The sequence below is a fragment of the Fistularia commersonii genome, chromosome 25, assembly GCF_037954325.1.
Source record: "Fistularia commersonii isolate RoL2024-O1a breed Wild chromosome 25, RoL_Fcom_v1.0, whole genome shotgun sequence".
Lineage (NCBI taxonomy): Eukaryota > Metazoa > Chordata > Actinopteri > Syngnathiformes > Fistulariidae > Fistularia > Fistularia commersonii.
Genome location: NC_141308.1, coordinates 7,874,519 through 7,935,466, shown reverse-complemented (window position 1 = coordinate 7,935,466; position 60,948 = coordinate 7,874,519). Strand labels below are relative to the sequence as shown.

Sequence of the window (60,948 nt, the reverse complement as noted above, 5' to 3'; positions counted from 1 at the left end):
CCATGTCACACTCACCACTCAAGTCTCATCTTGCTACGGCTCAGGGCAAAGAGCAGAGACCCAACATTAGTCGCTCATAAACCGGATGGAAATGTTGACGCAGGCTTGCGGCAAAATAAAAACAAAAAAAAAAAAAAAGCAAAGTGCCACCGGGATCGCTGGGTTGTTTCATCAGAAAGACAAATTGAGGCGGGCAAACCCACATACGTTAAGTCATTATACAAAGCAAACAGACTAATGAAAATAAAACTATAGACAGTCTTTTTTTTTTTCTATCTCAAACTTTACTCAAACAGATGATGTTTACAAAGAGTGTACAGGTTGAATGGTTCCTTGGTCAAAAGGCCAAGATTAAACCACACGGACAAAGGCCACAAAAGTGGCAAAGCTTACATCCTCCTGAGAAGCCAGTTTTTTTTTTTTTTGTTTTTTTTTACCAGAATCCTCTACATTACTACTAAATGTAGGTACAAAGGTGTGAAACAAAACCAACTTTGAACCTCTGCAAGTCTGACAGTGATCCTATAACAATCTGTGTATCAGAATGAAAGTCAATTTGATTTATTGACCCGAGCCGAATTAGTATAACAAAAAAATATGACAGGACCTCGGCGCCGAGGAGGTCGGTCTTAAAGAAACTAAAAAGGGAAATATCACCATGGCAAGGGGTAACAGTGGGTACTTTTTGCTTTGAGTGAATTTTGATCTGGTCACAGATGTCATGCAATCCAAAACTAGCAAAGGAAAACTAAAAACAGGACGTCTAGCAACCTATCCAATCCCGATAATAAATATAAATACGGCGCATCTCAGATTTTTTTACAAATTGTGAAAAGGACATGGCAAAATAGCTTTGTTCTGAAACTCAAAACACATAAATAAAAGGAATACCAATACTTACAATAATCCTATGGTCATATAATAAGCTTTAGAAAAGAAGTTTCCTTGGCCCTTTAAAATGTAAGGCTCGGGCATGAAATCGTGGCTTGCTCTCTTGCAGTTTCACAGTAGAGGCACACGGACACGCCTGGCTACAGGTGAGCCATGAGCAAGAAGTCTAATGAATCATGTCATTACTTGCACAATGGGAGAGCCACATATTTAGAATTTAAAAAGGTCTGTCAAAGACAAATTAGGCCCAAAGTCATACAAACAGGAGCTGATATTGATCTTGAGACTTTTTTTTTTACTGAATTCTTCAATCTAATGTTAATGCACTGGTGTTTATGCAAGAATGATCACTTAACAAAAACAAAAACAGCGGATGTCCATCTTTACGCTGTATTTGTCAGACATAGTGGGGCTGAAGGCTTAAAAAAAGAAAATAAAAATGTTGCCTCAGATATGATCAATCCTTTTAATATCATTCACTGATGGCTTCTTCCTAAAAAAGTGAAAAGGAGAAACGGAAGAAGAGAAAATGACATAGCAGTGATGGGAAACAGGGGTGTTGGAGCATAATTCAATGCACACTAAGATTGTTTTTTTTTTTTTTTTTTTTTTTTAAAGTCCCAGCCGTCGTTCATAAATACGTAGCCTGACAGGCCTTGGAAGCAAAAGAGGGGAGGTCGGTGATTCTTATCAGCGGCCGACAGAGACAGAGACGCCCCACCAGGAAACCAAGACCTGGAGCCGCAGCAGGAGCCGAGAGGGACAGAGAGAGAAGGAGAGGGACATCACTCCATGATGGCTCGATAAATGACGGGCTCGATGTAGTCCTCTCTGTATCGAGAGTTGATGACCCGTTGCCTTTTGGAGTTCTGTTTGACGTCGCTCTGTGCGAAGAGCTCAAAGCGCATGTCGGAGGCCACTGACTGCAGAGCAGACACAAAAAGAAAAACAGGCGATCTGATCAAGACCCAATCTTTAGAAACTTCAAGAGAAGAGTCATGTCAGTGGGACGGTGAGTTACCATTCGGGACTTGACTCGTTTGGGCAGATCCTCATCGAGGGTGTATATATCTTCTCGCTTGACGGAGATTTGAGATCCGTTCTCAAATTCAACCTACACATGAGCACACACGTCGGTGAAATCACAAGTACACAAATGGGGATTACTCCTTTCAGAAATCATTGAAAATGCCAACAAAATAAAAGCACCTAAGTTTAACACATGAAAATCTGCTCTATCTATGCATACACAGATACACACTATATATATGAACACATTGACCAATCGATTAGTCTTTGGTGATTCTCTTTCAGGTCAAATCCGTTTTTACATCTAAATAGATGGATAAAAAAAAAAAAAAGTCTACATTGGAAAAACTGGCATCGCAGTATCATCTTTATCAGCATCAACTCTACTATATACACTGTCTATTAATTGTCATCTTCTTATAATAATTGCCTCAGTCATTTTTTCAGGTTTTTCACAAAACAAAACAAACAAGCCATATGTTGAATAGGGAGTTCATTCAGGCAAAACTTTTAATTCTGTCAAAAAATATCAGGCAATTATTTTAAGGTGATATTCGTGGTGATTAATGGAGTGATCTACAAGCAGCGTGTACATTCAAAGGGGACTTTCTGTGCGGCAGGGGGTAAAACGTTGTGAACTCACCAGGTACATGGGGATGGAGTGTGAGGCAACAAACTTGGCCCCGTATATTAACCCATCTGTCCACCTCACTTGAACTGCAGCACCTTCAGCAGGCGGACCAAGTCGAACGCAGTCCCGGTTCTGAAAACACAGACCATGTGAGGTAAGAGGGGTCAGTACTGACAATGTACTGTCAATCAATAGCCATTGATGTTCTTTTTAGGAATGTGTACAAAAAGGATTTAAGTAACAAAAAAAAAAAAAAAAAAACAGGGTAAAGTTCAAAACATAGCTTTGACACCATTATGCAATTAGGAGCTCCTGAAAAATTATTCACAGAGCAAAGTCAATGCTGAAAGCTGTATCATTAACCTCGATGTCCTCGGGGAAGAGGTTGTCGCTGTACGAGCCGTCATCGAAGACGACCTCATAGAACGTGGCCGTCGTCAACTCGGTCACTTCACTCTGGTAGTAACGGCCATTTTTGTATTTACAGATCACCCTCTGGCCCACCACCAGCTCCCGCATAGATGCCTTGCTCCGCTGCAGAAAAGAAGCGAGACTGTTAGGACTCAAAAAGCTTGTCACTCATCAGCCTGTCTCATTTTGCCACAGCACAGATAAAAGAGTGATTATTGTTCAGTCTGCAGCATGAGACGGTCATGACAAATCACTAGGCATGAGTTTACTCAGGTCTAAAGTTTAAAAGAGTGTTTTGACAATGATGTGTATCCCAAGTAATAAACACTATCTTTTCATGATTCATGTTTTAAGAATTTTATTTGCATTACCTAATGTTGGATCAAGGCAAAAACAAGTTCAGACTCTACAAAGTCAAAGATGGCACCCTGACAGGAAATTCACTTTTGAACAAAATTCCTTTGTTGTCCAAGGCGTGTAAGGACCAATGTCAATCTTGCCCAAAATGTCAGTGCGCAATCGTGAAATAAAGTACGATTCCGTGGAGTAGTTTCTGGGATGTGAAGGCAGTACAACAAATATTTCCATTCGGTATGGCTGAATAACTAATGGCTCGAAAATTAAAGCTCATGATTTCATTCTATTCAAGTGTCTTGGCACTATGATGGTCTTTGTTTACACTCAAATGTAACACACTTCCCATTATTAGCACAGGGGGGACACTCATTTTGGAAATAGAACTTAAAGTAGCAATTAAAACAATAGGATTAACACTTCTTTTCTTATACCGAGCATTTTTTGAGTTCACTTGTGAAACCATTGTAGCAGCCACCCAATTACTTCCACAGAAAGAATAATCTTTCCAAACAATACCTGAGACAACGTTGGTACTGTGCAGTCAACCATAATGCCCAAAAGGAATACAGAACTTAGAGATGTGAGAGGTCTCAAAACCTACATGTCAATTTCAAAATCAAAGATGTAACTCAAGGGAAGGAAAAGTCATTAAACCTTTTTCACTTAATATAATGCAATGCTAGCATTAGTGTAGTAATTCTCATCATGAACCATGACCTAGTTCGGATCTTGCAACATATCAATATTCAGGTGACTTTAAATTTCACTGTACTTGACTGGATTGTGGGAAGAGACAAATGTACCCCCCTACTTTTACCCCACTTTTTTTTTGAGAGGATTCATCTTACCAACAGCACTGCTGTCTTTTTCTCTCCGGTGAATAAACAGGTGATAAACTGCCGCTTTTTAACAACATGAAGAAGGCCAAACCAAACCCAGATATGAAGTTTTGCCACAAACCTTGACAAACCCACTTATACACCTGTTGCTGGTAAACATCTTAACAAGTACAAGAATTTTAGTGGCATCACCTCCCTGGGAAAAAGACCATTGGACTTTGGACTGAGCCTTCAATGTTAAAAAAAATGGCTTAAAATTAAAGTTTTAGTGACTAAATTTGTGGGCATCACTTTCTAGTAAAAGGAAGCATCGAGAGATTGTGTGAGTGGACCTGTTTTACAAATATTTAAAAGATGGCTCTGGCCACCAAAGCAGCCCGTCATTTATGTCTCCTGCTACTCGCTTAAAAAAAAAGACCATGACATAGACGGCTGCTGTAAGCTTTGCAGATTGTCAAGCCCCTAGAGGCAGATCTGTGGCTGTGGATTTAAATGGATTTGACGGATGTTGAACCATTGTACTGTTTAAGTAATCAAGGAAAATGTCATATTTAGCATAATAATGATTCCTCAAAAGTGTGCAGCCAAAGTGACAGTGTAATGAATTTTGTTTATGGGATGGTACCTCAGGCATAACAGGTGCTCTGTGCCTGTGGCAGGTGATGTAGACGATGAACGGCCAGTCGTCTGGATGCATGAGGACACCGGCTGCCTGAGCACAGGTGGGATGAAACGCTGTTGAGCAGCGGCCGTGGGAGCATTGGACACAGCAGCCTGTCACCTCCTTCTTCATCCGCTTCCTGCAGTATACGCACTTCTACCAAAAGACAAAAGGATGGTGTGGAGAAGATGAGTGAGTAGCAGAATACTGAAAAGGAAGTGCAGGGGACGGAGAGGAGGAGAAAGGTAATAAGGAAGCTGGAGAAAGGCAGCTCCAGTTTACGTCAGGGAGACCCAGGCAGATCGGCAAAAGAGTATGACTTCATAGAGATCAAAACCTGGAACAAGTGGGGCCAACAAATATGACCCATAGAATAGTTGATGCATGACTCATGCACAAGACAATAGGCAGTACATGCAGAAGGGAAAACCACAGGGGACAGAATTCTGTACAAAAAAAAAAAAATCAGTGTTCTTAATGGTGAGTCTACAGTATGTATCACTTCTGTTTCACACCGCAATAGTAGCGGGTAGTGAAACCAAGCAAAGACAGCCAAAAGGTACCAGGATTGATTTGTGTTGTGCAACAAAAACATACAGAAAATTGTGCCACCAGCTCTGTCTGAGAGGGCTCTGAGTGTGTGTGTTGTTTTTTTTTTTTTTTTTTTTTAAGAAACATGACACAAAGCTTGCTGCAATTCTGGTAAATAAATACAAAGTGCTGAGAAAAGGAAGACACACAAATCATTATCATGAACACACAATTCGCAACCAAAGAGCAAAGACAGTTTGAACTCAGGATTATGGGCAGCAGGGAGTTTTTCATTTTTATGCACTTGGTGCCACTTGAACTGGAATGAGTCTTACCAGTCTGAAGCGTGGCAGCGGGATTGCAGACAGGTCAATGGGGCTCCGCTCGCAAACATTGACAAAGCGGGCTTCCAGGACAGTGATGGCACACAGCACATGAACCCACCTATGAGAAACACAAACATAAGGAGGGATTTATCACAAACAGCACAATGTTCAAGGTCTTTTTTCCTCAGTAAACGGCATGTCAAAATGTTTGTTTAGTTAAATTGTGTCATTATTTGACCAAGTCAAACATTAAGTGTGTGCATTACCTCTAGAGTAGAGATACAAGTAGAGGTCTAATTATACAATTATTACCATCTCACTTTGACTTACGAAATATTAGGACCGAAACTTGGGTGCGAATTAATACCATTAATTATTTGAATCATGCATTTTCTGTTGTGAAAAATAAAGGAAGATGTTAAAAAATGCCACGAGAAAGTTCTGGAGCCTCTAGCAAAAAAAAAAAAAAAAACAGACCCTGCTAGATTTTAAGTGAAAATATTCCTATATTACAGGCTTTAAAAAACTTTGTCTTGAACAAATGGGATTTTTTTAACCACATTGCAACATGTATTTCAGCATTTCCTGTCATCTATAACCACCTTTCCATGCTTTACACTTTGCAGTAGTTGCAAACCACGTGAGAAACACACATTTGCTGCACTAGTGTAAGCATGCCTCCAGCACATGCACTTAGCCTGAGGATCTTTGGTCAATTGATCCAAGCACTAATAGCCTTTTGTGTAAATACTCCTTGCAATTCTTTCAGAGGCTTTATTGATTAGTTAAAAGGAATAAAGTATGATTGCCTTTTAAATTCATGTAAGCTGTAGGTGGTGTAAGTGAACATATGTAGGTAGTGAAACATCATCAGAGCCTTATGCCTCATTTTGGGTCATTCAAATAATGAAAAAAATGGATCTCCTGTGGTGGTTTTGTGCCCAGCAATGGCTGCAATGAAGACATCTGAAGTCTTTTGACCACTCAATATTTCCCATTAGATCATACTAACTTTCTCTGTAAAACATGTATTCTGTTCACCCAGTAGTGTCCTAGAAACAAAAAATTCTCAGTTCAAAAAAAGCAATGTTTCTTCAATTGCCCATTTATATCAGACAAAACAAATATTAAAGCTGAAAACCTTTTTAATCAGCTGGTATCACTTACTTGTCATTGTTTGCTCTCTGAAGGGCTCCTCCTCTGAGGGAACACAGACAGCAGTCCTAGAGGAAATAAATGTGCAATATTATTACCATCCTATCTTTGAAATAAAAAATATTTATTATACACACATATATATATTTCTTTTATCATATCTAGGATGTTTGGGTTGTTTCATATTATTCTTATCAAAAAGCAGGGATCTTTTCTTCCTATGCTATGTAGTATCATCTTCATGAGGCCATTGTGTGCTGATTCATGATCCAGACCTAGTAAGGGAACTTTAATAAACACCAAATCCAGGGTATGATAAAAGGGAGACTGAAGTGAAAGACTGGTTGGAGATTCATAGCATGTTGCACCACCTCATCATTACTGAATAAATATCATGAAAATTTGCATCGTTATCAAAATAGTTGGAAATATGGCTCGAGTAAAAATATGGTCAGGAACTGGGTTGCTTATTCTGAGTATAAGAGTGTTAAAAAAGAACACATCTTTCTGAGGTTATTGTCGAAAACAGTTAAGAGGGAAAGAGGGTTATATTATAATTAAAAGAGTATGAAATACATGTATCATCAGTACAAGAAAAAAATACATTTAGGTAAGATAACTAGATCAAAATCTGCAATGGTGGCTAGCCGTAATAGTAAATCTTGGCATATTGGGAAATACTTTTTATTTTAAAAATTCTCAGAACCCAGCTATTTCCTGGATTTTTTTGACACAAGATTACGCTGGGGTTGACAGAATTTCAGATGTAATTTTGGGCTTCAGGAAGCCTGATCTGATCAGACTACACTGATAACATGTGGTCAGATCAGGGATATAATCAGACACGTCATTGTTGGCATAAAGGAAAGGCTGTTGAAGTGACCTTGTTTAATTTTCCCAGAGCAATATTCACTCTTTGAGTCATATGACACCCACGCCCCTCTGGGTTTTTTTAAGAAAAAAAAAAAAAAAAAAAAAGAAACTATCATAGACAGAACAGCAAAATAACTGTAAAATGTGGCTAGTAGTTAAAATGAGGTGTTCTTAAGTCGACTGAAACGATGTCTTGGTGAGAGCAAGAGACGTCACAACTTTCTCAGGAACATTTAATGTTCCATAATATCAAGGGAACCAACAGCAGACATGCGTTTTTGGTCGTAATGTAACTGATTTATACTGGAAAGGTGCTGTAGACCTTCAGTCAACAAACCTCAGTGGTTGCATTTGCTTCACAGCGGGCACATAGCCAGTCGTCCAGCTCTGCTTCATCCCCAGATACACCATAGCAACCTGAGAATGGAAAAGGAAGGGAGGCAGGGCACTTAGCATTAGATTTCACGGGTTTACTTTGATTTAAAATAAAATCTAAAAGGGTAGTTTGGTTCCTCTTTCTATCTTATTTTAAACATCCTTCCATCTAATTTTTAACAAACATTAAAAGGAATGTTTTACCCAAATAACAATCCCATATTAATATACTTGAATCAGGCTGAGAGATATAGGGATAGAGTATTCAGTCCACTAATCACTTGTAGATATTCAGACAAAAATAGCTTTATTTCTTACAAAAAATATTGAAGTGAATGGCTACTGCTGGTAAAAAAACATTCATCTATGCTGCTCATCTGGGATAATCCAAACCCAAACCCCCAGAAGATATTTCAACAACAACCTAAATATATCGGTAACATATTAGCTAAATATTTCTTTTTCAGCGAATTTAAGTGAACCAAAGTGTTGTGGAGTTTAACAATACATTAAAGCTGATCTCTCAATATGAGTCACTGTAGGAAATTGCTAAATGTTTTTGGTGGGTATTCCTTTAAAAAAAAAAAAAATTTGTCTCTAACACTAACACCTGTTCATATTATGTAGCGGTGCTTGCATATTCATACACAATCCACTTGGCCTTTACTATTGGCTGTTTTTCTAACAAACAGTAGATTTAAGAGTACCCACTTAGTGTGTGTTTGCTGCAGAACAAAAGAGGACCTTTTTTATTTGTTGTAACAATCATTTGATAATAATAGACACCTATGGAACACAGAAAAGGGGCTTACTGGCATGAACACGGACGCAGCATTGAGAACAACTGACCAGCCGGCTGGTCCCATCCTCTGCCACATGTGGGTTAGACAGCTGTCCCTCCCCACTACCACTGGCCTTGCTGGTTTGAGTGTCAAAACACATTTCAGGGATGAGTGGTTTGGACCACTGGTGACCCTCATGACGGTTCGCCAATGTCAATGTCACACTGGAACTCGCACCACTGGGCTCAGACTTGAATAAAAAAAAATAAAAAAAAGAGATTATTTTCTATATCTTCACGCTCATGATGTCAGTGATGCAATGGTTTGCAGGAGTGGATCCCGAACTGTGGACAACTGAATGATACTGTGGACAAATATTCACATAACATTTGTAGAGATGCTTAAAAAGTTGGTTCCTCGGAATAATTATGTGCATTGCACAAGATGTGGTTTTGTAAACAAAAACACTTAAATTTTTCAATGACAATCTAATTTTCCTTCTCTGATTGAGCATCCAGTTTTCCATGACTATGCTAATATCTTCACAACAAACTGCTAGTTCGAGTTAATGTGACGGTCAGTCTTGAGATTTCTCACTACGAGCCCTCTGAAGGCTTAGACTTTTTCCATGTACCAAATCCTTGCACCTACTTACACATTATAAATTCACAATTTACATGTCCAGGGAAAATGACTCCCTTCAGTAGATGAAAGTAAAAGCCATCATGAATCAACACTAGTGAGTTATCCATCTTTGCAGCAAAGGTCAAACATCAAAGTTAATGAACAAAAACTAGAGGGGAATTTCAGTTAAATGTCAGGCATAAACTCCTCCTGTTCAAGACAGTGGTCATACCAATCTGGTATTTACAGCGACTATGTTGGATATACTTTGTGTTACCAAGTCAAAATGTAAAAATATCAGAAAAGATCAGATAGAACTAATATCATGTAACTCTATCCCTGAAACAGAAAATAACCGTGGTTTAACCGTACTGTCCACAGAGCAAGCATTACAGCATCACATTATTTTTTGCAGTTCTGGGGAAGAGAGCGCCATGGTGAATTGCGACTGTTGAAAGTCATTTTCAGGCTTTGTTTTACCCAGGTGCTATGAGCCATTTGGCAACCGGACAAAATAAACTAGACTACAGATGATTGCAACAATTTTGTAAAAGTTCCATTTACATTTTTCCCTATCACAGAGGTTGGAAACAGTTTGCAAAAGCTGACGAAGCTCATTAGTGACACCTTCTGGTAAAAATATGATAAACAGCTGAATAACAGCCCTATACTGTTTAAGAAGTAGATATAACAAATGCAAATCAAAACAGTCACAACCTCAGAGTTCCATTTTTTTTACATCAAGATCAAAACTGCCCCCTCTTCCCCATTCCAACTTTTAGTTTTCACATATTCTGTAACTTCAAATTTATGTATCTATAACTGTGGCTGTTTAAAAATAAAATTATAAAATAACTCATAGGCTGATCAAGTAATTCATACACATATCGTTCTTACCTGAACATAAGTGTGGAAGAGCAAACAGATGGAGCAGTAAGGAGCCTGCTCGGCCATTCGCTTGTTGTACTCCCGCTCTGCTTGTGGGTTATATGGTCGACACTGCCATAGTTGTGTGAGTGGCTTTGCCCACTCCTCTTTCTCCTCTTGCTCAAAATCTTTATCTACATACACCTCTACAGAATTGAGAAATAAAGACAAAGGGAAATAGTGGGTCAATATTGAGAAGAAAAACAAATATGTGTCAATGGGTGAGGATTTAAGACGCATATCAGTGTCAAGAAGCCTTCAGCAATTCAATATATGACTTCAATCAAGTGCTGAAAATACAAGCGATGTATAGAGGTAAAGACTGTGGCATTAACAATAACAATGTCTGGGGAAACAAAATGGCACAAACTTTGCAAAAAAATTAAGAATAACATTTCTACATTAAACAGTAAAAAAAAAAAAAAAAAAAAAAATCATAGTGCAAATACAATAAGTTACCTTCATCACTGTGCACCTCTCTGATGAGAGGATGGTGGCGGGGAAGTTTTCCCAGCACAGCTTGCTGCTTTTGCTTTGTGGCCACTGACTTGCAGTATGACTGCTCTTCTGACACCTGGTGGGCCAAGTAAGACATAGCAAGACTACTTGAAAATGTAATTACAAAGGCCTGAAGATGTATCAGGAACATCAGCTGTAACTCAAGTCCCAACATTATAAAGCTCAGAGGGAGCTCTGTACAAGTATAAACTCATATTCAGATGAACACTTTAGTTCATGTTTCTTTTGAAAGAGGTTGAGACTGATCAATACTTACAAGTTGGTTCTGAGTGATCACCATTTCATTGTGCATTGCATTCTTGACAGGAATGGCTTCTTTCGGTGTGATAATACCGGTATCCACAAGGGGGGATTGGTTACTCTGTGATTTAAACAGGATCAATAACATTCATGGTAAAATTGGAAACAATTTCGGATGTGTTGACTGCCATAATCAGGAGGATTGGCAGGAATTTTCAAGTTATTAAATTAGTAACAATGAAGACCTAGCCATTGGTATGTAACTAGTTCCAGTTCAGGTGCACAGTAAAGTCTATCGATTGTTTACCAACACCAGTATATTTTTTTCCACATACATGTGTCCCCACATGCACAATTACTAAGCAAGCTCAGTGTAAAAAAGCCGTTATGGATCATTTGTCATGCATGACAACTTCTCAACCATGCCAATGTCACTGTGCACATAGCTGTCAACAGTAAATGACACATTTAACTTGGCTTTGCTACTCCTCCCACTACATCTTCATTAGGACTATGGATAAGTTATTAGAGCACTGACCTTTAGTTTGCTGTTCTTTGGGGACTCCGTCTCCAATTTATCTATGGGTCTGGCTTGTGTCTGAGGGGAAGCCAATTTGCTGATGGGCTCCAGTTCAGGCTTCTCCTCTTCGGCCTGTGCTTCAGTAGACAGGAGGATTTGGGGTTTTTCCTCTTTTTTGCATTTCTCCACAGAACTTGGTGCGACTGATTCAAGTGTAACTTTGGTCAGAATAACTTTGGATTCTGGCTGTGCCTCCTTCTTCTCACAGCCTGGGGCCTGAGATTCAGACTGCACCTGTGTGTGTGGCAGTGGTAAAGCTTTGATTTGGAGATGACGGGGTTGATGCTCTCGGGCGTAGCTGTGAACCTGGAGCTGCGTATGAGGCTTTTGCTTTTCCAGTGAGTAGCTGTGCACTTGAAGAATATCTTTTGGACTTAGCGTCCTATGGAAGAGCAAGCTGGCTACCCCCATCTTACGGGCAGGCTGTGCTGTCATTTCCGTCCACGTGGGTGAAACTGCGACTGGTAGATGACCGTTTTTGGCTTGTGACTGAGATGAGATTGCAGGTGCACGAGTCTTGGTATAGTGGGGAGGGCGGCTTGTGTCACTGTTACTTAAGCCCCTGTGAAACGGATCCATTAAAGTAAGCTTGGTTGGTGTCACAACCAACTTTGGAGGACCTGTAAAAAACCAAAATGTAAATGAAATGATACAGAACCATCAATGAAACACATTATAATATTATGTTAATGACTGAATCATCAAAACTACATGAGTAACAGGGAAAGAACTGAAACCATGCACCGGCAATAGTACCTTTATTTCTCTTCCCGTCTATCAATGTAGAACGTGGTGGTAGAAGACTGAGCCGAGGGCGCTTCCCATACTGTTCCATTTCCTCATCTCCCTCATCCTTGGGAACAACCTCATCTGGCACATCCAGGCAGACCCTGTGTCTTTTTGTTTCTATCCTTTGTGTGGTGCTGATCATTGACCAAGGAGAGACATGCTCATTGGAGTTAATAGATTTGTGAAGAGAAGATTTTAACCCCATTCTCTTCTTGAATTTGTATACAGTAAAAATATTTTTAGAACTGCATCTTTAACTTTAGGAGCACTGCTTCTCTGAGAGAGAGACAGGAACTCTGCTATTCCTAATATAAACACTAAAATATCTAAGGGATAGCAAATCCATTTAAAGATCTCTTTTACCTCATCAACTGCCAATAAATTTTCATTTTACTGAAATGGAAGTTGAGATTGGGATAGTTATATGGTTCTAGGGTTTTTAACATGTCATAAAAAACCCACAAAAATCATATCCCTAAACATAAGCGTGAAAGTTAAATTATTTCAGGGATATTGTGACCTACCTCTTCCGCTCTCCATCCTCCCCGCTATTCTCTGAAAAGCCACCGTGACTGTTGTTGCAGATGTCATTGAAGGACTCCCCTAGGAATTCCTTTGCCTCAGGGGTGGGCCGTGAGTGGTCAATGGACACCATATCTCGCCCAGCCAGCCACTGTTCATAGCGATCTGGCTGGAATTTTCTCACAAATACATCCATAGAAATCTTAACCATGTCTTTACGGCATGAACACTGAGGGAGAAGATGAGGCGGAGATCGGTCAACTAAGTAAAAATGGATCATGTTTCAAGTGATAAATGCAATACATGATGATTCTTTGCTGAATATTAAGTGTTTCTTAACAATCATGTGCTCCTTAAATTCAATCAAATTAAATGAAGAATATAATTGTGCATTCATTACCAAAACTGCTTGCTTGCCATATTCAATCCATCTCTCAGTTGCAAAGTTGGTGGATTCAGCACAGTTGAAGCCGTGGTTGAAACCAGCATGGTACGCATAGGGGAAAGTTACCATGAATTCACCAGCCTCCTGAGTAATCTTAAAGGTAATGCAAACATTTGTTTTTTTAACTGTTAAATCATGCATTTAGAGTTGGTATAAAGAGATTCTTTCTTTTGGAAATTACATTTATAATTACTTTTCTCATACCTTCTCAAATGGAATGCCATATTTTTTCAGTATTGAAGGGGAGATGAGAGTCATCTTGTGCCTTAGAAATGCTTCACAATTTTGAGCACTACCAGGAAAGAATCCTGAAATAAAGAGAGAACAAAAAGATGTTGGAGAGCCAAGGTAAAGCAACACTATACAAAAAAACATTCTGATGGATAATTTTTCCACAGGCCTCATACCTTTAGCTAGACGCTCAAGTCTTTTCCCATGCTCTGGGGGGACACAGTACCTGCAGACATTAAAATTTATGTTCTCCTGTAAAATGAAGTAGTGCCGAATACTATCTGAAGAATTACTGTTTTCAGCCCCAGGCTTTGTCAGCCACTTTACACACAAAGCACTTTGTAAAAGTCAAGCACTTTAAGCTGAACAATGAATGTCCAGGTGTCCATGTGAGGTAACTGTTCACAGAATTCCATCCTTCACACAGTGATGGTTTTGACAAAATGTCATATTAAGTTTGATGATACATTTTCACGACAATCAGTCTTGATGCAATAATGGAATACAAAATTATTGTCTTACAAAAGTCTTACAAAAATCAACTTTGTAAGACTTTATATGAGCAAGGATGCTACGATATTATGCAAGAACACATCCAAGTATTTCAATCGAAATCCTATTCAGAAGCCACATCAATTTTGATTAAAAAAAACACTGTAGCCTGATAACTATTATGTTTACCATGATTTAGGCTCTCCAAAATGCAGGTAGTTGATACTGTAGAGGTCCATGTCTTCTGTGTGCCATGCAAAGGTGGTCTTCCACATGCCAAAATATAAGTATGGAGTATTAACACCCTCAATGGTAATGCCGCTGTCATGTTCCACAGTATCCAGGATTGTGTTGAGATGACAAATGTTCCACTCCTTGATGTCCTGCAGGAGTTTGAATAATAAACAGATTTGACTCACAGGCTCATACTGATACACTAATATGAATATAACCAGTGTACTAAGTCAAGCAAATCAACAGAAAACCAAAGCAGAAGTTTGCTAAATATTACAAAAGCTACACCAAGCAAATTAATCTGAAAGTATGTAGACTTACAGGGTCGTATAGAGTTCCATTGACATCAGCCCCATAAATAGGGGGATTAAATGTCACATTTTTCCAGTACTTCCTTTCAAGCTCCTCAAAGTCATCATAGTGAGGACTACAGAACCTAGAAAAAGGCAATAAAAAATTAAAATACAATAAGACAGACATTCAATCAAAGAAAAAACATCCACAGCTACAACAAAACCAAATGGCCTTTAAAGTAGCAGCTCTCACTTGTCACTGTTGGCAATCTTGCGGAACTCTTTAACAGACATAGATTTCTTTTGAATGTTATACTGAGTGAAAAGGCCAGACTGGCCTGTCACTACTTGCTGAATGGGTGCTGGTATCACCAAATCATCTATGTCATCATAGGAGCGTCTTGGCTTCCACTCTTTTGGTGGGACGATCTGATAGCGAAAAAGATAGACAAATGTTTTTTTATGAACACCACTATAAAGCCATGGTAAGAAGAACACAATTCATGATTAGTATATGTCTCACTGGTGCGACTGTTGTAAAATCTATGTGTCATGATTTTAAATGAGCAAATGCAACATTAGAACTTACTTTGGCCAAGCCCGCTCGGTGTGCTCCTTGGGACTCCACGTACGCAATGTACCGGCTGAAGTTCTTGAATTCCTCAGCAGTAGGGTAGAATGTCATGATCCCCTTGGAACCATGATTTTGGGAAGTTACGTCTGACGCCATCCCAAATCTTGAAGGCCGCCTTTTCAGGGATTATAGAAAATTATGGAATTAAATGTGTGGATATTTCTGGTTAATCACACAATGTAGGAATGTTTAAAGAAACTGATAGCACAACCAAACACACAACAATGACAAATCTCTAGTATCATTCAAGCACAGTATTTGTAACTGGCAAAAATGGTCAAACAGCAGGAGGGGTAATAATAATCATTAGAAAATTGGGTCAGAAAATAAACAAGTACAGAATGAGTAATCAAACATTTTAAACCATTTAGCAGAATGAAAATTGGAAAAGGGATTTTCCTTTGCAGCTATATTTGCTGCATAATATTAAGTTTGTTGTCCAAATTGAACATAAACTGCACACAGATGTTAGTACTACTGTCATTTTGATGTCAATTGCGAAAATTATTTCATGAATTTGATTTATTTTTATGGTACACAATTAACATGTTGACCATTTAAATGTTGTGATGTTCATGTAATAGCCCAACTAAGGATAGGAGTTGAATATTAGCCAAAAGCCATAAACTCCCTGGACAGGCAGTCGGTTGCATTCTTTGCAATTAAGCGAATGATTAATTGTCAAGAAAAAAACAAGGAATGTAGTATTTGGTTTACCTGCACGTTTGAAAACGCACATTTTTTCCCAACTATAAACATTAGTTTTTTTGTAAAATCAGTGGATCTCCGTAAAAACACAACGCAAACACCTCCGGATTAGCGCTGGCTGTGCTACGGTCGTTTCTGATTGGTTAAACCCTCGTCTCTTTAATTCGGCCCAACTGTTAAAGCTAACCAGCTAACAGTAGCTCATCTGTTAGCTCACTGTTAGCCGAGCCAAAATAGGAAGATACATTAGCCGGTGTGATAGCGAAGTACTATTTTCATTCACATTCCTGCGCCACACGACAGTGAAAGATTCAAGTTTACGAATCAACTTGCAACCTTGTAAAAAGCGTCACGAAATCAAATTTTCGATGACAAAACAGTTTCGCTAATTAAAACCAAACAGGGATCGGACTAGTCGTAGTGCTACCGAAACAGTCTTAGCTATATTGTATAGTGTTTGAAAACTTGAAACTGCCACATTTTAAGTATAATTTAGTTGCACCTTACATTCATTGTATTTCAATACCAAATGTTTTGCTAGCGTCATTTCGAATAGAATAGTTTAAATAGTCGATTTAGACAGTGCAACTCTTGAGTCCGTCAAGTGTGTCCCAGGATATAGACGACACCGGCGTTACCCTCGACATTCGCTCGAGCAATAGCAGTTCCGGCTAGTTTAGCTAACAGATTAGCATTATGAGTTCAGAAGCTAACGTTGTGAGGAAAGGAAGAGAAAAAATATATAAAAATAGATACTCACCGCCTCCTCTCAGCTGAAGAATCGGTAGTCCCCTGTTATATTTACTCCTCGCAATCAATACAGACAGCAGTAACGTAAATCGGAGAGGGAAAACCGCTTGCCAACAGAGACACCAGTGGAGAGAAGAAGATGACTATCCTCCATTACCACTTCTACGCATGTACACGCACCTCGGATTTTGTTTACCACAACACGCATGGGACACGCTCAGCCAATAAGAGACCGGCTGCATGATGACGATTTGGACACCGGACTTTCTCCAAATTGAACTTGGTCTCTACTGAAGCTGGGAAAATATGGACGGTAACAAAGAGCCAAAAATGTAATTATGTGAAAATATTGATCAGTATCAGGTTAATGTTGATTTGTTCTTCAGTTTCCTTATTTTCGTTTGTATTTATTTGCCTGTCTGTTATTTAGCTTTTGTTGGATGTTACAGTATCTTACACTATTTTTGTTCTGTATATCTATTCTTTTGAATATCTTTATAACTGTAACCCTCTGTTATTTGTTATTTTCTTCAGTAAAAAATACATTTATGTAATTGGGTTTAGATATCGTAATTTACATTAAAAAACAAACCTGTTTTTATCCATCTGTTCCTCCATCCATCCATTATTTTAAATATTTTTGATTCTGTCATATTGTCATGCAATGGAAACCTCACTTAGGAAAAAAGGGAAAGATGCAAACACATGGAAATGCAATTAACATCAGTTTTATTTAATGCCAGCGAAGGCACATTCATACAATGACTCCAATTGTATTGATAGGCTATATAATGTTATATGCATCTACATTCAGGCAGTGCATATATTATGATTCCTGTGAATAAATGCAACATTAACTTTTACACATTTAAGCACAAAAGATATAGCCCACTGGAGCACTGACAATTTGTATGCACACTTTTAGCAGAGGAAATCTATGTGCACCCTGTAGTCCACAGTTTTACTGACCTTTCACATCAAAGAAAACATTTAATACAGTACATTTCATCAGCAGCACTTGTTGGTTTTTGGAAAGTTCATATAGAATATATAGATTTTAGAGGCGTCAGTGCCAGGCCTTCTTGTTTTCACTCTATTTCTGTCCATTTTGTACCAGTTGCATAAGACCGGTTATTTTGCATCCTCTCTGTGTCAAAATGCATATATAACTTACCAGCATTGCATGAATGAATGTTCCTCTTTCTAAGAAAATGTTCTCCTTTGGCTGACTCGCATATGATGTCACTGGAAATCCAGTTTCAAAACCTTTGATTTAAACCTTTTGCAATCTTAAACAATATAGTTACCTCAGGAGACAGCACTGTCTAAGAGCTCATAGGTCTGTGCTTCAATCCTTACCTTTATAATCCCACTATGAGACAAAGCAACACCCATGAAAGAATGTCTTTGAGAGAGCTCAGTGGAGAGCTTTTTCCTTCTTTTTCCCCTTTTAGATTTACACATGTTGGAAAGAAGTAAGGGAACAAACTCGGATTTATATCAATCAGCATAAAATCATATCACTACAATTACAAATAATTAGACAATGGCAGTTTCTGTTTATTCAGAATAAAAGGCAAACATAGACATAACGAGGATTGATTAGAGAGAAGTGTTAGGGGAAATTATTGATATGACAATATATTTAACCTCTTGTATTTTGAACTCATGCAGGGCCTTAGTACCTACATCTTTATGACATTAAATGTTAAATATTGAACAATGGAAAAATGCTTCCAGAAAAAAATTGTATCAAATTGTATCCATATTTGTTTACTTCTATTTTTGCAACCATTTCAAATGCATCTCTTAATAAATATAATTTCATATTCATGCAACTATGAACTGATGAAATGGTTACATTGTGCTTAACATATACACACATGGCTCTTTGGGTTTTTAATTTAATTTGAGAGTTCAGAGAATTGAGACAGATTTGTATCACTTAGGAAATACGTGAGTGAATTAAGACCAATAGCAGTGATTGAGGCTTCATGTAAGAAATACACCGCACAGTGTATGAGTGGGTTAATAGATACTTGGACTCCACATGAACAATGAGTTTAAATTTTATTTCAGTTAAAATGTAATTAAGATTTGCATTTGGCTTGATAATACTATTTCATATATATATATATATATGTATATATATATATATATATATATATATATATATATATATATATATATATATATATATATATATATACTTTATATTTATATTTATAGTTTACCCAGTTAGCATTTCCATCCAGTATTTAAAAATACACTATTGTTTTCATCATTAAAATATAATCATAAGCTCGGCTTTTTCATCAGTATGGTTAGTATTTTTATATACTCTACCAGTTTTCTGGGCAAAGCAGGTGTAAGTCGGTTCAATGTTAAGTTAATGACCTTTTCATGAATGTTGACCGGAAGCTCAGCAACTGTTTACGATAATAATAAGGATTTCCAGACAACATTTATTGGAAGTCTATGCCTTTTGCATTTTGTGTTGGTCAGTTCTTCACCAGACGCACTCCATACAGGAATCACAAATGGCCATAGTAATTATGACCTCCAGTGATTGTGTTGTTTTGCTTATGTGAAGGGATGGAGCAAATCTGATATGATTGAGCAAAGGAGAGACTGACTTTGTCTTTGCATCCGTACCTCTCATCTTTCTGTTCAGCTGTTATTCTCAAGTTGGCACAATGCCATTTGTCCAGCTTTATCTTGAAGCACCAGTGGCCATCTGCATCCTCGAGATGTGGCCTCTTATGTAACAGCTCTCAGCCTGGGAGCAGCCTTAAGAACATATGCTAACTGCCAAAAATGGCCTTCTGCTTGGTTCGGTGATAAAAAGCCAGACACTTTGTTGGTTATTTGTCCATTGGCATATTGATTTTCAGTGTCTGGAGGGTTTCACAAACAGCAACGGTATTCTCTTTGTCTGTCTTGCTGCGGTCCTTTCTCGACATATCAGGCTCCCATAGAAAGAACTCGTGTAGAAGAGTATTGACAGTGTCAGGACACTCCATCATCACCATGTGACTTCCTTCTTCGATTACTTTCAGGAATGCAAACAGAAGAATCTACGAAGAGGATGCAAAGTATTTAAAAAAAAACACATCCTGCATGATATGATTTTCTGAAAAACTCAAAGTTGGTATACCTCTGCCATGCGTTGGTCCTCATCCATGGGGACAAACTTGTCACACATGCCGTGGACCAGGAGGATGGGCACGGTGAGCTCCGCATGGTAAACCTCGTCCCCCTCAGGCCAGTACTGACCGCTCATCATGGCACGCAGGACAAATGGAGAAACATTGAAGGCATTGCCCTGCTTCAAAAGCTGCTTCTCTTTGGCACCCTGGTGGGCAAATCCAGCTCTTAAGGATGAGAAGATAGAGGTTACCTTGTACCGTTACTTAAACATTTGTTTGCGGGAATAATTATTTTGGGATCATTCAAGCACAACTCTTACTTAAGGAAGCTCCAGGCCAGACAAGGCGACAGACAGTGAAGGACACATGACGGCAGCTGAAAGATAGAACAGAGGCTGGGTTCCAGGGCTGTAGGACCTCCTCCATTGATCATGACCACCTTATGGACCAGGTCAGGATATTCATGGGCCAGGAATGTGCAAAATGACACCCTGGAGGATTAAAATGGGATGGTAAAGAGGGTTAACACCTGAATGATATTGATAAGAGATCACTTAAGTAAGACACGGAATACAACAAACACTGCCAACTCCTCACCCGTATGAGTGGCCAATAAGAATGTTGCGTTTCCGTGCGTATCTCTTAAAGATGGCACGTATGTCCTCGGCCAGGGCATAAAACGTGTACGCTGCTGCGATCTGTGGCGCAGTGCTGGCTCCGTGGCCTGCTAGGTCTGGTGCGATGACCTCATAACCCAACCGAGAGAAGAAGTCCAGTTGGCTGCTCCAAATGTCAAGTGAGCCTCCGACACCATGAATGAAGAACAGCGCCACGTCGGAGTGTGTACCTTTGCAGCTCGAGATCACTCTTTTTGAGTCGATTACAACCGTGCGCTTGGGCTTCCGGCGGCGGCGGCGAGGAGGTGGAGCGGGTTTCTGCTCCCCGGGTGATGGAGGGATCGGAGGAGGAACAGGGTTAGGGTCTGGAGAAGAAGCTATTTCTTTGTAATCGGCCAGCTCTACTTCGACGGTGCTACACGGCTCCAGATCTCCATCCTGACACTGCAGGATCTCCGAGTGCAAAACATCACCGAGATTCTCAATCACCAGCTGCCCGTTGCGGTACACTGTGATCTTCCTCTTGCAGTGGACGCTGCAGCTGCTGCCCTCGCGGCTGGAATCTTCACAAGACTTTTCATCATCACATTCATCTCTCTGCTCCGTGTCGGTGAATTCCTCCTCTGTAACTAAAGGCTGACGCCCGGGAAAAATATGCCGCACTCGCAGGACTCTTCCAGGTTTGACCTCCACAAACTCAAATCCATCAGAAGGCTCTGAAGACTCTAGAGGCAAAACCAGACTGGCAGCCTTCCCAGTTAGGCAGCAGAGAATCCCTTCAGTAATACTGGTCAGCATGGTGCCTTCCTGCATAAACACAAAACATCACAGGAATTGATGAGTACCCAAAGAGCCTAAACAATTAAAAAAAACAATATATAGATTTAAGATTTTAAAGCAAAAATGTCATCAACATCACACATGTGGAGGAAAACTCTATTTTCTTAATACAACCCTGTTTGTTTAAACAAAAATTAACAGAAGGATTTGGGACCAAGCTATGATGCTTCAAATGTAGGTGTAGTTTTATTCTTGCTCGATTATCTAAAGGCTGTTTTAAGTTCACTCAAAACATTGAGAGGCAAGGTCGACTCTAGACTGAACTGATCTGAACCACTTGAATCTAGGGATTCACAAACACAAAACCAATGTGAGTGCCGCGCTAAAGGAGCTCCTCCGTGACACTCACCTGTGTCAAAAGTCAAATCATTGTTCAGGTATTCCAAGCTCATGAAGAGAATCGGAGCACGCGACACTGTTCTGCAGTTTCAAAGTCAGTGAGGACTCGCAAATCACAAGTTAACATAGACATTACTATTAATAACCGTTCCTTTTGACTTGGTCAGAACTAGGATATATATAAATAGACAACAGGTCATAGGGCATGACCGCGTGCAGGTTGACATACTGTGTGACTCACAATGGCAGTTCCCCAAACACTATTGTCTTTCCTTGTTTTATTCCAACACAGCTGAACTGCATTTCTTTGACTCCAGATACAAATCGGGGTTCAGTAATTAGCTTTTTTAGTGGAAAATATGTTTAGGAAATAAAAATGTAAAAAAAATGTGATAAAAAGGTGGCTGATTTCTCAACATATGAAGACAAAAAATCAGGTCGGTTGATGTTTAAAAGTGTTGACAGTAAAAGTTCTCGTCTCAATAAAGAAATCAAGATTATTTTTTTTCTTTGTGTGTCTAACTTCAGTGATATTTAAGCTTCCGACATTCTTAAGAACACACAATATGTAGACATGTTTTCAGACAGGATTGATGTTCAACAGATTCACGAAAATCCAACTTAATACTGTGGACATAAATCTAGCTGACAACTTATTGAGTGCAGAATTAATGCAGTGCGGGACAAAAGCATGATTATAAATCCTACTTTACAAGCAGCAAATTTGTTATTTTTAATCTGTTATTTTAATTTGGGATTTTGTTTTAAACCAACCGAAGAGAAGCTGACATTTAGCATCATTTAAGCAAAACAACCTTTTTTTTTCAACAGCTATAATTAAAGCTCAACTTTACAATCCACAATAAGGGAGCAGGGCTTTTGTAATCTCCACAGTAGGGAATATTTTAGAATGGATGATAATTGGCTTAATATTCACAAATGGTGATATTATCTATTCTGTTCCAGTTAAATCAGATGACAAGATACTTTATAAGCTGCTCTGCTTTTTGAGAAAAGCACATTGTGTTAAGTGGGTTACAAACTCACTCTTCTCATCGCTATTTAACATTGATGAAGTAATCTTTTTTCAGCTTTCAATAACATACTTTGAGATATATGATCATGTCACAACAATTAATTTGGTTTTTCTTTCTCGATAATGTATTTCAGCACTGCACATTTTTCAATTTGTTGTGAATGTTGGCACAAACTTTTTACTGCAGCTGAATTTCAGCGTGCGGTATCGATTGTTGGCCATATCGATCCACAAATGTTCTCTCTTGCATTTGCTCTCGGAAAAAAAAATCAGTTCACACTAAGTCTGAAGGTCAGTGTACCAAGCGCTATCCAAACATATCCCAGGAGCAAAGCGAAAGCCAACTGACAGTCAGGATCTTTTTATAAACATCATAATGGACCATTAGTCCAAGAAGTAGCCTGGGCCCTCTAAACTGCTGCTGTCAGTCTTAAACCTGCAGCAAGAGCTGTGATCCATTTACCTGTCCTGACGTGCCACAAATAAGGTGAAGGTATTTGGAATGGCCAACGGTGATGGTGTTGGCAAATGGCATCAGCTTGTTTAACTGCACCAGCAGATTTGCACCTCACAAAGCATCTCATCAACCTTGTTACTGAAATTACCCTGCTGACCTGCTAACCAGCGATGGCCAACCAGGTTCGATGTGGACATGGAAGAGGAGAGCTTGCTGAAATCCGCAGAGGAAAGAAAAAAAACAAGCTGCGGTAACTTATCCAGCATTTGTCTGCATTGCAGAATATATTGGTTGATATATCTGCCAGTTATTACACTGTAACACAGCTGGTACACAGTGTGCTGCTCTATTTTCTTCTTTCTTTAACAGTGTGGCGCAGTCTGGCATGATTTGTGCACACCAGTTCTGCAAACATACAAGACTTCTTCAAGTGCTGTTGTATATATACGACGGTTCTGACGCACGGATGTCATCGCTGATATTGACATCGATTACATAATATAGATGCCCTCTGTTGAAAGCCAAATGTCAATATGATGTTACAAATAGGGATGCGGACCTACCTGTTTCGGTGTGTGGGGGTGACTGTGAAAGTGATGCTCGAATTATCGCACGAAAAGGAACAAACAATTCAAAGATATCCTTGTTTGTTTTCTGCACAGGCCCCCGCCGTTTCAAATATTGATAGATGTTTTATTTTGCGGCGTCACAGGGTCGACCGCATGCAATCGCCGCGCAGTGTTTTGCCGGCGCAGATGGATTCAGCTGTAGGATGGAGGATAATCACATCATGCAACAGTCAAAGATCCATTACCTGCAGATGCACTGGCGATGGCTGTGACCGATTCAAGCAGTTGGCAGTGCAGGGCCGAGACGAGGAAACGGACAGGAACGTTGCATCGGCTGCAACACTTGTTTTATGCTTGGGATGCTGCGAAACGGTAAAAGCGTCTCTCTGGCCTCACTGGACGGCTACTGCAGCACAGTCGGGGACCGGGTTTCGCGGCAACGCGTGCATCCGTAAAAGCTTGCCATTTGCAGCGCGATAAAATAAGCATTACGAATGCAATATTGTTGTTTTCTTTTCATCCCCCCGAGGAATGCGCTAGGCCGGATCCTACCCAGCCCTGCTGCCCTTACATCCGCAGAAGCCGCGGCACCCTCGCATTTCCTACACCCGCCCCCTTTTCTGAGTGACAGTGACGAGAGCCAATTGTAGCGAGCCAAGCTCTGGTCGTAAACCAATGGGAAGACTCCTGATTTCCTGTTACTAGGGCCGAACACATTACGAGGTGCCTGCGCTTGCTATGACCGTGATGGATGGATAGATGGATGGATGGACCGAAAAAATCAATTCAAAATAAATAATAAATAAATAAACTCCCGATCACACGACGTCAAGTGTTTGGAAATGACATATGGCTCTTGGATGATCTTTACATCCTCATGTGAAAGGGTACTTTCACCAGCAACCAAAATAACCTTAGGGTCGTGTGTCCCCCTCCTCCCCCCGGGCCTGTTCGGGTGCAGGGAGAGAGGGGCAGCCCGGTGCCTGTCACCGAAGCCTCCAGCGGGGCAGAGAGCCAACAGCCATGGTCCGTTGGCGTTTTGTCGCTGGTATAAATGTCCCTGTCTGCACATCTGGTTGTTTTTGATCAAACGATACAAAGCGCAAGTAGCCCATTTAACATTACATATCAATACCAACTAGATCTGAAATGCCCCTCCTGGAGCTGAGCAAAACTCAAATTTAAGCCTAACAAGTGTTTTGCAAATGACCATAACTGACAATAAATAAATTTGCTTTATTTTGTGACTGCTTGTTCTCAATGTAAATTACAGTTATTGTCAGTCTCCTCTGAGTTGATTTGTGAAGCCGCACTGAAAATGCTCCTTTACTCTCAGGCAGTTTTACTGACCTTGGAAGGGGAGAATCGGCTGATATCTGTTGCTTGAGACAGGAATAGATAACCAGGAATCAATTTTCAGTCATTTATTTCTCTTTAGATTTAATGAAGAGTAAAGATGTACGCTTACCTTGAAGCTGAACACAATTGTTTTAGAGTTAAAACTGCACAAATATCGAAAATACCTTTTCAGGGATATCAATTCCATCCATGGACATCAAGCTCATGGACATAGCCTGAATAATTGAAGTAATATTAATGATTTATTTGAGGTATATCCTGCAGGCAAAACAGCGTCTCCTGTCATCCTGTCGTTGAAGGGTATTCCAGCAAATTAAGGTGAATCGTGCATTCGTGGCAGTAATTTCTTCAATTTCAATCCAAGCATTAAATCTGATTTCAGTAGTCATTTACAGCGAATGCTTCAATGCGATGCTGGCAAGAAAGAGGAATGGTTGTTTTTCTGAAGATGGAATTTTCATTTGGAATTTGATTGGGATTTTGTGGGACATATTCACCTCAAATATTGTGATGATGAATACAACTCAGGTTGTGGGGAAATTCAACAGTACAGAGAATTATTCAGAATGTATTTAGAATTGTAGGTCAATGTTTATTAATGCATGAGTCATGTTATTTGAGCAACACACCAGAGGGTGGCGCTAGTGTGCCAAGGGAGCGGTTTCAAAAACCTAAAAACACCACGAAGAAGATTGGTGACATTCAGTTCCTCAATGCCTTTGGAAACCCTTAATATTCCACAATGAATAGCATATTATCGTCTTTCTCACGACTACGCGGAGTAAACAGCCTCACCAGGTAAAACAGTGCGACCTTTTTTACTTTATGGTGGCACATTGGAGAATCATATTTGTGTTAATTTACGATGCTAACGTTTAGCAGCTAGCTTAGCAGCGTGGCTCACATTGGTTGTTAATGAAAGTTATCAGCAAACATGTAGCAAAATCTATACAAAAGTATCTCATTAAGTTGCAAAGACAGATATCCGGACAAAGATGCTTTTTTAAATTTATATTCAGTGTAATAATAGTAAGAACTGTACCTGTAGTTCATTATTTACATTTAAAAATTTATTTATTTTACTGAGGTACAGGGGCATTTGTAACGCGTTCACTGCGTGACCTCTTCCGAAAGTGCCTTTTGGAAACGAAATTAGGGTTATAATACCTTTTTTTATGACAGATTTCGGTTGAATGTGTGTCTTTATATTTCTTTCCAACCCGTACTTTTAAATTGGACACTTAAAGCAAACAGAATTTCTGAAATTATCCCAGGTTTGATTGTATTGTAGTAGAACTCCCAAGTTTTTACTGATATATTAATACAATAGCAAGAAAAAAACCTGACGCTGGATTTTACCGGAGTTTACAATTTGACTCTAATAAGAGAAATTGCTCTAATTAATAGTTTTTAATTTTTGTCCTTGTCCAGAATTCCAACGGGAAACCTTGCACAAACTGGCACTCCAGTTCGTTTTTTTAGCAACTGGTTAGTTCCCAGAGGAGCTGCAGGATCTGAGACTTCTAGATGTGGGCCACTTTCTTCACAGTCTGAGGGTTTTGGAGTGTTCCAGCAGCTCCCATGGCAGTACCAACAAGTGCGGACAAGAAAACGAGGTACTGAGTATCAACCCAAGAACATTAAACGCAAGAGGACCCACGGATGGATTAAAAGGCTTAGCTCAAGAGGTGGCATTGAGGTGCTGTTACGGCGGATACTGAAAGGACGAAAGTCACTTTCACACTGAAAGTGCTTGAAGAAAGGAAACAAACATTGACTCTGAATTTGTGGAGGAGCTTACAAGTGAACTTGATTATTAAGTAGTGATACTGGTGGGGGCTTGTTTTGATATTTCTATTTCACTACTAATGTGTGGGATAATGAAATGTCACTTTCAACAAACAGGATGCTATTGCAGTGAGACAAAAGGACCCTGGTACATCTCCTCTCTTATTATGAACACTGTTTGATTCAGATGATTAATTACTACTCTGAATCATTGAGTTCAGTTGAAATAAATAAATGTTAAACAATTTGTGAATTGGTCTTTTTTTAAGTTATGTTTGTAGAGTGAAAATGTATGTTGTCAAAATAATCTATCACAATGTGCCTGAGACTGCAGCAGGAGTGGGGAGTGCCTGTCTTCCCCTTATATTGCTTCATTTGCTTTTTAGTAAAAAGGTTGTTATATATATTGCTAATATGTTTAACTGAAACTAACATCATATATTTAGGTTTGGGCAGGGGAATATATGGGTTTAAATCAAATATGTTTGACATTGTATTGACATTTTTGACATTGAAAATGTCAGTAGTTGCTTTTACATGTAATATGGATCATTTGGGGTAAATTTGAAAATATTCAATGGGCAGTTTCAGTTACTGTTTTAGACTGTGCTATATGAACAAAATATACAAATTTGAAAACTAGTGAAAATAAATGAGTTGCTAAAAGTAGTCAGCATACATGGGAAAAATGATGAAACAAACCAGGAAAAATAAATTTCCAGCCACTGAAATTATATTTTACAGGCCATATCCGTGAAGGTGCAGGTATAGTATAAATGCCTCCAAATCCAGTGCTTTTCACAACTCCTAAGACGAAGGTTGAAGTGAACTAACTTGGATGAAGGTGTGAACTCAGGAAATCGCTATTTCTTGTACGTGATGGGACTACTCATATTAGAAATATCAGAGGCTTTTGTACATCCATTTTGCATTATTGTCATTCTTGGAAATCTGTAATGGGAAGCTCATTCACGATTTCTGTGGATTATCAAAATCACACGCTACAGTTTTTCTACCGTAAACAACCGAGAAGATGGGGGGAGTTACATCGAACTGTTTTGGTTCATAAGCCTATTTAATGTGAAGTGTAAGAGACTTGTTTGAACCCAAATACACAAAACTCGCCCCACGATGCGAACAGGGCTGTTACATAATAAACATCTGTCCAATCAGCGCGTCGATATGCTTTTCCCCCTATTTCGAGGCGACCTCCCCTCGACCAATCAGATGCCTAGGATCCGAAAATGACCGCCCCTCGAACGCACACAAGAAAAATGGAGTTGTGAGTTAGTAGCAAGTTAGCTTTCCAAAGATATTTGTCCTCTCGCATAGCCTTTATAATTCTTATCGACTGAAGTAACCGCGCGATTAAAGTATCCTCGCTTTCATTTAACTAAATATAATATTTTGTACATTTATCGAAGGTGTCGTCAGAAGCGGCCGAACTGGTAAACAGAAACCGTCGTCCTGTCGGCGACGAAGACAAGGATCAGCAGCTAGTTAGCTAGCGCTTACTCGTATTTAGCAAGTAGGACCCAAGTTTGGCAAAACATGGAAAAGGTAAGGTCAAAACTCGTTCTCCGTGTAACCGCATGGCTTTACACGTCAGTTTGATACAACCTGAACGACTGCCACTGATATTTTGCTGGACAGTAGCAAACTACTGTGATTCTTCTGCCATATCACAACCACGTTGTTATTCAGAGTGGAAGTTCGATTGTGACTACCATCGTTGCAAAGGTAGAAAAGGACGAAGTGTGAGTTCCCTAATTTCCGTTTGGGTGTTTGTTCCCAGGGTGAATTCTTGAAGGGTCTTCCTGTCTACAACATAAATAACTTCAGCAGATTCCATGCCGACTCTGTATGTAAAGCATCAGTGAGTGACAACACCTCTTCTTGAAATAATACTTCACGTTTCATACTTAAGATTACATTTTTCTGCAGTGACGGAAGTTTATTTCATGTCATGGATAATTATTGCCACTTTTCAGACTGACCTGAGTCTCTATGTCGTTTTAGAATCGACAGCCATCAGTGTATATTCCAACCCGGGAATATCCGTCGGAGCAGGGTAAGTACAGACACAGGAGCAGGGAAAGTCACTTTTGTCTAAAAAGACTGAATCAATATATATATATATATATATATATATATATATATATATATATATGGCAAGGAAATTATTGAAATCCCAAATGCCTGTAGGTAGCCCCTAGCCTGTCTACCAGCTTATCCAACTGTATTCTTGTTTTCACTTTTTGTTTTTCATGATCTAATCATTTTGTTTGTTTACTGTTGTCAGTCATTGTAACAGAGAAGACAAACATCCTGTTGAGATATCTTCATCAGATGTGGGATAAAAAGGTTGGTATTGAGTCCATAGTAGTTTGTAGAATGTCGGTCTGAAATGTTCTTCTGTTTGCTAAGTATGTCTTTCTCTTTCTTTTTAGCAAAATGCAGCAAAAAAGAGGGAGCAGGAACTATCAGAAGGGGAGAACACGGCGCCTCCCCGCAAAATTGCTAGAAGAAACAGTCAAGAGCTAAATGACGATTTATAAGACTTGAGTTTTTTTTTGCACACCAGGAAGTGACTGACACATTCAAAGTGCATTTTCACTCGTGCACGCACACAAACGGATGGTATAAATATGTTTGCAAACTCAGGCTGTGGCACTTAACCACACGAGGATCAATACTTTCAGTGCCCCCTTTTTTCAGCACAGACACGGTTAATTGCAGGGATTGTTGTACAATTTGAATCAGACTTCACAAAATCCATTCCCTTAATGTTTACCCCCCCGCCAGTATTTCTTTTCACGTCAGTAAAGCTGCACCTAAGCATCAGGTTAAATGTTTGTCGTGAAAAATAGCATAAGTCTACCTCTGTATTCCTCGCCCTCTAGATTTATTTTTTGTTATTTTTTTTGTAGAGGGAGGAAGTTCTTAACTCCTGCTGCCACTTTGTGGTTTACAGTTGTAGTACCATCATAGAGATTATACACATCGATTTTGTGGGACTGGTTAAGCTGCATGCCATTTCGTTATGGCTACCTTGATATGTTTTTAAGTTTTGACTTAATAATGACATTTGTCCATAAAATATATTTTAGTTAGCTGTTTATAAAACTACTGTTGTGACAGTAAAATTGTGACAAATGTGGTGTTTGTTGATTAGATTTAATTATATATATATATATATTCAGGGTTTTGTTGGACTGTTTTTTTTTTTATGAAAATGACATATGTGCTGAAAGATGCATTTTTCTTTTGTTTGGGAAAAGCTGCCTTAAATTGAGTTGTCTGATGATTTCACAACGTCTTAGCATCTTTTGTTTACATTTGGTTTAGTTTGGTTCGAAAGGTATTGTAAATTATATCGTTCAATGAGAACATTCAGGCTGGCACAAACTTAGTTGAGCACAGTGTACAGTATAACATGCAGATTTGTAGCTTTGTATCTGTATAGTTGCAGAGTGCGCGCAATACCGTACAAGATAGTTGCTGTCTTTCAGTGTGTGTTAATGCATGATCATGTTTTGTGCTTGGACTCTTTGAGATAAATGAGTTATTCACATTTGGTCCATGATGTTGGGAATTACAGGCTTTTTTTTTTTTTTGACAGCAAAGCTTAATAAACAACTCCCATCTTTCATCACTGCACATTGAAAACATTTGTGCATACGCTGCTTAATAGGGCTGTTCTGACACTGGGTAACGATGCAGATTTCTCCTACATGTCGTGCGTGTTATATTTCTCTGACTTTAGCCACCTTTTCTACACTGGAGTTAGCTATGCCAAAGTAGTATTGAGGTGAAACTATTTTATGGACTTGCCGAAGATGGAATACCTGCACTTTTATGGGAAAAAGAAAATGCAAAAGCATAAGGATGCGTTTGCCACATTGACTGTTAGCAAAAGTGCTGGCTCTGTTGAGGCTGAAAGCACAATTGACATCGTCACAAATAGATGTGCTGAAGTAGAGGAGGCTGGTCACAGTTGCCTGTTGATACATTCAAAAAAGACTGCATGACATTTCATAGAAAGTGTAATTGCAAATTAGAGCATGCAGTCTTTTTTTCTCTTCTAGTTCTTTTTGTTGTATGGATTGTATTTCATGACCGTATTGCTTGTTCTGTATTTTCAGATGTTTTTGTTCTGAGTTCATCCTATAAAACTGTTTTCAGTTTCCGTTTTCGACTCTTTTTCAAATGCCTGAAAACCCAGTCACAAAGCCTGTAAAGCCGAGTAAGCAATGTGTTCAGAAAGGGCTGACAAAAAAAAAAACTCCCTCCTCTCTCTTTCTCCCACTGGTCCCGGAAAATCCAGAACCATCTGTCCAATTTCCGAGTCATGGAAAAAAAGAAAGAAACTCCTGATCATGAGAGGGATGTGTATGTGGATTATCTCTCCTTCAAAATGGTTATAGTTGTTTGGAGAACAGCATGATGAATTTTTAAACTAAAAAGTAATATTTTCTAAAGGAGTGCAAGATTCATTTTCTCATTTTCTTTATCTTTGAACAAAGCAGATATACAATTTTCTCAGATTACATTCTCAAATATCATGTGTGAAAGTCCATCAGAATGACCTGTAGTAGAGACAGGGAACCCTGTCAATGCTGGAAATTTCAACATAAAAGTATATCTTTTTTCCATTTCATTTAATAATCAACTTTAAGGTTAGATGTCTACAATTCTGCCTTCTGAACATCGTTTCCCTACCAGCTCCAGTTGCAAAAGCACAACTCCACCCAGCCACATTATTGACCATCCAGTGATATTTATTAATGACCAGTTCGGCCGTCGCATTCCCTCTTAATGGATGTTTATTCAAGTGAGATTTATTTGCATCAGAGGTACATTCACTAATTCATGTAGTAAAATAATTCATAGAAAATCAAAGTTAAGAAAAATAGAATTTTTTTTTCATGGTCACAGTGAATATATTCTGACCTATTGCAGAGAATACAATGGCTTGGAAAGTGCTCGGTAACTGAAAAGGACGAGATGAGTGGGTGACACATGCACGTGAACCGACATGCACTCGATGCTCCTATTCCCGTTTGAAGAAAACCGGGGGCTCCATGATCGCATTCTGGATTTGGAAAGAAAAATGGACCCTTCGCATCGGTAAAACCTGTTCTGGTGCAGCTGGAAATCAGGCAGTCATGCAGTATTTGAACACCGTAAATCTTCCCCTCCCCTCCCTGTCCCCAAGAGTTACATTTACTGTACATTTTTTTACATGGAAGCTATTCTCAAGTGTTATTAGATACAATATGCGAGAAGTAAGTTGCATTTTCGAGAGGTCCTCGCGACTAGCATGATTCCCTACAGCGCAGGCGTGTCGCTGTCTCCGATTATTTACCTGAACGTTAACATTGCACGTCATCTGTAACATTACGTCGGTAGGGTTTACTAACTCTTTGAGTTTTCAGCATCAGTCAACTGTCTTGTGTCTCCTCTTTCGGACTCATTAGAGGGCAACTCCTCTTGAGTTGTGTTTAAGTCGGCCCGACTAGGCTGAGGATGAAGGGCCTGGCCCGGCGGCTGTGTCCCGTTGGCACAAACCACTGTACCCTCGGACTTGCTGAAGCTGAACAGCTTCCCTGGACTGAATGTCCTGTTGGGAGACTGTGACCTCTCCTGGCCGCTAGGCGGAGCTGCAGAGCTCACGGTCGAGCCGGGAGTCGCACCGACAGCCACCGCCGGCTCCTTTTTCACTTCCGGCGACTTCAGAAACTTGAGGAATCCCGGGAGCTTCGCCTCTCCCCCCGTCGGTGACTGGGCCGGGGAACGTGAGGTGCTGGAGGAGAACTTCCCCTGGAGAGGGATGATCTGCTTCAGCTTCATCACGTTGTTGTTCCCCAGCAGAGAGCTGGGTCTTTTGAGCTTTTCCCCCGGCTTGCTCCCCGGAGCTTTGTCGTGGTGGTGCTGGTGCTGGGAGTCTGACTTGTGGTACTCACTCTCCTGTCGGGCCTCTGCCTGGAGCTCGGCCTGACGCTGGAGCTCCTCTTCCTCACGCCGACGCCTGAGCTGTTGCTGGAAATGTTGCTGGGCCTGCTGCTCGTGCCTCTATTGAGGGGTAACAGTGAAGATCTTTAATAAAATGACCTACTGTCATCTTCTCTGTTCAAGAAGCAGATAAATCAGTTTAGAAGTAGAACTTACCAATAATTAAATAACCCACATACAAAATTAGCAATGTAAATGTTGTGCCTTCAAGTGATACAAGTTAAAAATGAAAATATAGGCCAACATTGCGATACAATGCCAGAACCAATAAAGAATCAGCTTATTGTGCAGAATATAGTTGCAAAATAATGGCTGTAAAAGTGTTCAAATAATCAAAGTGACTTCAGGTTGTATTCCAGGATGCATACGGGAAAAAATTCAAATTATGCAGTGGAAGAATAACTGTATTTTTGCAGTCTTTTTCTGTCACATTTTTGCATTTTTTAAAACTATTGGTTGGAAATGTATATTACATTATTGCCCTGGTTACTACACATGTGACTTACATTAGGTGCAGAAAGAATTTAAAATCGTTACTTGACTGGCAGTTATTATAATACTGGTAAGTATTATAATAGTGGCTTCTGACAGGTGTCATCAAGATGGCCATTAAAATCAATCTCAACTGACGTGTTAGAATACTGTCAAACACACACAAATATTACATGTATCTGATCAAGACTGAGGTCTTGCACATTTTTACACAATGCACATCGAGACCAAAGGACACACGGTGACATGTCAATATAAATATGAAAGATGGACGAAGGTCTTTCAAGCTATGATACAACTATACCTTGAAAGCTTCCCTTCGTCGGTATTCTAGCTTGGCCATCTCTTCTGCTACCCAGCCAGGGATATCAGGGATGGCAACATGGATGATGTACTTTAGCAGGATTGCAAAGTGCTGTAAACCACGAGACCACAGAGGGACAAGCTCAACGGACGGTTACAGTTTACTTTTCATGTATACCAACCCACACACACACACACACATACACATCTGACATACCATAGACTGCCTCGAGGATTTGTGTTCATCTTAGTTGATATGAACTTACAACAACCACAACGACAAATTATAATAATAGCAGGCCATGCACATGTGCATTTTTTGGGGGTCAAACTGCATATTTGTTGGAAAACTGAAATCTCTTTGCCGCGTTTTCTGTACATACTGTACCTCCAGTAAGACAATGGAGATGATGGTCATCTCAGGACTTAGCCATGGGAAGAGGCGCTGCAGCTGACCGCACTGACCGATCAGGTAACAGTTCACGATGATCGCTATCAAGCCCATGGCCTCCATGGCAGTCTGCGTTCGAACAACAGAAATATAGAAATAGGTTTTAAAAATCCCTCGCAGGACGATAGGACATTTTGAATCGGCGCGCACCGACCTGCCATTGGCCGATGTTTTCTACCCTCTGTCCGAAGGGCCTCTGCAGACCCGTGCAGAGCTTAAGGGCGTCGCTGCGGATCTCGATTATGTTGTTGATCAGGGCGCACATGGCCGCCAGGGGGAACGCAGAGGAGAAGAGCACCACGTAGCCAAACTGGATGAACATCTCCTGGTAGTCCTGAAGCGTATCCTGCAACATGTAGAAGAAAATCACAACACGCGAAGGTATTTGCTGCCGATCTCTAAATCTGCTTTGGCATTTCCAGACAGATAGTTTAAATTCATGTGCGTTTGATAAATGGTAGAAATTGACTTGAAGGATTTTAATAAGGGGGAATTCTGCCCCATAGACTATTTCTTCATTGAGCCGATATCTTAATGTAGGATTTTTTTTTTTTTTTGATTCGTCATGGTTCGTAATTCTTCTATAAACCGAATCCAAAAAATTGCTTTTGTTATTTTTTTTCTCCCGAAATGCTGATACAATCAATTTTATTTGCGAGTAGTTTCCTGCAGATTTGAAGATAAAAATAAATCACTATTTACAAAAAGAATTCGGAAAATTAGATAACGAGGCAAAGTGAATAAAATATATAGTCTGATTGCAACTTTTAAAAAAAATCCATGTTACGCCTCTGTAGTAATGATAAATTAAGTGATCCAGTCCCGATTTTAAATTTCAGAGCGCGTCCCACCTCGTATGTCTGCATGCAGCTCTCGATCTCAGCCTGTGTCATAGTGACGGATGTGGATTCCTCCGGTGGATCGATCCATGACCTCTTGTCCTCCCTTCCCTCGCCGGTGTGTTTTCTTCTCTGGCAGAGAGAATCCGATTCTCTCGAGCAGGAAAGAGCGGAACTTTCCTTGCTCTCCTGTAAAAATTGCATGTACGATACCGTGTTTTGCAATTGGCAAGAAGAAATACCAGTTTCACTGTGTGTTCTATTTTTGACTGCGTGACTATTCAGTTCCTGGGGACTTGGTGAGATGGATATCGAGCACCTCCGATTAAAAGGCGTGGGAAAGGGTTACCTACTTGAGCAGTCGGTTCCGAGTCGCTGTCCTCATCGCAGCTGTCAAAAATACTGGACGGATCCATTCCTTCCTCCACCAGAGTGGGACTGTCCTCCAAGAAGCTGTCGTCCACCGTCTGTATTTCCGTCGCCACGTCCTGGTAATCCACTTTCTCCGTGAAGCTGACCTTGCGTTGCTTCAGAGCACAGTCGCTCATGTCCCACTCTTCCTCCGTCAGCCTGAAGCCGGCTTTCAAGTCCCCTCTTTTCCTCGGCTGCGGGTTCCCGTCGGTGGCGTGACCGACGGGAAGTCCTCTGGGCCCCAAGAAGGAATACGCTGTCATGGAGGCCTGGGCCTTACCCAGAGCCAGGCGGCCGTATTTCAGCATGATGGCTTGGAGGAGCTCCCATAGCACCTTCGGGGTGAAGACGCCTAACTTGTTCTGCTCGTAGAGATACGGCTGCAGGACCTCCTTGATGTTCTGCAGGAACTGCCGGAAGATCAGAAGCGTGGCTAACATCTGTGAGGAGCAGGGAAGCGGAGAGGAATAGCAAGGCTAGGAATTTAATATAGACAAATCCAGCAGTAGAAAAGAAAGAGCTTATTAGTTTCTATAACAGCCAGAGATTAAATTATTAATTTTTTTGACAAATATAGCTGTCATTTCAAAATGTGAATATATGATATGCTTATGCTCAAACAGTGGAATTATCACTTTGTTATTCCTGTTGTTTCATTAAAGTTTATGAGGTGTGTTTTCAAATTTTTCATGTTAAGGTAATTAGATATAATGTATTGTTTCGATGTCGTGCAAACCCTGTTAAAAAAAAATCAACAAAAGAAAATCATTACCTTGTAATACTTTGTTGAAATAATAATTTGCTTATCTTCTGTTCAATGCAGTTTCATTAAGACAGAGGTTCTTTTTTTAACAGAGATCTTTTTTTGTAGAGGTGAATTAATAAAAAAAATGCATTGACAAAATCTAACAAAAACAATAATATAACAACAATCACAATATTATCCCTCTGCTATGCTAATGTAGCCGATTCCATTTCTGCTCGCAGTCCTGACCTCCTTCAGCCGCTCCATGTCCTTGAGGTAGAATCCAATGTAGAAAAGGCTGAGATAAGAATTGATGAATTCAAACTGTAAAGTAACAAGAGCACATAGCGAGAGGTGGAATACTCGCTAAATCACGATGATTGTATTTCTTTTGCTAAACATACAGCGGCGGAGGTGCAACTTACAAAAACCATTTTGATGATGAGATTATTCTCATAGGCACTCTGAAGTCTATAGTTCTCTGGGAAAGAGAAAGAGGGAGTAAGAATTCATTTAGTCCCTTGAATTACAATCATTTGAGGAAAAAAACAGGCAATTTAATTTTCATTTCATGCCTGGTGAAGAATTCATATATCACACGCGTTTCTGTCCATGAGGGCCTCTCACCCATGTCGTTGAGCCAATAGGCAATTTTCTTATATACTTCATCACATATGGTTACAGTAATGGCCAGGAGTATCTTCGGGATGAATCTTGTGATGCCAGGTAGCTCTTGAATCTCCATAACCACTTCCTGTGAGCAGAATAAGAGGCACGATGAATATTTAACAGGTCCTCTTTTTTTTTTCCATTTCACTCATATCAGCTCTCTCGACTCCCGCAGCTATTTTTAAGGCATTTCCACAAGACTCCAAACAGACCGGCGGGGTGTTTAACGTGCGTGTAAACGGTATCATCCACTGTTCTATACATAAATATGGACGCTTTCAACCTCTCTTCTCACTGGAGGGCGAGAGTCCGAACCTGCAATTCCAGACAGAGGAGCATGGCGAGGAAGACGAAGCAGAGACAGAGGAGACAGATGGGAAGGCTGACCAGCCATCTGAACACGGTTCTCTTCCACGGCGGGTAGTAGAACTCCTCGCAGCCCGTGATCGGACTGCAGCGCTTCACACCCTGCAAAACAGCAAGGCCCGGCATCGTCTTTTACTAAGACAACTAATTGAAATATAAGACTGGCCACTGATTTTGTCTCACTTCTTTTATTTTGCAACTGCTTGAATATTTTTGGCATATACACCTGCATATGTTATTCCTTTGATTATTATAGTAATTACACTTTGGTTTTCACAGAGGGGCGGCACATGTTAGATGTTTCAGAGAGGTCAGTGAAGCCAGACTGAGATGGTTTTGTTGTGCATTAGGGAGGGATAGTGAATTTATTGGTCGAACTATGCTGAGGTTGGAATTGCCAGGCAGGAGGTCGAGAGGAAGACCAAAGAGAAGATTTATGAACGTAGTGAACGAGAACATTAAGTAAGTTGGGGTGAGGGAGGAGGTTACAGAGAATAGGGTTAGATGGAGGAGGTTGATTCGCTGTGGCGACCCCTGAAGGTCAAAGGGGAAAGGAAAGTAAATGGAAGAGACATTTGTTGTCAAACTGCTCAGCCTTAAAACAAATAATGCAAAAATATTTAACAATACTCTTAACAAGGATTTTTTCTATTTTTCTTTAGAAATGGTGTCGTCAAACACAGAGAAATTGTGCCATCTTTGTAGCAGCTGAAAAAGTATGCCGCCCAACGTGGGGCTCGAACCCACGACCCTGAGATTAAGAGTCTCATGCTCTACCGACTGAGCTAGCCGGGCGTGCATCTTGCACTTCCTGCATTCCTTTTGGATCAAGGCACACAAAATCCCTCCCCCTTTCTGTTCACATGTGTTTCACAACAGGGGGGTGAAACCCACGCCCCCCTCCGAACACCACCACCATCACACAGCACAGACAAAAAGTTATGATGCCGGGAGCGTGCAAATGGAGAAACCCTCCCACACTGATCACATTTTCTGGTGGGTTGCCCGGAGGCGCCGGTCTCGGCACGATTATTTCATAACTCACTGGACTGCGGCACGCTGTGTAGACTTAAGTGTTGGAATATCTCACCCTGAACTGTGGCCTGGGTTCCTCCAAGGACTCGGCAGGGGTGTCCAAGGTGCCCCACCTGTAGGCCAGCTCTGCTTCCCGTCTCTTCCAGCGCTCCAGAAACAATGTGGCCCACACCACGTTGAAAAGTGCGAACACCACACAGCAGATGTCCTGACTGGTCTGAAAAAGGATGGAGAGAATAAAAGACGCTGATTTTTGCTAAGGTTTTTTTTTTTTTTTTTTTTAAATTCGCCATGTGCACAGACCTGGTCGGCCTCCGCCAGGATCCAGAGCAGAAAGCCAATGACGGCGGGGTAAAGCATAGAGTTGGTGTAGAAACCGAGCCAGGCGAAATACATGCCGATTTTGACCCCGAAGTAGTCGCAGATATCGTCTGGAAACAGAAATCAGGCACGAAGAATCAGCCAGCTTGAAATACGAAACCCAGACAAAAAAAAAACCAAAAGGGATAATAGTTTCACAGCATAAGTTAATGTTTTATATCATGAATTCATGATTATCTTTTAAAAAAAAACAATAATTAGACACTGCATACCCAGGGGCTGCCTCTCGCAAACAGCCTGGACCCAGGAGGTCATCAGCTGGTTTAGGATCCTCTGCTCGTGGAGGGGAAACATCTGATGGATGACGCCTCGGGCCACCAACTCCGGGACTGGGATGCAAAACATTCAATATTCCATTAAACTCCGTTTAACAATCAATTTAGGAAACTGACCCCCCACCAAATGACCACGCATTGGTCAGAAATTGTACATTTTCAGGTCAAACTTGTCAATCTAACAAGGATTAGGATTCACTTAATATTGGGACTCTACATTGCAAGGCTAAATAGGTAGGTAATGCCTTTATTTATTGATTTTTTTGAACATCAAAAAAGATGAAACACAAAACACCAAACTGAAATAGAAGTGAACAAGACACGAAGAGTGTGAACCATCGTACTTATTGGTTGTCCTTCTAGGAAGTGGATGTTGTGAAGCACCTCGCCCTGCTTGGCTCGCAGGTTATCCAACCAATACTTTATAATGCTCTGACGCTCCTGAAAACAGTCGCAGATACAAACGTGAGTTGACGGCGAAAGTGCATTTCCTGGAGCGGCGTTGAAACCTACGATACCTGCGAGGTGAAAAAGCAGAGCTCGCTTTCTATGTTCTCGTAGATGTTGTCCTCCTCGCACGAAAACCGCCGCATCCCGCCGCCGAACTGAGCCTTGACGGCCTTGTGCATGCTCATCTGCTCCGCCCCCTGCAGCAGGCTGAGGGGGAAGGGGGACTCAGAGGTGCGAGAACATAAACTCCAATAGGCAAATTTGTGCACGATATTACAATAATACATTAGCAGCATGCATTGACGGTAAACTACTCGATTATATCTCTTTACAGTTATTGCAATGGTTCTGCTCTGCAACCCCCTTGGCGATACGGAAAATTTCATGATCAACCTGAAGTTACTAATCCCGCTCGATGGCCTCCGGTCAGCAAACAGATGCTCGGCAGATTAAGGACGAGCACGCGGTGAAATGGACATCGGAAAAAAACTGGGTGAAGCCTCTGCGTTAATCTGCCAATTCCTACATTTTGCTGATGAACTTCCTCCCCTCCGGTTTTTTTTTTACCACGGCGGTCACAATCAAACACCTTCATCACAAGATAAAGCCTTAATAAATCTACGCATAAACAGATGGTAACACAGAAAAATCAGCTTTCTTGCAGACCCATATCTATGTATTCTGTGTGCTGGAAGTTATTACTTTTGAAGTAAATCCAACTGACAAACATAAACACAAGCACAGGAATCTTCACACTCATCCCAAATGATCTTACTTCTCAAACGTCGTGGTGATGAAGAAGGCCTGCGCCTGGGTATGTTTATGCTGCCGAACCTGAATGCTGACTTGCGGGATCCCCACACGAATCTGATTCAGTAGCCACAGCATCGTGTGATCATCAATTGTATCTAAAAAGGGAAAAAAAAATTTTTTTTTTTCTTTTCATGCATTTCGAAGCCTATTTACAAACCTGTTTATTTACACCAAGAAATGACGTGCTCGCTGCTGCATTAAGAGGCTGGACCGGAGATATCAGTCATTATCCTGACAGAAAGGCTAAATCACAGAGGGGTGGCTGCAGCAAAGAAAGGTCACTTCGCTGAAATTCCTGTCTGCATTTACTGTACCGTATCGCAGCCTTGTTCCCATAGGCTGAGCGCAGGGCTGCACACAAGTGCAATGCAATCACATTTCTGATTTCAGGTGAGAATATGGTGTCTTTGAAGCTCAACTAAGCCTTGATAGACCGAACTCATCCCGGACTAATAGGCTGTACTTAGTGTTCTTTTGGAGCGGCACCTCTTTCTGCCGTTCTCTCAATGACACACAAATAAGACACAACTGATCTGTGTGTGTGTTTGTGTGTGTCATCAAAACAACTGAATATTTGGATGCAAATCCTGGTAAACGTAAACAGCTGGGACTTGGATGTCTGAAATCTCCTAGTCAAAATATAAGGATGGCAGAGAAGTAGGAGATATATTTTGCCCATGTGTTCAACATTAAATAAAGAATAGTGTCACATTTATGTGTTCTTAGAATTTTTGAGATTGGTTTCTGTGACGATACATCCCCCTGAGGGATATTTTCCGGTAAAAATGGATGCAGCGATGACGTCTGAAACAAAAACAAACTGCACCATCGAACCATCTGTATTTAATATTCAGTATCCAAAGCTCATTGCCATTGATATATGCTTTTAAATCCATTCATATCTCCCAGCGGCTAGCTGAGCGTCAAACACACTGATGTGAGAAAGCTCTGCCCTCATTACGGTAATGGATTAATCACCAGTTTGTGTGTGTGTGTTTGTGTGTGTGGGTTCAGCGCACCTGGAAATGTCATCAGGATATCGCAGTTTTCGGTGGGCACCATCTTCAGCCAGGATTTCCGAGACATAATGTAGTGTCTGGCCTGCAGGAGCCGCTTCCCGAACAATTTATCTAAATGGAAGAGGCGACACTGCAGAGTCAAATTATGGTTGATAAGTTTCAAAATAAAAATAGGGTGGGGTGGGGGGGTAGAGAAAGAAAGGTGAAACTACTCTAAGAGAAGCCAGATGGTAATATTTTTTCATCAGTGTGATCAAGGACACCGACGACAGCTTAGTCATTAATATCAACACCGCTGGTATCTTCCACTCGTCCCTGAAACCATATTTTCCATCCCTTCCGATTTATTAATTTCTTTGTTTCTGTCACTGTCACGGTGACATTACGGGAAAGGAAAAGGTAGCGGAAATGTTCGATCACCGTGAAGGTTATCCAGGCTGCGTCTCCAAGACGAAAAAAAAAATATTTGTAAATCACACGTGTCACGGTCGGTTTCCCGGCGAGTATTTCCAAAACCTTGATTTTTCAAGCAGTGGCACTTGTGAAGTGTCACAATACGACTCTCTGGAGTCTGAAGTCACCTTTTGGCTGCTTCCCCTTCGTTCCTTTCCTTCCTTCGTGTGTCGGCTGTCGTTCGAAAGTCACACTTTGGAGTCAGGCCGCCTGCGTCGCAAACCGCTGACTGACTGATCCTTTCATTGTTCGGCGAAACGTCCCGTAACACTCCGGCTGTGAATCTGTTATCAGGATTGATCATTCTTCATCGCCAACACATCACCTACTTCCTTGCTTTCTTGCCTGCGGGGAGTCGGCGCTGTCATTGAGACGCCACAGTATTTTCTCTTTAAAGCCGACAGAACATAACACTAAACCAAACTTGTAATTTGTATTTGTGGGTCACATTTGTTGCCGTTTGGTCAGTTGCCCATTTGGAGTAGAGGTTTTCAAGCTTCTCTTCCGCTGGCATTGTCAATCATCTCGCAGGCATTATTTAGGTCAATCAATGTCGCCAACATAAATACTAGTGATACTGGTGAACATGTATGCAGACTTAAGTTTTTTTTCCTTTCTTTATTCTGTCTTGTTGTCAAGACGACCCTTCCGTTTGGCACACTTGTCACACTCACACCAAGGGAGTATGAACCGCAACGTCTCACGATGCGATCACGACATCTTGCCTGCACGTATACGATAAACGCTTTGACAAAATTGCTAAAAAATAATGTGTTCAGCAATATGTGGAATGTGTTTATCAGTGTGTGTTTGGATTGCAAAATGAAGGTATGGTAGCAACACTAGCACTTGACATGGAGCACAATTGTAAAAACAAATAATTCAATTTTGGTAGATTTTGTAAATCGAATGATTACAATATTTTAACATTTTAGTATGTATCTTGTGCAATGCAGGAAGTTCTGTACATGCGTTTAAAGTACCAGAATTATTTAGCCCGCAATTATGGCGCAACAGGGCAACTTTACTTCCTCTTTACCTCTTCGCCCCGAGGGAAAAGTTCATCCACTTGCATGGTGCAGCAGCTGTTCGCACATCGGGTGATTTACGGTGGATCCATCGGCTAAATCGAGTTCACGCAATTCGATAAGTGCTTATTGGAGTCGCCACTGCTGTAGCCAACAACACGCGGTGTGATTATCCATTCTTTAAAATCAAACTTTAGTGGTTAAATGAGCCCAATTTCCGTCGCCGTGACCCATTAAAACCAAGGCCAGTTCAATATTATCAATACTGCAGTACGTCCTAGTAGTTGATATCCACAAAGGACAATATGTCACTTGACATTTAAACAGTCAGTAAAAACAACGCAGACCTTTTTTTTACATAAGTCTCATGCTTCAAAGCTGAAGGGGCTGTTTTGATTGTAACATTGATTTGATTGTAACACCTTTGTAACATTATAAAAATATTCAGGAGACACAATGCACTTGTAGGAGCCACCTGGGTTTTAAAGGTAAACATTTTACAAGATAATATAAATGCTTTTAATATGTATGCATGTCAATATCTTAAGTCAACTACCGGATGTCTAGATCTGAAATCAGTTGGGATTAAACATCTTGTATTTTTGTCGAGGTTGTATTTCTATCCATAATTCAGAAGCCACTGGCGTTTGAAGCCCCGTCACGGCCGAACAAACCGGCTGCACCGGACATCTGTCTAACATCATCTGACCGGTGCAATAGCCGGGTTCCGCTCGAGACGAGCGGTGAAGCATTTTATTATGATTAAATTATATTTTACGATCAATGTATCGCGACACATCCCTGTTATGCGAGAACCCTGACAAAAACCAAGGCCGGATCTGAACACGCTCCTTTGTATGCAATGGAGTCATGAATCAGAGCAAAAAAAAACGACAGTCGGTGTTGTTATGTTAAAATAATAAGGATACTTTGGGACAAATCTAGATAGAGGCCCTTCACCATGAGTCCGAAGCGGACACGGGCGGGCCGCGGTTCGGTCTGTAACAAAATCAAATCCCCCGAAGACAACACTCTCACTGCTACTTTGAGATGGTTGCGGTGCAGGTCCTGCCAACTCATGTCAAGGACAGGGGGAGGGGGTTTACACATGGGCGACACCTGAATGCACCCGAGTGGGGGGGGGGGCAACGTGCACCTCCTGTGCTGCATTCATGCTCCTGAATGCACCTGTGGAAAAAAAAATACAGTCCCCCTCCTCCACCTCCTCCTCCTCCTCCTCCACCTCCTCCTCAGAGGGCCTGGCTCCATCCATCCATATGCGCACTATGTAGCACGGCTTGACACCCCGAAATGTAGAAAGAAAAAGACTTTTTTTCCCCAAAAAATGTCCCCTGTGACTCATTCACAGAAGTGTGCAGCTGCGGAGCATCACCACAGCAACCAACCATCGGATGACCACAACACCACCTTCGATATAATCCCATGGATGCGCAGGCATGCAACCTCCTCCAGACATGCAACTCACCGAGCACCCCGGACGTTTGCTGTCGGTCGTTGGTGGATTTGTCCTGCAGCTCGCCCTGCACCGTCCTCTCCATCCTCTCCTCTCCTCCTCCTCCTCCTCCTCCACCGCCGCCGCCGCCGCCGCCGCCGCCGCCGCCGCCGTCGTCGACGTCTGCTGCACCGCCGCTCACGGGAGCGTCGGTATCAGCTGCTCCGGCGGCGGCCGCCTGCATGGCTCCTCACATCCACTCAGGAGCCGCGGGGGCGCGCTGCGTGGATCGGACCGCCGTGCGCGGCATTGGCGGGCATGCATGTGAAGGGAAGCCCCTGGTGGTGTACGTGTGTGTGTGTGTGTGTGCGTGTGTGTGATGGGTGAGGAGGTGGAGGAGGAGGAGGAGGAGGAGGAACGTGATCATGGCATCTTCACACACCCGTCGTGACTGTCAGGTTAGTGACGTCAGAGCGCACGCCCGCGCGTGTGTGTGTATGTGTGTGTGTGTGGAGGAGCACCCACGAAAGTGCATTTACACGTCAAGAAACGTGCACTGTTTTATGAAACCCTTCCACAAAGATGTGACGTCACAATGCATCAGTGATGCAGTTCATGCACATCGTGCACGGGAAAAGCACATTGTTGCCCCCTCATGTGTGGAGATAATTTAAAATTTAAAGTGTTAATTGTCATGTGTATTGGAAACGAGTTTTCGTGCACAGTGGAGTTTTTACTTTGCGGTCCGCGGATCAGCAACTATAAATGAATAACAATAAGCAAACTTTCGTAATAGTGTGGGGAATGAAAACAGTGCAGAAAATGTAAACATACACAGAAATGTTAACAGTAATGGGAAAATGTGAAATTTAAAGTTGAGTGCAGCTTTGAATGTGCAACTCACAAAGTGAAAGTGCAGGTTGTATGCAGATAGTTTAAATGTACAGTTTAGTGACTTGAATGATTTCTTTCACAGTGATTCCCGAGTCTGTTTTATATTTAGAAGAAGATTATTCACTCATATTGCTCCAGTTAATATTCTGTTGCTTAGTTTTGCCCCTTTGTCAAAACAGTTCTTTTTGGAATTTGGATTAAAATTTTACATTTATGTGTCAGAAGGTGGATCTCCCAATAAAAACAACATTTCCTGAATTTAAATGAATACCATACAAAATTATCATCATCATATATAGATAAATCTTTTCACAATAAACATGAAGGACTATCCTGCTGGGCCCACAGGGCGTCGTGTTGTTTCGATAGTTTATAGTTATCCGGTCGATAGGTGAGGCTTTTTTATGGGAGACAACTATAATTGCCTCTATATTTCCTGTTTTTTTTTTGTTTTTTTTTTTTTTTGCAACATAATGACTTATACCAGCATAAACAATTCTGTCACCGAGCCCAGTGGAAATGTATCGTTCACCACCCTTTGTCCAAACTCTCCTCTCCAAAATCAATGTAATTGTTTTAACACCACATACTGTCTAAGCATTTGCATTCAACAACATGGACAGGCAGCTACTTTCTTCGGTAAAGCCTGTTTTTTGTCTCTCTGTATTTTGAAAACTGCACAATACAATACAGATTTTTACAACTTACACAAGACCTGTAATTTCTCTCAATGTATCTACAGGATTGTCTCAGATAATTAGAATATTGTGATAAAGTTCTTTATCTTCTGTAATGCAATAAAAAAAAAAAAAAAAACTTTGTCATGATACTCTAATATTTTGAGATGGGATTTTTGAGTTTTCTTAAGATGTAAGCCATATTCAGCAATATTAGAATAATAAAAGGCTTGAAATATTTCAGTTGATTTGTAATGAATCCAAAATGTATGACAATTTTGTTTTTGTAATTGCATTACAGGAGATAAAGAACTTTATCACAATATTCTAATTTTCAGAGACAGTCCTGTATATTTGAAATAAAACAACAGGTATCAATATGTTTACTTCATCCACAAAATTGCCTGCTTGAATTATTCAGATTGATGCAAACTTTACATCTTCACACTTCCTCAGAAGTGTTGGAATATGCAGCACTTTCTCAGTGCAGCAGTGACCGACTGCAGTCACTAGATAGAGCCATTCCAAACAAGACGGCTTAAAGGAGCCAGTGAATGCAGTGAGTGCACGATCCATGATCCCACAGGTCCATGGTCACATAGTTAAGCGATTTTGCCGTTAATTTCATACAGAGCAGGTTGCAATCTTTCATTAACCCCACAATTTGATAATCCAAAAATCCTAATTAAAAAGAGCAGGATAGTCTGAGAGTCGTACAGCTATGTATTAGGAAAATAAGAAAGAAAAAACAATATAGATAATTACAGATAAATATTTTTTGCAGTTTCCCAAATTTTGCATGTAATTTTCTGCTATCATAAAATGTAGGGGTATTTTTTTTCCTATATCTGAAGTACAAAGAGAGCTCCCAGAAAGGTATATCTTTATAAAGCCCCCTTTGGGCTGGTTTTTGAAAAAAAAAAAAAAAAAAAAAATTATTGAAAATTAAAACAGGAAGTAGCCGCAGGATTTCGTCTAGCAAACAATACACATGTTGTATCATTTAATTATTAGCATATAATATATTGACTTATTCTTTAAAATTCCTGATTACAGCTTGAGTTGGACTCTTCCTTTTATTTTGAGTTCAATGAGCTAAGCAATTGAAAACACATTTGCACACTATCTGCTCAGACCGCGAGGTCTCTCAGTTGACGTAAATGATCGAAACCAAATCCCGACAGTGGCTTTACCCTCCGCTTCATCAGTGGACTAGATAAACGTGTAATCTTCTGTATATCTCTGCCTGTGGAGACGCTCCCAGGGTGTGATGGGTAATCAATGGATAGATGAATGGGACATTGGTGCTGCTGGTCTGAGCCCAAAGACCAATTTAGACGGCAGTCGGCGCTTCGATAAAGCTGGAGAGAAGTTATTTTATGTGTCATGACGGATGCTTGATATTTGACCGGTTCGCCACAGTTGCCATCACCTTGAAATACCAGCCGGTTATCTATTTACCTTAATCCGAATTATCTGATGCTTGACTCCGTCATCGGCGGCGTGTCGCTCGAAGTTCGGCCCCCTGCCGTGCCGGTCGGCTGCTTCGTAATTGTTTATGAACGTGGGGGAGAAAATATGAGGCCCCGCCCCACCACCACACACCTGCGTGTGTGAACTAAATGAACACTGAAAATTCTTATTTATTTACTTCTATCCAATTTTTATTTATCTGTTTATTAAAGAGACCGATGGTTGTGTCTGTACATTGCGTCTGATTTATTTTCTTCACAAATAAGGCCAGTTAAATGGCCCGTTTATCCACTTGCAAAAAAAGCACCAAAAACAAAAAAGAAAAAAATTCATATACTTGAAATATTCAGTACTAAAATGCCTCGTGACCCGCATCATGTACCAGTTTGTCAATATCTCATTGTACGCTGATTTTTTTTTCACCAAATTCAAACTGTGCAGGTCTGTGCCTTATCTCTCATAACTTTTGCAAACATTTCAGGAAAGGGTTTCTGTTAGATTTCAGTGTGTTTTGTGGCTTTTGTTGGAACACAGGACAAATCCCATCTAACGCCTGAAGGGCTTGAGTCTCTGATATCTTCAAGGCGCCATTGAAATGATGCCGGTCTCTGAATTTGCAATGAAAGCTGTAAAGGGAAAACACATCTTTCTATTTGTCTGTGAAATGTCTCGAATTCAATAACGGTGATACGGAACCATCTTTTTGAGTGTGCGGGTCTTTTTTTACATGCACCGTAACGCAAATCACACTGTAAGTGCACAATTCACAAGTTTTAGGTGCCATATTCGTTTTGTCGACATCCATGCGTACATAATGTTACCCAAAGTTCAGGACCCCCGTCTAACACACCGAGTCAAACCCATTATTTTGAAGCGACGAAACCGATCATCTGCGTTTCCTTTCCGTAACCCTCCCGCTGGAAGAGGCCGGGCTGAATGTCAGAGTTCCGCTGAAGGGCGCGAGAGAAAGCTGACGGCCCGGAGAATTATTTCTCACGGCCGAACGGGTTTTCCCCCCTCACCCCGACCCCTGATGTCTTTACCAGCCTGGGCAGCTATGGGGCCGAGGGAGACCAGGCAAAGAGGAAACGCAATTAAAAGTCGCAGTAAAGAGAGGACATTGGACGCCACAGACAAAAAAGGTCAGCGTACTGCAACCCCAGGTGAGGAAGGAGGTTGTAATCATAAGTAACTGTTCCCCTTCCTGCATCAGGAGGGCGAGGAAGGCAGCAGGACAGGCTCCGACACAATGGATCTAAATGGTCCATGCTTCCAAAGGCTTCCACCCTCCTGGTGTCCAACAGCTCACCTATAAATAAAAGTCGGATGGATGCCCATCTACTTCCACGCTGGTCAAGGTTAAATCATTAAACATCATCGTCGACACTTTTCAGCAGACCGATGTCCAAGTGACATCCTGACTGTCTACATTTTACAATCCAAACGTGTTCTTTTTGGACCTTCCCACTGACATGTGGGAAGAACCTTCCCTGTGCTTGGTCCTCTGGTCCACAACACGGATCTCAGTCTGACACTCGCCTTCTAACACCATCCAACTGAAATTAGTAACATTAATACATACAAAAACATACAGCCATTAATCTGCTTTGCATAAGCGACATTTCATTTATTTTATATATACACTGCTCAAAAAAATAAAGGGAACACTTAAAAAACACATCCTAGATCTAAATGAATGAAATATTCTTATGAAATACTTTGCTCTTTACACAGTTGAATGTGCTGACAACAAAATCACACAAAAATGATCAATGGAAATCAATTGTATCAACCCATGGAGGTCTGATTAGGAATGACACTCAAAATTAAAGTGTAAAAACAAACTCCAGGCTGATCCAACTTTGATGTAATGTCCTTAAAACAAGTCAAAATGAATCTGTGTTGCTTCCTGAGTGGACACTATGATTTCACAGAAGTGTGATTGACTTGGAGTTACATTGTGTTGTTCAAGTGTTCCCTTTATTTTTTTGAGCAGTATATATATTTGTGATATAATATTGTGGTATAACTCATTGAAAACAAACTACAAATGCTCGGTGTTCAAAGAGTAAAAAAAGAAAGGCAGGGTAGTGCATGAGTCACATTGTACTTCCCTACATTCTTTAATATTAGTTGATGACATTTGTGTATTTTTAGCTTCTGGAAAAAAAATTGACTTTTGCCCAGACTTTATTATGAATGAGGACTGCATTGACCCAGATTTTTTTTTTTTCTCTTATTGACGGAAAACATATTGTGAATTCTCAGCGCGTAGTCGTCATCCCGGATCGAGAAGCAGCAAGAAGCCGTACACCAGGAAAATCAGGGCTGACTGTGTGAGTTGGCTGTGAAAATAAAAACACGACTGACTGGAAAAATGCTTTGCGATAAGAAGAAACCTGTTCTCACCGACCAGTGTCAGTTGTTGTAACATGACTTGGTCACGGCGATAAAGCAACTCCCTAAAGCATCAAACCAGTTGACCTTTAATATCCTCACAGTCGGGAGTGTAGTGAGCTGCACATCCCAAATGTGGAAAAACACACCATGTTAAACAAAGGATTTCCTTTTAGACAGGCACTCTGCCTTCTACCCTGCACAAACAGTATTTATTAATTGGCACAGACACAATACACTCTTGAATTAACAGCGCGTTCCCATCCTCTCGCGGTTCTACGAACAGGATGTTTGTCTGCTGGTGTGGCAGCTTGTTTACTTGCTGCGCCTTGGCTCAGATGTTCTAATTGAAATGGAACTCCAGTTTCACCGGATTCAGTCCGACGCTTCTTTTCATCACCCGAAAATCCATCGCAGAGTGTTGAGGAGCTGCTTACCGAATCGGGGTTGGGGATTTCTTTTGACAACCAACCGACCGTGTCCCCGTTTTTGAGTCTGCAAATTTGGCCGTTGGACGTTCGCATCGCCGTTATCATCAACTGAGGAGCCGGCGAATAGTCGATCTTTCAAATGCCAAAATGCGAGCCCTCCTTTGTTTCTTCGGAGAAGATATATTAGGGTTTTGTTCAAAGTGTGGATGTCCACGTTCTCTCCAGTTAAGTGGCAGGCCTTTGTTTTGGTTCAGAGCATAAACACCACAGAGATTTGCAGAGGGTTTCCTGACTACCTCCGCCGGTCTCCTGACCGGTTGCCAGGTAACCGTAAACATGTTGGACTGATTAAATTGTGTCGCCAGTAAATCTGGAGGGGGACTGAGAAGTCATGTGAAGACGATTAGCAACACAATAGGTGACACACACAGGGACAAACAGTTATTTCCTTGTCTTGAATGCACTAATATCTCAAATAGATTTGTTTATAAAGAAGAGACGGTACATCTGAAAAAAAGCTTTTGTAACGTATTTTGTATGAACAAGACAAAAATACACGACAATTAATACTAAATGACATATTGTGTGGATACATGGGATTAAAAAAATAATAACTTTACATTTTGTAATTAAAAGTGCTTAAGGTATTCAAATATTCAAATGTGCATCTTCTGATATAAACAATATATTATATAATTCCTTTATTGATACCGTATACGGCCTGTGACTTCAATACGAGGAGCTGGACTTGGTGAGGTGAGGTGAGGATTAACTCCGTGGTTATCTTCATCAAGACGGGACTAACCCAGCATTCTGAGGAGATCGTTTTTGTCCCTGCAAAGAGAGAAACCATTCCTTAATGCCTTTCTTAAATATTCCCGCAGGTGTGTTTACCTGGCACTAAGGTACAGGGATACGTTTTCAAATCATCCAGTATTTGATGGGATGAGCATGTCTTTTTGTGGAAGTGGGCACAATAATAAAACTGGAGTTTTTATGCGCCGTTCTCAAATGGAGATATATCGGTGGAGATTAAGGACTTTCAGGGTGTGAGAAAATCACAGCACCGGACGGGGTTTTCGTCCCAGAATATGTGCAGGCTTGACTCACAGAGATAAATCCCTCTGTCCAGATAGATATTTGAGCTGCAGAGACACAACTGAGGCCAACAGATCCTTCATACTCACTCAGGGGCGGAGGGGTTGATGATGCGTTGCAGCTCTTGGAGGTGCTGAGCGACGCTGTCTGTTGTGAAAAAAGAAAAGAGGGATCTGTCATTTGTGAGACACAACGGTGACCAATCAATCTTGATTTTACACTGAACCAATTAGCGATTGCGAAATATTTTCAAAACAATCCAAACTATTTGTTGTAAGAAGCTTGGATTCTCACATGAGCCTCCATTCAGCCCGCTGGTCCTTCCTGTGCCGAGAGAAGATCCAGTTGATGTTCCTTTTCCTGTACTGCTCCCGGGTTTACTTTGTCCTGAGTTGCTGTTTGATCCAAAATTAAACCAAGAAAATCCAGTGCCACTCGGTTTTGTTGAGCCATTTGATCCCGATGAGCCGGTCGATCCTGATGAGCCAGTGGATCCGAGGCCAGAGGAGCCTCTCGCATTTGGTGTTTGCTTATTGAGGCTTGAACTCGACCCCATTGAGCTAGAGGATGATGTGGCTCTACCGATGGCTGAGCCTGAGGATCCCGACCCAGTTGACCCTTGCTTGTTTAAGCTTGATCCGAGATCTGAAGCTGACACACTTGATCGTGTATTAGAAGATCCTAGTCCTGTTGATCCGGGCTTAGTCATCCCTGACCCTGAGGAGCCTAGGCCTGAATTTGAACTAGTTGATCCATAGTTGGAAGACCCCAACCCAGTTGATCCTTGCCTATTTGATCCCATTCCCGATGAGCCGAGACCTGAATTTGATCCAGAGTTGGAAGAGCCCATCCCAGTTGATCCCGGTTTATTTAATCCTGTCCCAGATGAGCCTATGCCTGAATTTGATCCAAAGTTGGAAGACCCCAACCCAGTTGATCCTGGTTTATTTAATCCTGTCCCAGATGAGCCTATGCCTGAATTTGATCCAAAGTTGGAAGACCCCAACCCAGTTGATCCCGGTTTATTTAATCCTGTCCCAGATGAGCCTAGGCCTAAATTTGATCCAAAGTTGGAAGACCCCAACCCAGTTGATCCTGGTTTATTTAATCCTGTCCCAGATGAGCCTATGCCTGAATTTGATCCAAAGTTGGAAGACCCCAACCCAGTCGATCCCGGTTTATTTAATCCTGTCCCAGATGAGCCTAGGCCTAAATTTGATCCAAAGTTGGAAGACCCCATCCCAGTTGATCCTGGTTTATTTAATCCTGTCCCAGATGAGCCTATGCCTAAATTTGATCCAAAGTTGGAAGACCCCAACCCAGTTGATCCTGGTTTATTTAATCCTGTTCCAGATGAGCCTAGGCCTAAATTTGATCCAAAGTTGGAAGACCCCAACCCAGTTGATCCTGGTTTATTTAATCCTGTCCCAGATGAGCCTAGGCCTAAATTTGATCCAAAGTTGGAAGACCCAAACCCAGTCGATCCTGGTTTATTTAATCCTGTCCCAGATGAGCCTAAGCCTAAATTTGATCCAAAATTGGAAGACCCCAACCCAGTTCCCCCTGGTTTATTTAATCCCATCCCTGATGAGCCTAGGCCTAAATTTGATCCAAAGTTGGAAGACCCCAACCCAGTTGATCCTTGCCTAGTTAATCCTGTCCCAGAAGATCCAAAACCAGAATTTGATCCAAAATTTGGCAAGCCCAACCCAGGTAATCCTAGCTCCTGCAAGCCAGTCCCAGATGAGCCAAAACCAAAGCTCCCTGATGCTTGCCTGCTTCCCTGCCCAAAGTTCCATGCACCACGCTTATTTGCTATTCCTTGCCCATTCCTGGGGTCCTCTGGAAATCCACCAAGCTGAAATGAAATCAATGACATTTTGTAAGATAGGCAGTTGCTATTTCCATTTTCTATGTACTATTTCTACAATGGAGTGTGAGGAAAAAGACAATACAGCAAATGATAGAAAATATGTCTTTCAAACACTGGGTATATTAATCACTGGATTTTTGGGTACTCTAACTGCACTCTGATCATTCGATGATTATTAGAAGATCATTTGAAAGTTGTTAATGTTTTAGTTCTTTGCCTTTTCCTGGCGGACCACACCCCTACCTCCACCCCCACATGCCCACCAACACATTGATTCCAAGATTCAAGATTTTTAATTTTTTTAATTGTCATTGTGTAGGCACAATGAAATTATGGTACTCCTGCTGGGGTTTCATATTCCTCTTTTTGATGTCAATGTGATATTGTCTGACTTTGAAAAGTCCACATGATGAAAAGTGTTTGGATGATCAAAAATTTTTCTTACCTTTAACCTGCAGGAATTGTTGAGATAGTTGATTTGCTCCGTGAGGTGTTCGACCTCTTTGCTTTTGAATTTGAAATTGCTGCTGATGACGTTCTTTTCTCCCATCAGCTTCAATTTATCCTGCAGGAGCCCTTGCTTTTCATCGTCATGTTTTTGCTGAAGCTTCTGCAGGTTTCGTTTGTGCTCTTGGATCAGGCCCGTACGGTTGTTGTTACATCTGCGGTAGTCCTCGGAGAACTGCCTGTTCTCTGCCTCCAGCTGGCTGTTTTCCCTCTGGATTTTGGTCATTCTATCCGCCACCAAGTTCAAGTAGCTCTGAAACTTGTTCTCCATTTCTGTGGAAAGGCTGGTACAATTGGTGCGGATCTGCTCCAGGTGGTCCCTCTGTTTATCGCAGCTGAGGTGGAACGGGAGGTGATTCGGGAAAAAGGATTCGATCTTCTGTAGGAAAGCTTTGGAGACGTTGGAGACGCCACTCAAAGACTGGACAAAATCTTCTTTGCAGCGTATTGTTTGAACCTGCAGCTGTTTTTCCAGCATGGATTTCTCCCTTCTCAGAGCAATGGCCTCCAAATCAACGTTGTCCCTCTCTCTGGTAACCTTCTCCTTTTCTATCATCATCCTCTGTACTGTTTGCGTAAAGTTGGAATCCAAGAGCTGGTATTTGGCAATCACCCGTTCCATATCCAGTCCACAGTTGCAGACCCCCTGCTTCTGGACAACTGGAGACAAATAGTTACGAACCGCAAAACAGTTACTGGCAGAGGTCATTTAAAAAATGTTTGTCATTTACCCTTCGATGCTCATACTCACATGATGTTGGACAATTGGAGCCCAGTTGTGATCTGGCCTTGCACATGTACATTTCAATGTTGCATTGTTGCTGTTAACATCAATAAAAGAAGAAACAAATGTGTGTTAACATTTTCACTCACACTTACACATTTTCACTTACACTTGCGTGTATTTGCAAGTGTATTTGCAGTCCCGATGTCCTCTATTGTAGGTCGCTTTGGATAAAAGCGTCTGCCAAATGTAATGTAATTTTCCAGGAGGCGCCCTCAACAATTATGTGTTGTCCTTATAACTGATTTATCAGCCAAAAGTTTAAAAGTTTTCTATTCCGATGCATCACATCAGCTACACTATGTGGGGCCCAAACATCACAGAAAAAAACAAACCAAAACCATCACCTCATTGTGATACAGTGATGATGATAGGAAAGCGAGATGCTTCGGCGTTTTAAAGGCTTGGTGTCTTACCAGCTTCTTGTCGGTTTCTTCGAGAAGAACAGCGGACATGTTGGTCATGTATCGGATCCAGGCTATATCCCAGTCGCACCTGGCCTTTTCTGTCAGGGTGTTGTTGAGTAAGGTGGTCAGGTTCTTCCTCTGCTGCTTGAGAGCGACATTCTCGATAGAGAGTCGGCTGAAGCTCTCCTCCAGGTCCTGAATGCGCGCCGCGGATGGCGAGTCCTGTTTCTTGCCGTACACCAAAAAGAGCACCAGGCTGACTATGATGAGAGACTGAATGAGCGAGGAAAAGAAGAAGACGATCCGCATGTAGTAGCCACAGCTCTTGCCCTTGGAGCGGTACTGCACCTTCTTCTGGGCCGGCGGGCTGTACTTGGACACCTGGGAGTAGCCGTTGTACATGGCTGCTGGTGGCCGGTCGGGGGTCCGAGTGAAACCCGAAGCTCAAAACGAAGCAGGGTGTCTCTTTCGCGCTCTTCGAGTGAGACAAAACTGTGACAAAAAAGGCTGGATCGAATCGGACGAGCCAGCGCTTCTCAAAGTCCAGGTTCTATTTCCATTCCAGGTTGGGCCAAAAGCCCAAACAAAACAGAAGCGAGTCCTCTGTTCGGCCCTGATAACATAAATATTGATCAGATTGTGTTTGAGGTGTAAACATGGGTAGGAATTTATAAACTCGTCTGGCCACACATTTCCCATGATGGGAAGTTGTCTTGCTTCAGACCCCTCCCTCCATCGGCCCTCTCCCTTGCAAGCTATTAACATACACGTGGACTGAATGCATGTGCGTACAGTATCCACACATCCTCTCACACAGTTTGAGTTTTACACATTCAGCTATTTGTTTTTGGGGGGGATGGAAATGACATTTTACACGCCTCAGAATCAATCAATCTAATTGGAAATTGATTGAAGTAGAAGCTGAGCGTCTGTTGCGAGAGGCGATTTTAGGATATTAATTCATCGGGATATTGATGCATTAAAAAAAAAAAAAAAAACACCTACGATATTGATTCGTATTTTTATATCTGAGCTCTCAGGTCATCAAGTCAGCGTCCCCATCTCCATGTGCCAAAAACATTTTTATGGGATCATGAACAGTGTTTTCCTGTGCACAGCGAGCCAGAAAGACAATGGCTCAAATTGTTCCTCTGACGTTCGGTGTCAGTGGCTCTTTGATGCCAGGAGTCTCAGTCCAACATGATGACGTGGGTAACCTGGCCTCTGTCTCACAGGACACACACACACACACATTTGCACACAACTCAAATGAAATGTAAGAGCTTGACAGTCGGAGTCGCAACTTTTTCCTGTCGGGCATTGTTGACGTGCCAGGACTCCCCTTGACGGGAAACAGTAATTCATAGAGGAACTGTTGAAGCCCAAAGCCACAGCAAATCGTAAGAGAAGATTAAAGATAAAAGGCACCAACAAATGCAGGATATCAGAGACAAATACAAGAAATAAAAACTCATCTTGATTTAGTGGTGCTTGAGACAGCCTCTTCTGCACTCATGTCCAAACAATGGGTGTGTTCTTTTTTTGTTCAAAAATATACTGTATAATCATCACATTTCTGATGCAGATACAGGATGCGGCTCCGCCGCCTGACAGTATTTACATTAAAATGGTGTTTTGAAAATGAAACGGCCAGGGAGGTTGATTTATCTGTCTTATGCAACATTCCCAGGTGTATCTTTGTGTCACAGAGATGGACCGCTCACTAGGTAACAAGCACGAAAGACAAACTTAACCGCAACATTACACTATGAACGGACATACAAATCCAGTAAATGCTGCTTAAAATCCACAACTAAAATCGAAAGGTGCCAATCAGACACTTTAACAAATGTCAACTAATTCAATGTTTAATTTAGATTACACAAACAACGATGGTGATATGGTAGGAATACTCGGAGGGTTTTATTGAATATCAGCTAAGTCCATTTCACCAGAGGTTGATAATGAGTTCAATACATACGAAAAAAAATCAACATCAAAAAGATAAAGCAGCTGGAGGTTATCAGGTGACCTTCTTGGCATGAACACGGGAAAAGAGAAAAAGCAAGGAAACAGCAATTTGCTGAAGTTACAGCGTTATCATGCTGACAGATTATCATATTTTATCCAGTAACTTGGGGGTTTCCAAAAAAATCTAGATTGTCTTACTGTTTTTTTTATTGTATTTTTTTTTATTTTGTTATAGTTTAGTTCTTTTTTGCAGTTTTGCCAGAGACCAATGTAGTGGTCAAACTGAGATATTGTGCAAGGTAGAAAATCATATTGTCACCCTCTTAAAATAATCGCCTAAGTCATTTTTTTTACAAAAATGTGTTTTTTGCCTAAATCATCTCCTCATGATGCTGACCACCTCTGGCAAAATTGCCTGCATCCTAAATTAAACAGATTGTGCCATTAGAAATTGCCTATGTCAAGAGTGTGTCAAATGGTTCAGGCTTTTGTGTTTCCTGAAGAATCTGAAAAAATGACTTAGACGATTATTTGAAGAGGGTGACGATGTGTTTTACTTTAATTGTAATACTGATAAAGCTGTATGTAATTACAAATTATCAGTGACTGTGTGTGTCACTGGGGCTTGAGTGACTAGATCTCACCAATTCCGGACACGTGTTCATCAAACAAGTGTGTTTCAGTGAATTTAATGAAATAACTTATGGCCTCTGAATAAGATCATGTTAGAATTATTCCTTGAAGAATTGTTATCATTGTTGTTATTGTTTGTATTGTTATTATACCGTATTTAGCAGGCGCACAAAAATGGATATGCCTGGATTCGACGGTTCCCTCCCAGAATCCAGTGAGCGGCTTTTGTTGGCGTCTCCGGGGTTACACAAACTTGTAGGGGGCCATGAATGTCACACACTTCATCCCCGGCGGCGGAGGCGTCGAGGAAGCTCTGCCCTTTCGTGAAAGCAGCGATCGGGATGTGAAATGTTTGGTTTGAAACGAAATTAACTGCGCCTTTATTTTCCCTCTGCGACAGTCTGAAGATTCTCTTGCCCCAGTTTGTGTACTTGAAGTTTAAAGCATGAAGTAAAGGTTCTTGACATTACAATTACCCGGCAGCTTACGTTGTCATGAAATCATAAAGTACGCCAGAGTTTAGGAGGGATTTCTGTCAAACACATGGGCGATTTAGGTATTAGCTGAGGAAGGGCCTCCCCGGCTGTGAGTATCTCCTCTGACTGAAATGGTGCTTATGCAAACTCTTCTGAGCCCTGAAATAAATCTGCCAGTCTGTTCAGACAGCGAAGCGAGCGCAGCGGGAGCGCAACGAAACACCCACGCAGAATAAACAAGTCATTACAGTGATTCCTATTTTTTTTTCACCCAGAACTCACGGACACGTACTTGAGGGGAATCGCAATGCAACAATACACAGTCATTATCAAAGGAGTTTGTGTTGAGGAACCATTAAATTATGAAATGAGTCGAATAGAAGAATTAACCATTTCGTTCTTAGAGGACTGACGCGATGCGAGATGTTGCACAGTTCTTCTGTTCTATCTCTTGTACCTGACGGCTGATGCCGACATAATTCAAACATTTTAAAATGACCATTTGTAATCCTTGTAGACACATTTGTCTTCTATTTACCTCTTTACTTTGTTTTGCATTTGATTATCTATACACCTAAGTATGAAAACTACACAAAGCAGAAATAAATATAAGCATTACATTACATTACAGTTATTTAGCAGACGCTTTTATCCAAAGCGACTTACAAAAATTGCAATTCAATAACCAAAGATCCAAAGTACCAGTTGTCGTAATTCATCAACTTTGTTTCTTACTAGTTACAATTGACAAAAATGCTTTTTTTTAGGAAGTAATGTCTGTGTAAGAAGACTGTCTATATCTATAGTCATTTTCTTAAAAACCAAAAAATATACAGTAATTTAATAGACACTAACATATATTTGTGATTGTAACAGATTCAGTAATAATCTATATTTATTTGATATGAAATTCTGTTTTCATATTTTGACAGGAAATTACTTTATTTCATGTCTCCACCCTATGATTAACAGAAACTAATGTAATTAGTGTTTACTTTCTCGCCACATTGATTCAGTGGAAGGTTTATTGGACAAAGAAACGTCCTCGAGTTGAGGCGGATCACAGCGCCACCCAGCGGTGACATTGACACACTGCAACTGCTGTCGACCAAAATCCTGTTTGTGCGACGAGATCTGAACTAAAAACTATGCATTTGAGGCGCTGCGACAGAGCACGGCTCAAAAAGACACTCGAAACCACTGTAAATACAATGTTATGTCAAAAAAATTTTTAAAAAAGAGCGCCGCGGGATTACTTATTCATTGATTTTCTGCTGAGATCATATTATTTATACTCAATTTTTGATGAACTGGGACTCACGCAGTAGGCCGTCATGAATTGTTAAGCCGAAAGCAAGATGTATGAAATATGCATTACACGGCCGACGTCGTCGACGCGCCGCGTCGCGAATCGAGACCTGTGATATTCTTTTTTTCCTCTCGGTGACAGCAGATGTTTGGATAAGAGTCCCCTTCGATCCTGTGCCGAGATTATATATGTCTGCGCTCGCGGTGCAGAGGAGAACTGAAGAGCGTGTAGAACCCCATCACGAGACCCCCCAGCCTCTCCTCCGCAGGGGTTTGTCTAATTGGTGACTGGTTCTGATGGCTCTTGTTACATATATCATGGCCCTGCGTTGGATCAGGTGGCCGGTCGGAAGAAAGAGCCCTCTGTTAGCGTGGAGGACAGAGCTGGAGAACTGAGGGGGAAGTGATAAATACCGTCGTCGAATACCATACCGAGGGGAGACAAATAAACAACGTCGTGTTAAATAACTGCAGCATCTGCGGCGACCGGGAGAGGATATGCCTTTTCGTGCTCTCCGACCGACCGGGGGCGACGTACCGCCGGCTTGGATTTGAACGTAACACCCACAAAGCGTCGGGTTAAAAGCTCATTTATCATACCGGCCGAGGATATCCAAGCCGAAATTCTCAAAATGAATTTTCCCCAAAGCCATTGTTGCAGGCAATCCTCTCAGATCATTTATTCAGACTAAAATTAAATTAAAAAATTAAAGCGGGGCGGTGACCAGAAGCTCCTGCCGTGACATGATAAGAGAGTGCGCAGCACTCAAATCAAAGAAATTCTCCCTCATATTGTATATATTTGCATTTTTTAATCATTTGTCCCCCTCTTTGAGGAAAAAGCCAGTTTGGGTATCAATAAGTACAAATAAAGGGGGTTTGGGGTCGCAGGCTCCTCGTGTACAGTGTCTCTCTTCACGTTCCCATCAGGCACCTCTCAGCTGAGGTGGCTGAAAAGACAAAATGATGAATAACCAAGAGTTAATCCCCCCTTTTCTCTCTTTCTTCGGCCCAGCAGATGTTTTCCTTTTGACCCGAACAAAAGGGCCCTGTTTTTGTTTCCAGGCTCGTCCATTCCTCAAAGGTCACAGGTCACCCTTGTCTCCGGGAAAAGCTGTCACTGGGAGTCTAAACACAGGGCAGCCATCGGAGCGTAATGAAAACACCGTCGCGGAGAGACGGCTGAACCGACACCTCGCCGGTGCTTTTAACTATAGGCTTGCTCTCCATAGGCCGACGTGGTCGAGCGAACACCGCCAACACCCGGAGATAGAATTACGTCGGTTGCTGGGGTGGCCTCGGGGAAAGATCGGGCTGACGGTCGTGTTTATTCCGGGGCAGCCCTTTAACCGCCATCTCAAAAAGGCTCAACTGTTAATTAAATCGATCGCTGGGCGAATCGGCTTCTTGCCCTTCGTGGGAATCCCACTACTTTACTCGACCTGTTATTAAAAAGATAATATTAATGATAACGTTACATAACAGGTGTCAATGAATCAACCGATGAACAAAGGATATCAAACGTTCGACTGCAGATTCCATGACGAGGCTAATAGTAGCTAATTTATTCAAGTCTTTACCGTTAAATATCATTTAAACATATATTTCATTGCAATCCACGCGACCACGGTGGGGCAGTGGGTTTGTCAGCAGTTCCGGATAGGGCTAGTCCAAAACGATTTTGCGGATTAAGTTTTCTTTCATGATAGTGGTGAGAGAAGCGGTGACGTGTGAGGTCGGACCATCAGACGTCAGCCATTGCCATGACCGTGGGGAGCTGGGGGGGCGTCACACACCCTTTTAGCCACGGCTAGTTAA

At 41.2% G+C, this 60,948-nt stretch overlaps 6 protein-coding genes and 1 non-coding gene across 10 annotated transcripts; 2 read left to right on the top strand and 5 right to left on the bottom strand.

Annotated features, from left to right (window-relative positions):
• Positions 1-261: 261 nt before the first annotated feature.
• On the bottom strand, positions 262-17,049 carry kdm4ab (lysine (K)-specific demethylase 4A, genome duplicate b). Its single transcript, XM_086171946.1, has 23 exons — positions 16,860-17,049; positions 15,347-15,506; positions 15,011-15,186; positions 14,786-14,900; positions 14,420-14,613; positions 13,915-13,964; positions 13,712-13,815; positions 13,463-13,600; positions 13,065-13,291; positions 12,508-12,674; positions 11,710-12,371; positions 11,188-11,292; positions 10,872-10,986; positions 10,383-10,558; positions 8,892-9,111; positions 8,042-8,121; positions 6,844-6,899; positions 5,686-5,794; positions 4,784-4,975; positions 2,915-3,085; positions 2,564-2,683; positions 1,913-2,005; positions 262-1,814 (listed from the first exon to the last, which is right to left on the bottom strand). The coding sequence occupies exons 2-23, from the start codon at positions 15,485-15,487 to the stop codon at positions 1,677-1,679; spliced, it is 3,549 nt and encodes a 1,182-aa protein (XP_086028072.1). The 5' UTR covers positions 15,488-15,506; positions 16,860-17,049; the 3' UTR covers positions 262-1,676.
• A 1,339-nt stretch (positions 17,050-18,388) lies between these two features.
• Positions 18,389-24,236, bottom strand: LOC147219073 (protein ABHD8-like). Its single transcript, XM_086171947.1, has 5 exons — positions 24,102-24,236; positions 20,596-21,422; positions 20,319-20,489; positions 20,007-20,223; positions 18,389-19,926 (listed from the first exon to the last, which is right to left on the bottom strand). Exons 2-5 carry the CDS (start codon positions 21,411-21,413, stop codon positions 19,714-19,716), a joined length of 1,419 nt encoding a protein of 472 aa, XP_086028073.1. The 5' UTR covers positions 21,414-21,422; positions 24,102-24,236; the 3' UTR covers positions 18,389-19,713.
• A 1,636-nt stretch (positions 24,237-25,872) lies between these two features.
• On the top strand, positions 25,873-27,091 carry mrpl34 (mitochondrial ribosomal protein L34). Its single transcript, XM_086172688.1, has 2 exons — positions 25,873-26,013; positions 26,647-27,091. Exons 1-2 carry the CDS (start codon positions 25,958-25,960, stop codon positions 26,960-26,962), a joined length of 372 nt encoding a protein of 123 aa, XP_086028814.1. The 5' UTR covers positions 25,873-25,957; the 3' UTR covers positions 26,963-27,091.
• Positions 27,092-28,252: 1,161 nt separating this feature from the next.
• LOC147219071 (DET1- and DDB1-associated protein 1-like) lies at positions 28,253-31,183 on the top strand. Of its 2 annotated transcripts, XM_086172750.1 has the most exons (6): positions 28,253-28,285; positions 28,428-28,563; positions 28,799-28,879; positions 29,023-29,074; positions 29,306-29,367; positions 29,454-31,183. In XM_086172750.1, the coding sequence occupies exons 2-6, from the start codon at positions 28,555-28,557 to the stop codon at positions 29,559-29,561; spliced, it is 312 nt and encodes a 103-aa protein (XP_086028876.1). In that variant the 5' UTR covers positions 28,253-28,285; positions 28,428-28,554; the 3' UTR covers positions 29,562-31,183. The 2 variants fall into 2 exon arrangements, with proteins under 2 accessions (XP_086028876.1, XP_086028875.1); XM_086172749.1 differs by having other exon boundaries at positions 28,270-28,563.
• Positions 31,184-31,769: 586 nt separating this feature from the next.
• Positions 31,770-44,647, bottom strand: ano8a (anoctamin 8a). Of its 3 annotated transcripts, XM_086172594.1 has the most exons (19): positions 44,235-44,647; positions 41,268-41,378; positions 40,211-40,343; positions 39,504-39,642; positions 39,330-39,426; positions 38,923-39,039; positions 38,633-38,760; positions 38,385-38,546; positions 37,244-37,396; positions 36,887-37,013; positions 36,685-36,740; positions 36,509-36,583; positions 35,457-35,954; positions 35,116-35,292; positions 34,419-34,610; positions 34,202-34,333; positions 33,815-33,925; positions 32,970-33,078; positions 32,514-32,826 (listed from the first exon to the last, which is right to left on the bottom strand). In XM_086172594.1, exons 1-19 carry the CDS (start codon positions 44,443-44,445, stop codon positions 32,657-32,659), a joined length of 2,898 nt encoding a protein of 965 aa, XP_086028720.1. In that variant the 5' UTR covers positions 44,446-44,647; the 3' UTR covers positions 32,514-32,656. The 3 variants fall into 3 exon arrangements, with proteins under 3 accessions (XP_086028718.1, XP_086028719.1, XP_086028720.1); XM_086172592.1 differs by having other exon boundaries at positions 31,770-33,078; positions 44,235-44,645; XM_086172593.1 differs by lacking the exon at positions 33,815-33,925 and having other exon boundaries at positions 31,770-33,078; positions 44,235-44,646.
• On the bottom strand, positions 38,017-38,089 carry trnak-cuu (transfer RNA lysine (anticodon CUU)). The gene has a single exon. It is a non-coding gene; the product is annotated as a tRNA-Lys (tRNA).
• A 5,945-nt stretch (positions 44,648-50,592) lies between the features above and the next one.
• plvapa (plasmalemma vesicle associated protein a) lies at positions 50,593-55,404 on the bottom strand. Its single transcript, XM_086172787.1, has 6 exons — positions 54,752-55,404; positions 54,303-54,372; positions 53,490-54,211; positions 51,466-53,029; positions 51,261-51,318; positions 50,593-50,907 (listed from the first exon to the last, which is right to left on the bottom strand). Exons 1-6 carry the CDS (start codon positions 55,142-55,144, stop codon positions 50,874-50,876), a joined length of 2,841 nt encoding a protein of 946 aa, XP_086028913.1. The 5' UTR covers positions 55,145-55,404; the 3' UTR covers positions 50,593-50,873.
• Between the last annotated feature and the right edge of the window lie 5,544 nt (positions 55,405-60,948).

Excerpts from the sequence above, each read along its gene's own strand:
- ano8a (XM_086172592.1), bottom strand. The coding sequence starts at position 44,445 with ATGCAGGCGGCCGCCGCCGGAGCAGCTGATACCGACGCTCCCGTGAGC. Across the intron at positions 40,344-41,267 it reads TATCCTGATGACATTTCCAG|ATACAATTGATGATCACACG; the intron begins GTGCGCTGAACC and ends TTCCCTTTTTAG. Across the intron at positions 39,040-39,329 it reads CCTAGAAGGACAACCAATAA|TCCCGGAGTTGGTGGCCCGA; the intron begins GTACGATGGTTC and ends TTTGCATCCCAG.
- kdm4ab (XM_086171946.1), bottom strand. The coding sequence starts at position 15,487 with ATGGCGTCAGACGTAACTTCCCAAAATCATGGTTCCAAGGGGATCATG. Across the intron at positions 4,976-5,685 it reads CGCTGCCACGCTTCAGACTG|AAGTGCGTATACTGCAGGAA; the intron begins GTAAGACTCATT and ends GTCTTTTGGTAG. Across the intron at positions 1,815-1,912 it reads AACGAGTCAAGTCCCGAATG|TCAGTGGCCTCCGACATGCG; the intron begins GTAACTCACCGT and ends TCTGCTCTGCAG.
- LOC147219073 (XM_086171947.1), bottom strand. The coding sequence starts at position 21,413 with ATGCTGACCAGTATTACTGAAGGGATTCTCTGCTGCCTAACTGGGAAG. Across the intron at positions 20,490-20,595 it reads CTTATTGGCCACTCATACGG|GGTGTCATTTTGCACATTCC; the intron begins GTGAGGAGTTGG and ends TTAATCCTCCAG. Across the intron at positions 20,224-20,318 it reads CTGGCCTGGAGCTTCCTTAA|AGCTGGATTTGCCCACCAGG; the intron begins GTAAGAGTTGTG and ends CTCATCCTTAAG.
- plvapa (XM_086172787.1), bottom strand. The coding sequence starts at position 55,144 with ATGTACAACGGCTACTCCCAGGTGTCCAAGTACAGCCCGCCGGCCCAG. Across the intron at positions 54,373-54,751 it reads AAGAAACCGACAAGAAGCTG|CAACAATGCAACATTGAAAT; the intron begins GTAAGACACCAA and ends TGATGTTAACAG. Across the intron at positions 51,319-51,465 it reads CGGGCTGAATGGAGGCTCAT|ACAGCGTCGCTCAGCACCTC; the intron begins GTGAGAATCCAA and ends TTTTCACAACAG.
- mrpl34 (XM_086172688.1), top strand. The coding sequence starts at position 25,958 with ATGAATAGCATATTATCGTCTTTCTCACGACTACGCGGAGTAAACAGC. Across the intron at positions 26,014-26,646 it reads GGAGTAAACAGCCTCACCAG|AATTCCAACGGGAAACCTTG; the intron begins GTAAAACAGTGC and ends GTCCTTGTCCAG.
- LOC147219071 (XM_086172750.1), top strand. Across the intron at positions 28,880-29,022 it reads ACTCTGTATGTAAAGCATCA|AATCGACAGCCATCAGTGTA; the intron begins GTGAGTGACAAC and ends ATGTCGTTTTAG. Across the intron at positions 29,075-29,305 it reads GGAATATCCGTCGGAGCAGG|TCATTGTAACAGAGAAGACA; the intron begins GTAAGTACAGAC and ends TACTGTTGTCAG.